This window comes from Notechis scutatus, chromosome 15, assembly GCF_049901735.1.
Source record: "Notechis scutatus isolate UNSWTSFEM ecotype Mainland chromosome 15, rNotScu1.2, whole genome shotgun sequence".
In the NCBI taxonomy this organism is placed as follows: Eukaryota; Metazoa; Chordata; class Lepidosauria; order Squamata; family Elapidae; genus Notechis; species Notechis scutatus.
This window is the reverse complement of record NC_142023.1, coordinates 7,533,723-7,596,534: the sequence shown is the minus strand read 5'-3', so window position 1 is coordinate 7,596,534 and position 62,812 is coordinate 7,533,723. Positions and strand designations below refer to the sequence as shown.

At 43.9% G+C, this 62,812-nt stretch overlaps 3 protein-coding genes across 4 annotated transcripts; 1 reads left to right on the top strand and 2 right to left on the bottom strand.

Moving 5' to 3' along the window:
* Nucleotides 1–11,081: 11,081 nt before the first annotated feature.
* TOR1B (torsin family 1 member B) lies at nt 11,082–16,664 on the bottom strand. Its single transcript, XM_026688484.2, has 5 exons — nt 16,424–16,664; nt 15,237–15,502; nt 14,286–14,461; nt 13,586–13,713; nt 11,082–12,402 (listed from the first exon to the last, which is right to left on the bottom strand). Exons 1-5 carry the CDS (start codon nt 16,602–16,604, stop codon nt 12,161–12,163), a joined length of 993 nt encoding a protein of 330 aa, XP_026544269.1. The 5' UTR covers nt 16,605–16,664; the 3' UTR covers nt 11,082–12,160.
* A 9,060-nt stretch (nt 16,665–25,724) lies between these two features.
* PTGES (prostaglandin E synthase) lies at nt 25,725–35,202 on the top strand. Its single transcript, XM_026688486.2, has 3 exons — nt 25,725–25,936; nt 29,227–29,309; nt 34,463–35,202. Exons 1-3 carry the CDS (start codon nt 25,829–25,831, stop codon nt 34,707–34,709), a joined length of 438 nt encoding a protein of 145 aa, XP_026544271.1. The 5' UTR covers nt 25,725–25,828; the 3' UTR covers nt 34,710–35,202.
* A 1,652-nt stretch (nt 35,203–36,854) lies between these two features.
* On the bottom strand, nt 36,855–59,289 carry PRRX2 (paired related homeobox 2). 2 transcript variants are annotated; one of them, XM_087944204.1, is made up of 5 exons: nt 58,161–59,289; nt 40,626–40,810; nt 40,079–40,257; nt 39,626–39,670; nt 36,855–38,727 (listed from the first exon to the last, which is right to left on the bottom strand). In XM_087944204.1, the coding sequence occupies exons 1-4, from the start codon at nt 58,423–58,425 to the stop codon at nt 39,661–39,663; spliced, it is 639 nt and encodes a 212-aa protein (XP_087800330.1). In that variant the 5' UTR covers nt 58,426–59,289; the 3' UTR covers nt 36,855–38,727; nt 39,626–39,660. The 2 variants fall into 2 exon arrangements, with proteins under 2 accessions (XP_087800330.1, XP_087800328.1); XM_087944202.1 differs by lacking the exon at nt 39,626–39,670 and having other exon boundaries at nt 58,161–59,188.
* Nucleotides 59,290–62,812: the final 3,523 nt, after the last annotated feature.

Sequence of the window (62,812 nt, the reverse complement as noted above, 5' to 3'; positions counted from 1 at the left end):
ATTTAGCCCTGGCGATGGTTCTTAGAACCAGAAAGGAAAACCCAACGGCCATTTTTAATGCTAGGTATGGCCGTTGATCTGTAGAAGATTTTATAATTTCTGAGATTAAGGGAAGGAACAAGTGCACGCCAGCTGCCAAATGTTCCTTGAAAGAGACAACTCTTGCTTTGGCATGACAGAGGAAGAAAGAAAATGAAAGAAGAAACAAGAGCGCAAGAAATTGTCTCCAGCCCAAGTCCTTTTACCCTTCGGTTGTGATGAGGCCTCTATACTGTGAGGTAAGTTCAGTTGAGTCTTGTATTGTTTGAAGTTTTGGAATAATGGAGGGAGGGGAATGATCTTCCACTAAGTGATGGTCCATTCTGCCTAGATAAGTAAGGGTAAACCCTGGGCTAGAGGCCATATCATAGATATTGTACTCTCAAATTGCAAATGGAGACATGAGTACTCTATCTTTCTTATCTTCATTTTTAAGTGCTTTGGTTTTATTGTATTGCGAACAGTTGCTGGGGTGCATCCAGTTTCGTTGTACTTGTACAATGACAATAAAGTTCTTCTAATTCTAATTCTAGGAACAGTAAAATCTCTGGTCTGAGGTATTCCCAAGGGCACAATGTTCCAATTCATTCTATCGTGCCTTCTTTCACTGGTGGGATAAACCACATAAAAGTCCCTTTGTAAAATTACTTGATATTCTAGTCTCTGAACATCTGTTGGTCATTTAGTGACAGTGTTTTTTTTTCTTCTTCAAAGGCATGAATCCAAACTGACCTGTAGACGAAGAAGAAGACATCAACAGTAAGACAGATGGTTCAATTCACTCTCTGGTATATCATGAAAGTGAGGAAGCCTGGCAGGTACTGTTTATTATGTTTATTACTGCAAAAATATTTGGGCCTTGCTAAAGTTTACTCTTAAGGCTTGCTTTAGCAAAAATTTAAAAAAAAAAACCTACAACATATCGATAGTAAAAAGAGCAGTCATAAGTGTGACAAACCTAGATAAAAAGTATCGAAACATTTCTGACCTAGCATAATTTTGGCTATTGGCTGTGGTTCTTAGAACCAGAGCGCATTCCACATTCCAACACAGGCTGGAGATGGGGGTGATGCCCCTGCTTAGAGGTTTTCAGCCCCTGAGCTTCCACTCTGATGCTCACACTGAATGAGCCTGGGAGTCCATCCGCTCCCTGTCTCATTGAGTCCCTGAGCAGACACGGTGGGAGACTCACACTGGAAGTCCTCTCTGGGGTTGTCCTTGGGGGACCCTTTCAGTGCCTGAGAGAGCAGTGAGGGCGAATCACACTGGAAGAGACAACTGCACCCAGCTAGAAGCCTCCTCCAGTGCCTGAGGACCCCCTCAGTGTGGTTCAGGCTGCAAGGGAATCCTTTGGGATCACCTCCCTCCCACCTTCACACCCTAGGAAATAATGCCAGTACCAGTCAGGCTCACAGTTGAAATGATGCGTCCTTGATGCGCTCTGAACTCGGTGGCTTTCTTGTAGAGGTTTCATTATGAAATTAGGAAACATCATCAGTGCTGATAGGGAGTGCAGTTTTCTCTCAGTTTGTGCTCTAGTTTAGTGGCTTTTTTCAGTGTTGGTAGAAATGGTCTTGGAGGTCCTTTGTTGAGTTTTTGTTGTTAGCTTCTTTGGCAGTTTTTGACTGGACTAGATGACTGGATGATAGCGCTAAAACCCCAACGGCCATTTTTAATGCTAGGTGTGGCTGTTGATCTATAAAAGATCTTAGTTTTCTAGCTTTGCAGACTGAAGGGAGGAACAAGTGTTCTGAGTGCTACCCAGTGTTGTGATTGATGATATATTTTATAGATTTTTGCCTGGCATAATTTAGCTCTGGCAATGGTTCATAGAACTGAAAAGAAAACCTCAATGGCCGTTTTTAATGTTAGGTGTGACTGTTGATAGATTATAGGTTTTATAGACTTCTGCCTGGCATAATTTAGCCCTGGCGATGGTTCTTAGAACCAGAAAGGAAAACCCACCAGCCGTTTTTAATGCTAGGTGTGGCTGTTGATCAATTATAGATTTTATGGATTTCTGCCTGGCATAATTTAGCCCTGGCGATGGTTCTTAGAACCAGAAAGGAAAACCCACCAGCCATTTTTAATGCTAGGTGTGGCTGTTGATCGATTATAGATTTTATGGATTTCTGCCTGGCATAATTTAGCTCTGGCGATGGTTCTTAGAACCAGAAAGGAAAACCCACCAGCCATTTTTAATGCTAGGTGTGGCTGTTGATCAATTATAGATTTTATGGATTTCTGCCTGGCATAATTTAGCCCTGGCGATGGTTCTTAGAACCAGAAAGGAAACCTCAATGGCCCTCTTTTAATGTTAGGTTTGACTTGATCGATTATAGATTTTATGGATTTCTGCCTGGCATAATTTAGCCCTGGCGATGGTTCTTAGAACCAGAAAGGAAAACCCACCAGCCATTTTTAATGCTAGGTGTGGCTGTTGATCAATTATAGATTTTATGGATTTCTGCCTGGCATAATTTAGCCCTGGCGATGGTTCTTAGAACCAGAAAGGAAAACCCACCAGCCGTTTTTAATGCTAGGTGTGGCTGTTGATCGATTATAGATTTTATGGATTTCTGCCTGGCATAATTTAGCCCTGGCGATGGTTCTTAGAACCAGAAAGGAAAACCCACCAGCCGTTTTTAATGCTAGGTGTGGCTGTTGATCGATTATAGATTTTATAGACTTCTGCCTGGCATAATTTAGCCCTGGCGATGGTTCTTAGAACCAGAAAGGAAAACCCACCAGCCATTTTTAATGCTAGGTGTGGCTGTTGATCAATTATAGATTTTATGGATTTCTGCCTGGCATAATTTAGCCCTGGCAATGGTTCTTAGAACCAGAAAGGAAAACCCACCAGCCGTTTTTAATGCTAGGTGTGGCTGTTGATCGATTATAGATTTTATGGATTTCTGCCTGGCATAATTTAGCCCTGGCGATGGTTCTTAGAACCAGAAAGGAAAACCCACCAGCCATTTTTAATGCTAGGTGTGATTGTTGATCGATTATAGATTTTATGGATTTCTGCCTGGCATAATTTAGCCCTGGCGATGGTTCTTAGAACCAGAAAGGAAAACCCACCAGCCATTTTTAATGTTAGGTGTGGCTGTTGATCGATTATAGATTTTATGGATTTCTGCCTGGCATAATTTAGCCCTGGCGATGGTTCTTAGAACCAGAAAGGAAAACCCACCAGCCATTTTTAATGCTAGGTGTGATTGTTGATCGATTATAGATTTTATGGATTTCTGCCTGGCATAATTTAGCCCTGGCGATGGTTCTTAGAACCAGAAAGGAAAACCCACCAGCCATTTTTAATGTTAGGTGTGGCTGTTGATCAATTATAGATTTTATGGATTTCTGCCTGGCATAATTTAGCCCTGGCGATGGTTCTTAGAACCAGAAAGGAAACCTCAATGGCCCTCTTTAATGTTAGGTTTGACTTGATCGATTATAGATTTTATGGATTTCTGCCTGGCATAATTTAGCCCTGGCAATGGTTCTTAGAACCAGAAAGGAAAACCCACCAGCCATTTTTAATGCTAGGTGTGGCTGTTGATCAATTATAGATTTTATGGATTTCTGCCTGGCATAATTTAGCCCTGGCGATGGTTCTTAGAACCAGAAAGGAAAACCCACCAGCCATTTTTAATGCTAGGTGTGGCTGTTGATCGATTATAGATTTTATACCTTTTGTGCCTGGCATAATTTAGCCCTGGCGATGGTTCTTAGAACCAGAAAGGAAAACCCACCAGCCATTTTTAATGCTAGGTGTGGCTGTTGATCGATTATAGATTTTATGGATTTCTGCCTGGCATAATTTAGCCCTGGCGATGGTTCTTAGAACCAGAAAGGAAAACCCACCAGCCATTTTTAATGTTAGGTGTGGCTGTTGATCGATTATAGATTTTATAGACTTCTGCCTGGCATAATTTAGCCCTGGCGATGGTTCTTAGAACCAGAAAGGAAAACCCACCAGCCATTTTTAATGCTAGGTGTGGCTGTTGATCGATTATAGATTTTATGGATTTCTGCCTGGCATAATTTAGCCCTGGCGATGGTTCTTAGAACCCAAAATAAAATCTCAACAGCACTTTTGTAATGCTAGATGTGGCTGTTGATCTGTAAAAGATCTTTTAGTTTTATAGCTTCGCAGACTGAGAGGAGGAACAAGTGCAGTGTTGCTGCTAAATGTTCCTCCAAAGAGACAATGCTTGTCGAGCATGTCTCAGGAAGAAAGAAAAGTGAAAGAAGAAACAAGAGAGCAAGAAAATGTCTCCAACCCAAGACAGCCTTCAGCTGTGATGTCACCTTCTACTCGGTAAGGTAAGTTCAATTAAGTCTTACAGTCAAAATTTTAGGATATGGGCGGGGTTGATCTCCCACTACTTGCTGGTCTGTTCTGCCTAGGTAAGTAAGGGTAACATCTGCATCTGAGGCAACAGTAACCACCATTTATTGTACAATCTTAGGAGTAAATCTCCAATGGCAGCTGATGTAATGTTGATTTTTTTTATCTCAAAGGCATGTGCTACACCATCTTTAGAAGACTGAGTTGTCAGCCTGCAATGTTCGTGGTAAAAATGGAAGAAGAAGGAAAGGAAAGCAAGAACAAACATGGTCTTCGTCAAGAGCGCAACTTCACCCAGTCAATCAAAACTGACCTATAGATAATAGATTTCATACATTTCTGGCCTGGCATAAATTTAGCCCTGGCAATAGTTCTTAGGACCTAAAAGGAAAACCCAACAGCCATTTTTAATGCTAGGTGTGGTTGTTGATTCATTATAGATTTTATGGATTTCTGCCTGGCATAAATTTAGCCCTGGCGATGGTTCTTAGAACCAGAAAGGAAAACCCACCAGCCATTTTTAATGCTAGGTGTGGCTGTTGATCGATTATAGATTTTATGGATTTCTGCCTGGCATAATTTAGCCCTGGCGATGGTTCTTAGAACCAGAAAGGAAAACCCACCAGCCATTTTTAATGCTAGGTGTGGCTGTTGATCGATTATAGATTTTATGGATTTCTGCCTGGCATAATTTAGCCCTGGCGATGGTTCTTAGAACCAGAAAGGAAAACCCAACGGCCATTTTTAGTGCTAGGTGTGGCTGTTGAGATATAGATTTTATAGTTTCTGAGATTGAGAGAAGGAATGAGTGTATGCCTCCTGCCAAATGTTCCTCTGAGCACTGCAGAGGAAGAAAGAAAATGAAAGAAGAAAAAAGAAACGAGAGCAAGAAAATGTCTCCAGCCCAAGTCCTTTTAGCCCTCAGCTGTGATGTCACTTTCTACACTATGATGTAAGTTCAGTTGCGTCTTCTGTCCTTCAATGTTTTGGGATAATGGAGGGAGAGGGATGGTCTTCCATTAATTGTTAGCCTCTTTTGTCTCCAGGTAAGTATGGATAACCCCTGCATCTGAGGTAATATTGTGCATTCTTTAGGAGTAAAACTCCAATGGTAGCTGAAGTAACGTTTTTGTTTTTTTTTAATCTCAAAGACATGTGCTTCACCATCTTAGAAGACAGAAGATTGAGTTGTCAGCCTGCAATGTTGATGGTCAAAATGGAAGAAGAATGGAAAACAAGAACGAACACGATCTTCGTCAAGAGTGGAACTTCACCCAGTCAGTCAAAACTAACCTGTAGTGGAATCACTGACATTGTAGGTCATTCTCATTAACACACCACACTACACATGTTGTCTGTATCTGTTGATAGATAATAGAATTTCTAGTTTTCTTGCCTGCCATAGTTTTACCCATGGTGATGGTTTTTAGAACCAGGAAGGTCAACTACTCTTTTTAAATCTAAATGTGTTCCACAATGTATATAAGATTCCATAGATTTCTTGCCTCATTGTTATTAGACCAGGTGATAGTTCTTAAAACCAAGAAGAATGTCTTTAGCCCTTTTTAATGCTAGGTGCAGTCAGTGATTATTAAAGTACTAATTAGTTATTGGGTATAGTATAATGTTAGCCATAACTGTAGTTCTTAGAATTTGTAAAAGGTAAAAACTCCCCTCGCACATGTGTGCTAGTTGTTTCCGGCTCTAGGGGGTGCTGCTCATCTCCGTTACAAAGCCGAAGAGGCAGCACTGTCCGAAGACGTCTCCGTGGTCACGTGGCTGGCATGACTAAACGCCGAAGGCGCAGGGAACGCTGCTCCCTTCCCACCTAAGGGGTCCCTCTTTTTCTACCTGCATTTTTACATGCTTTCGAACTGCTAGGTTGGCAGAAGCTGGGAGAAGGAATGGGAGATCATTCCATAACGCAGCGCTAGGGATTCGAACCACGGAACTGCCGACCTTTCTGGTTGACAAGCTCAGCATTTTAGTCACTGAGCCACCGCGTCCCCTTAAATCTTAAATCCCCGTCAAATCTTAGAATTTGAGAGCACCCCCAACATAAATAGGGAAATGATAGTGGGTTGACCCTCAAAGCAAACCCCCATGCATGGTGGTAATGCCATGGCACCCCCTGGTGCAGGAAGTCTTCCAGTCCCTGAGTGGGCGGTGAGGGTGAATCACACTGGAGGAGTCTAGAGCGCCCAGAGAGAAGGCTCCCCCAGTCCCTGAGGATCCCCAAATGGGACTCAAACTGGAAAGGAATCCCCTGGGATCACCAGTCCTCCTCCACATTTGTAGCCTACCGACGTTCACGCATGAGCACAGATGAGTTGATGGGGTGCGCTTTTCAGGAGAAAGGCTGCACTGTTCCTGATTCCATCTGCGCTCAAACACCCACTCATGATGGTGGAAATGCCACGGCGCCTCTTGGTGGAGGACATGTTCCAGTCCCTGAGCGGGCGGTGAGGGTGAATCACACTGGAGGAGTCTAGAGCGCCCAGAGAGAAGGCTCCCCCAGTCCCTGAGGATCCCCAAATGGGACTCAAACTGGAAAAGAATCCCCTGGGATCTCCAGTCCTCCTCCTCCACATTCGTAGCCTACCTACATTCACACATGAGCACAGATGAGTTGATGGAGTCTGCACTGTTTGGAGGCCATTGTGACTCACACCAGACACGCATGTTGGTGGAAATGCTACGGCGCCCCTGGTGCAGGAGGCCTTCCAGTCCCTGAGTGGGCGGTGAGGGTGAATCACACTGGAGGAGTCTAGAGCGCCCAGAGAGAAGGCTCCCCCACTCCCTGAGGATCCCCAAATGGGACTCAAACTGGAAGGGAGTCCTTTGCGATCACCTCCCTGCCTACTTTGCCTATTGAGTCTGTCGAATGTGACACATGGCCAGTGACGACCATTCTCAGTGCAGTCTGTGAAACAAGTGAGCCAAGAGAGATGCACTATTCCTGATTCCATCTGTGCTCAAATGATGGTGGAAATGCCACGGCGCCTCTTGGTGGAGGACATGTTCCAGTCCCTGAGTGGGCGGTGAGGGTGAATCACACTGGAGGAGTCTAGAGCGCCCAGAGAGAAGGCTCCCCCAGTCCCTGAGGATCCCCAAATGGGACTCAAACTGGAAAGGAATCCCCTGGGATCACCAGTCCTCCACATTCGTTACCTACCTACATTCACGCATGAGCACAGATGAGTTGATGGAGTCTGCACTGTTTGGAGGCCATTGTGACTCACACCAGACACGCATGTTGGTGGAAATGCTACGGCGCCCCTGGTGCAGGAGGCCTTCCAGTCCCTGAGTGGGCGGTGAGGGTGAATCACACTGGAGGAGTCTAGAGCGCCCAGAGAGAAGGCTCCCCCAGTCCCTGAGGATCCCCAAATGGGACTCAAACTGGAAGGGAGTCCTTTGCGATCACCTCCCTGCCTACTTTGCCCATTGAGTCTGTCGAATGTGACACATGGCCAGTGACGACCATTCTCAGTGCAGTCTGTGAAACAAGTGAGCCAAGAGAGATGCACTATTCCTGATTCCATCTGTGCTCAAATGATGGTGGAAATGCCACGGCGCCTCTTGGTGGAGGATATGCTCCAGTCCCTGAGCGGGCGGTGAGGGTGAATCACACTGGAGGAGTCTAGAGCGCCCAGAGAGAAGGCTCCCCCAGTCCCTGAGGATCCCCAAATGGGACTCAAACTGGAAAGGAATCCCCTGGGATCACCAGTCCTCCTCCTCCACATTCGTTGCCTACCTACATTCACGCATGAGCACAGATGAGTTGATGGGGTGCGCTTTTCGGGAGAAAGGCTGCACTGTTCCTGATTCCATCTGCGCCCAAACACCCACGCATGATGGTGGAAATGCTATGGCGCCCCCTGGTGGAGGAGGCCTTCCAGTCCCTGAGCAGGCGGTGAGGGTGAATCACACTGGAGGAGTCCAGAGCGCCCAGAGAGAAGGCTCCCCCAGTCCCTGAGGATCCCCAAATGGGACTCAAACTGGAAGAATCCTTTTGGCTCACCAGTCCAATAAATTAATAAATACTCTTTTGCTTGGGTATAATTAGGTAGGTCCTTGAACTAGAAAATAAATCTATGCGGCCCTTTTTAATTCTAGGTGTGGCCGTTGAAACCCTAGATTGTTGCCTGACTTAATTTAGGCATGATATGGCTCAGTGACTAAGACGCTGAGCTTGTGTATCAGAAAGGTCAGTAGTTCGGTGGTTCAAATCTCTCGCACCGCGTTACGGAGTGAGCTCCCGTGACTTGTCCCAGCTTCTACCCACCTAGCAGTTCAAAAGCATGTAAAAATGCAGGTAGAATAACAGGGACCCCTTTGGTGGGAAGGTAACAGCGTTCCATGCGCGTTGGGCATTTAGTCATGCCATCCATGTGACCACGGAGATATCTTCGGACAGCGCTGGCTCCTCGGCTTTGTAACGGAGATGAGCACCACCTCCTAGAGCTGGAAGTGACTAGCAGGTATGTGGGAGGGGAACTTTTACCTTTACCTTTTTATTGATTCTTAGAACCAGAAAGCATCTTAGCAGCCCTTTTTAATGTCAAGTGTGCCAGTGATTTATAATCGATTTTATAGTTTTCTGCCTGGCATAATTTAGCCCTGGCAATTGTTCTTAGAACCAGGAAAAAAGCCTCAATGGCTCTTTTTAATGTTAGGTATAGCCAGTTATTAATAAAAGGTTTCTAGTTAGGTATAATATTAGCCTGGGATGTGGTTGAAAATGTATGTTGTTTTTGACTGGTAAATGTTAATGATTACACACAATATGTGGCTCTCACCTCAAGAATTTTGATTTCTTTTATCACACACATTAGTCGTCTTTTTATTCCAGGCTTGGTTATACTCTGTTTGACCAGAGTTTTACCCCTGACTTACTGTTGTTAAGTAGCTGTGATGCTTATGATAGACAAGATATTTTATCTGTTGCCTATTTTTATGTATCCTTTCATATCATCATCTCTTCACCAAGAGATTCCTGTTGTGATATTCAAGTGTTTGAACATTATTTTGTTTTCTTTCTTCTGAGAGAAATCTTTCAATAACAACTGTGGTTTCTTTTACACCTCACCATTTTTTTTAAAATGTCATTTTAAATAAGTGAACCATTTACCTTACATCATGGTATTTTATTGTTGCTTTTGTAATGTTTATGATTATGTAACTTTTTGTCATCCTTAAAAAGCTGGATGATACTTTTATGTATTTTATCTTTATGACTTTACTATGATTTGAATTGTTGTACAAACTGTTGCAGTTGGGTTATGCTTGGAAGATGAGATGCTAACAATAAAAGTATTTGAATGCTTTCAAGTCTTCCTCAACTATATTTGTGATCCTGCAATCAGGATCTTGGACCTGTTGGGCACCCTGCACTTCTGCTCTTTGCTGAAATCACCAAGGAACATCTTTTGTGAGGACTCGGGGTTTTGGTGTATTCGGAAATGTCCTGTTCTACCAAAATAAACCTCCAATAAAATTATTTTTGCACTTGTCATAAAATTATTTTCCATCTCTCAATCATCTATTAATCTAACATCTTTTGTGAGGACTCGGGGTTTTGGTGTATTCGAAATGTCCTGTTCTACCAAAATAAACCTCCAATAAAATTATTTTTGCACTTGTCATAAAATTATTTTCCATCTCTCAATCATCTATTAATCTAACATCTTTTGTGAGGACTCGGGGTTTTGGTGTATTCGGAAATGTCCTGTTCTACCAAAATAAACCTCCAATAAAATTATTTTTGCACTTGTCATAAAATTATTTTCCATCTCTCAATCATCTATTAATCTAACATCTTTTGTGAGGACTCGGGGTTTTGGTGTATTCGGAAATGTCCTGTTCTACCAAAATAAACCTCCAATAAAATTATTTTTACACTTGTCTCAAAATTATTTTCCATCTCTCAATCATCTATTAATCTATCTCTATTTTATCCAATCTAACTAATCCAGTAACCTTTTCTGCTATACCTTAAGGGGAAAAATGCCGTGGACGTACCTGGCCACAGGAGGGCAGCAATCCCTGTCTTGCCATCCTCGGTGCCCTATTAGGAATGAAATTTTAGCTGCTTGTGGAACTAACATTTATATTCTTTTGACAGCCTCTTCTGTGGCTGCTTTGAGCATTCAGTAAAGAATGAAAAGCCACTCCAGGGCTTCATTGCCAAATGTTACAGCACACAGTGGCCACAAGAGGACAGACTTTGCAGCTTTTACTAAACTCAGCTTTAGGCTGTTCACTTATGTATAATAAAGTTTAATTATGTTTAATAAAGGTGTACTTTGAGAGACCCTAGAAAAAAAGCACCCAGTTGTAGGAATCATAATGACATTAGAATTTCTGGCCAGGGGTTATGGTGAAAGGCCAGCAGGGGCCCAAAGTGTGCAAAGGCAAGGCTGGGAGGCTGCCGCCCTGCCACGCAGCTGCCTTGATGAGACTTGGCTACCCGGTTTACCAGGGGCACATTTGTTGCACATATTTCCCACAAGAAAACAGGGCTACGAAAGAGGTTAATAGGCTCCCAGCCGGTAGAAAGCTTAAAATCTATCTCTAAACAAGCATGCCACACACAAGACTCCTGGTTAATGATTTCTTTAGCACGTAGCCTTTTCCAGTAAAAAATTGTAATAGACAAGCAACTGAAACTGAAAAAAATAAAGCAAGGTTCAACCCAAATCATCACTCATTTATTATAATTCTCATTTACCTTGCATTCAATCGTATAATAATCCTAGTGTTCTACATATAAAACGCTTATTAAAAAAATACATTTCTTTAAAGCTGCTTCTGTTAAAAAAAAGTGAGATATAGCTTAAGTAAATTACACACCCAGTTTGCCCACGTTGGATTTTAGGGAACAGGTTTGCAAACCATAGAAAGTCGCATCAGCCACCACTGAAGATGCAACTATCCCCCGCCCCAAAAAAATCTGATCTCCTGATGGGCTGGAGGAAAAGATGACTGCCAGATAAAGGGAAGGCTTACAATTTTTCTTTTGCCTACTGAATGGGTCCTTGAGCATAGCTGCACTCCCTCCATCGTCTCAAGAGGCTGCTGAGCTATTTTTCCATCCATAAACCTGGCACTTGATCCAGACAAAAGAATGATTGTCAAATAGAAACTTTCCCTCCGATTGAGCAGGTCCTTAGCTTAGTCTCAACAAGCTCAGGAACTATTTTATCAACTTGGTCCACAAGATACCTTGAATTGACACAATCTCTACAACGTGACACTCATCAATATTGACCTAACAAGGCACACTTTGGTTTTGACCTTTCTCTAACCTGAAATTCTCAAAAACTATTTTTTGGCGGGGATGCGCATGGGGTGAGATAGGAAGACAGATCTTGTGTAACATGCAGTGGCTTTACTTTACAACTGGTCAGCTCAGACCTTTGTTTAGTTCATTCAGACCGCCAGGAATAATCAAATTGAGTAACTCTTCAATTCTCCCTGCCAATAGATTGAATTATATCTTCTACGCCTCCCACTAGCGAGTGTTAAAAAGTGCAGTACAGTGAAAGATGCCCAGAGCAATATTTTTGGGTGACCACATCTGGGGAAGAGGAAACAGCACCCCAAAAGGTTCCAGGGGGCTGTAAAAAAAACTGCCCCAAATTTTTAAAAAGTGCATGTCCAGAGACTTCCTTTTTTTGCTTTTTTTTTTTTTTTACAGTGCATACAGAGGAAATTGTTGCAAATATTTTCTCCCTTGTTTTTGGGACCCTTAAAAAATAGAAACCCTTAGTAGAAATCCAGCTTAGTCTGCACGGTTTTACAGCCTTTGTCTGAGTAAATCTTCTCTTCTTTGGGGAAAAAGGTCATCTCTTCTGCCACCTTTTCAACGATCTCTTCGTCGATGGCGTTGCCGCGGGATTTCATCTCTGCCCGGATACACATTTTGACATGCTTGTACTCCAGGGGAAGGAAAGGCACAAAGTAATCGATGAGGTTTCGGTCGATCAGGCTGCTGTGCCACAGGCCACCTGCGGGAGAGACAAGGTGTTTGAAATGGGGGAAGGGCTGGAAGGAAAGCAGACGTGGCCCACAACCGGTTTGCATTATGATCGCTGAAAACCTCCTTCTATGCATGCCATGGTAGGAATTTGTAGCGGGGCCTTATTGGTGGTGGCTCCCTCTTCTTCCTGCAATGTTCTCCCAAAATAGATTTGGGAGATGCCTATGATAATTTCCAGAAGGTTCTGGTTGAAAACTTCTGTCTTCAGCCTATCCTTTCAGGTACTGATGTCGGATTAAACTTTCTTTATTGGCCTTCCTCCCTCCCTTTCTCCTTTGTCTCCCTCCCTCCCTTCTTCCTTCCCATTCTCGTTTCCTTTCCTTTCCTTTCCTTTCCTTTCCTTCCTTCCCTTTCTCTCCTTTTCCTCCCTTCCTCGCTCCCTTGCTTTCTTTCCCTTTTTCTTCCCTTCCCATTATCTATCATCCCGTCCCATTATCTATCATTATCATCTATATATCTACCATCTCTATCTCTCATATCAATCTCTCATCTCTATCTATCATCTATCATCTATCTATCATCTATCTATCTATCTATCTTATTATCTGTCTATTATCTAGTCAATATCTGTCTATTATCTATTATCTATTCAATATCTGTCTATTATCTATCTATCTATCTATCTATCTATCTATCTATCTATCTCTATCTATCTCTTATTGTCTATTATCTAGTCAATATCTGTCTAGTCAATATCTGTCTATTATCTATCTATCTATCTATCTATCTATCTATCTATCTATCTATCTATCTATCATCTATCTATCTCTTATCTATTATCTAGTCAATATCTGTCTATTATCTATTCAATATCTGTCTATTATCTATCTATCTATCTATCTATCTATCTATCTATCTATCTATCTATCTATCCTGTCCGTCCGTCCATCCTGTCTGTCTGTCTGTCTGTCTGTCTGTCCGTCCGTCCGTCCATCCATCCATCCATCCATCCATCCATCTATCTATCTATCTATCTATCTTTCCCCAATTTCAAGACAAACTCTTTCAGCCATCCTGGGAACTGATAATATACAGATGCCTAACTGACAAAGACATTCCCCATATCTTGATATTTAGAAAACCTGGCTTTTTGCACGGGGTTTTGGAGGTGGAAACATCCAACATAGGGCAAATCCAAGACCACGACTCACTGTTCCGGTTGTTGAAAACCCCCAAAGATAAGACCGCTTCCAAATCTTTCAACTGGATCTCTTCCCTCTCTCGGCCGCTCCTCCAAAACTCAAGTGCGACTCTCGTGATCAGGTCTCCTCCCGCGTTACTGTAGGGGAAGCAGAAGTTGAAAAGAACCAGCATTACAAACCCAGCCCTATTGGATCCACGGAGCTCTTAAGACAACGGGGAGGCAGCCTGCAGCCTCACTGCCAAAGCTGCCTGTCCCATTTTACCGCCTGATTCTTGATCCTGAATTTGAGTGTGTATTTTCCAAAAGTCCGCAGAATGAATTCCTGCAGCTTAAGACAAAAAACTCATCTCTAAAACCCTCTGGGCAGGAGCGGGAGATAACGCCACAAGTGATGTACTCCCACCCCTGCTGAATTCCTGCCTGCACCCTAAGGAGAATAGAACAGAATAGAATTCTTGATGGGCCAAGTGTGATTGGACCCACAAGGAATTTGGGCTATCAACATGGCAGAGATCCTGGCTTACTTTTTCTCTCTGGAAACCCCGTACATTCTGGATTCAATTGTGGTGGTAAACTGAGGATTATGCCTGAAGTCTTGTAATAGCAACGATATCTTAGGTTAGATGGAATGAAAACCACGGAGGGCAAATCCACTCCGATTTTAACAAGCTCTGGTTAACTCATTCAGATGGCAGGTCTCCCGGCACCTGAGGAAGATGAAGATGGCTCTCCGATACGACACGCCGTCGATCTGCTCATAGTAATCCAGGAAGGGTTTGATGGCGTCAATCAGCCCCGGGTGCAGCTTATCCATTTCGTCGAAGATGAAGACAGACTTTGCGCAGGCGCTCACGTTCCCGTGGATCCATTTCTGCAGCTGGTCCTGGGAAACCAGAAGGAGGTGAAAGTTGTGCCAAGATTCCTCTCCCCGTTTCCATTGGAAGGGAACGGGATCACCTCTCCAGATCTTGGCAACCGACTCATATTTAGGGTCCCAGGGTAAAGGGAGAAGGCAGATTCACTTAAAAGACTGGACTACTAGCCTATCAACTGCAATGATTCACTTAACAGCGGTGGCAAGAAAGCTCATAACATGGGGTAAAACTTACTGAACAACTATCTCGCTTAGCAACATAAATTTTAGGCTCAATTGTGGTTGTAGGTTGAATCTATGAATCCAGACCAAAATCCTTAACCTTAAATACCCAGAACATTTAAAGTTTCGCTTTCTATTCCTCTCCGCTTCCTCCTTCCAACTGCTTTGTCCTTTCTAGAAGTCACAAGATTATTATTTTTACAAAGGGGGATTTCTATGTCCCGTGGAACCAGTTCAGCTTGTTTTTTCGCGCTCTCCCGAAAGATCACCAGAGGACAAATAAATAGCATTTCCTGCTTGGTTGTCCAGCGTCACCCGAGTCCTGGAGATGCCACCAAGTCATGACATTGGTTTCCAGCTCCTTTCCCTCCCCTAATATTGGGGAGTGGGTTGGGGGGGGGGGTCCTATTGTTGGGTTCCTTAGTCACAATTCTCAGGGATACCAGATTGTAAAATGAACACAACGCCGGCCTGGAAGCGGCTGCAATGCTGACAAAAGATTCTCCCGCCCAAAGTGCCCCCTTTTTGCACTGAGCTGAAGTAACTCAGGTTTTCCTCTCACCTTGTAGTGGGGGACCAGGTGCTCGTGCGGGAAATGCAGCGTGGAAAGAAACAGGTGCACGAATTTGCTCTTCAGGCCGGCTGGGTAAAGGTTCTCGGCAATGATCTGGCTGATGAAGTTTTTGCCCGTCCCGGCCCAGCCGTGCAGCGAGAGGGCCAGTGGCTTCTTCGGGTTGGGGTTCTGGATGAAGCCGGTCAGCGCCTTCAGGGTGACCTCTTGGGCCAAGTGCTGCCCGAAGAGCCTCTGTTCCAGGGACTGCTGCAGGGCTGCGGAGGAGGAGGAAGGGAAAATGAAGAGAAGGAAGGAAGGAAGGAAGGAAGGAAGGGAGGGAGGGAGGGAGGGAGGGAGGGAGGGAAGGAGGAAGGAAGGAAGGAAGGAAGGAAGGAAGGAAGGAAGGAAGGAAGGAAGGAAGGAAGGAAGGAAAGGAAAAGGAGGGAGGGAGGGAGAAAAGGGAGGAAGGAAGGAGGAAGGGAGATGAGAGAGAATGGAGAAAAGGGAGGGAGGGAAGAAGGAAGGAAGATGAGAGAGAAGGAAGGGAGAAAAGGGAGGGAGGGAAGGATGTGGGAATGAGAGGAAGGAAAGGAAGGAGGGAAGAAGGGAACGGAAGGAAAGGGGGACGGGAAAGGAAGGAAAAATGAAGAGAAGGAAGGGGATGAAGAAAAGAGAAGGATGGGAAGAAGGAGGAAGGAAGGAAGGAAGAACCGTGAGCAACCATAAACTTTTGAGTCTTTTTATATCCTCCTTTTCCTAACTCCTCTACAGATTGATTCCTATACACCTAAGAGCTCAAACAGGCGCAGAGAGGGGCTGGGGAGGATGGGAAGTGTATTCCCATGCTTCCATGGAGCAGTTTGTGGGGAAGGCCAGCTGGGGAGGAGGGAAGATGGACACCCCGACCCCCTGCATCCTTAGACAACCAAGAAGGGCAAAGACAGATGGGGAGGATGGGATGCACAGACTCCTTCCTGTACACATAGGACGAGTAGAGGCCGGCTGGGGAGGATGGGAAGGTCGTCCCCGTGTTTCCAGAGACCGGCTGGGGAGGATAGGAGATGGAGTCCTATACCTTGAAAGCAGGGGAGCAGAGATGCTGGGGAGCATGGGAGATAGATTCCCGGGGAGGAAGGACCGGGCTGGCCTCCCCATCCCCGGCTGTGCACGATGGGAGCCCCCCCTCCCCCAAATACCTGCCGGGTCGAGACAGTGGTCGTCGGGGAGGCAGCACTCCACGAAGCCGCAGTAGAAGCGGGGCTGGGCGAGGAAGCCGGTCAGCACTGAGGCCGCCGTGATGGCCAGGCTGACGCTGACCGGCTCCAACGCCGCCGCCGCCGCCACCACCAACGCCAGCAGCCCCGCCGGCCGCCTCATGGCTGCCTCTGCCCCGCCCGCACAGACTACAACTCCCGGCGCGCCCCGCGGCGGCGCTCCCGTCCGGCTCTGCGCGCAGGCGCCCACATCTTGGTCCAGGGCGCCCCGGGCCCTCTGGTGGCCGGTCCGAGGATGACAGCTTTGCAAAACCAAAGCCCGGTCAAGGCAGGCAGCCTGGATCTCCTCCCCTCCGCCCCCATCGTTGCTTGTTCTAAACCACGATGGTTGGCAAGATGTGTTCAATCGGGGTGGGTGGAGTACAGACCTTCTAGTCCAGGGGGTCTATGGAGATTCTCCGCCATCCAGGTCACGGTTGTCGAAGCGCATGTCCATCGAACCAGTTGTTACACCGGCTGAATCCCACCCCTGATTGTAAGCCAAGGACTAATTGTATACTCTGTTTATCGCAAAGGCTGGTCAATGCTCATAATAAAGATATTTGTTTCGAGTTGATTTGAGACAATGTTTTACAATCACGCAACACACTGAAAAATCAATCCCAGGTCTTGTGCTTGTGCTGTGCATTAAACCATAAATTAGCCAACATGGCTGGGGTCAAACGACACTCCAAACAGCTGAAGGAAACCAAAGGATAAAAAACAACTAATGCAATGTGTGAACGCAAGAGCAAGTTTAATGGTGTGAGTCCGGCCACAGGATCACACCTCCACCACCCTTCACAGTGCAACAGCCCATAAGCCAACATGGCTTGTTGGCTTATGGGCTGTTGGATTCTGTCTTGTCGAATTGTGGCTTGTTGGATCAGGCTTTGTTGAGTGATTTAATTCTATAATGGCCTTATTTTTAATTTAGGGCTTAGCTGCCACTTGCAGAGCCAGATAAAATTCATGATGGCTTACGTTCGTGACCCAAGTTCTCCTGACTACATCTCCCAGGAAGCCTTGCTGCAGTTTCCTGCTCATCCGTTTTCCCTTTCCAATTCCCGTTTGCCAAATCTGTGAGTGGCCACATAAGGAGAAGGTGCAAAGGGCAGGATTCCTTCCTCCCCCACTCAAACAGGTTTGTTTTAAAGTCATGTTTAAACTTGACATAAACTCTGTCCCTGCAAAGCAAACTTTGGGGAAACCCTGAGTAAACAAGGAAGCAAAATGAGACACGCAAGAAATGTTGGAACGCTCCAAAAGTAAATACTACACCGACACTGGAAAGCTAATCTATCTACTACTAAAACTGTCCTTATATAAACTTTAACTAGCAAAAACGCCGCTTAGTTAGGACAAGTTTTGAATCAGAATATCTCAAATGGGCTAAAACTGACAGAATGCACCTACATTTCAGGAGCTAAGTCTCCACGGAATTGAAAAAATGGCAAATGTAACAAAACAACTTTTGCCTACCCCTAAAACACTCATTCTGTAACTTTTAACAGGGCAAAACGGGGCTTCCTAGGGCAACAATGAATCTCAAATACAATATCTAACAGAATGCGCCCAAAATTCAGGGACTAGCACTCCATGGAACTGAACCTGGCAGATTTAATAAAACAACATTCATTGAGCACATAAAACTCTCAATCTGTAAACCTTTTCAAGGCTACTATTTTCACAGTTGCCATCCCACCACCCTGATTGCCCTGGGGAAACTGGGAATTTCGAAAATAGATTTATCCTCCTCCATAAAACATTCCATTGGACCACTAATTACGCTGGCTGAGTGGCCCTTATGGATTGATCAACCCATCAATAATATGCCCTCTATGTAAACTGAAAAGTTCAAGCAACCTTTATGCATTTCATCCATTCCAGGAGTCTTGGATTTCAGCCCCCATGTTGCTCAACCAGTTAAGGCAGGGTAGGGGGGATAGGCTGAAAGTCTACGTAAAGAGATCCCTCAGCTCTCAATTGCCATCCTCTGAAACCACCCTACCTTTCCATATTTTGTAACGGGTATCTGGCAAAAAAATCAGAAAATAAAATACAGGGTGAATAGTCAAGACCTTGTTGATGATCCAAACTCTGTCAAGGATCTTGGAGTACTCATCTCAAATGACCTAAGTGCTAAAGCCCACTGTAACTACATAGCCAAAATAACTATGTTTTTACTTATACCTATTATCTTGTAAGCAATTTACAAATAAAAATAAATAAATAAAAATAAAATAAATTGTCTCATGAAAGCAGAAACTTTTTCAGCCTTTTTGTCAATGTGTCAATAGTGACTTTTCAGCACCTTGGACAGCTACCCTTCCCATCACCTCAGGGAAGTGTTTCCCAGCTGATGGCGACATAAAAAATTAATAAATAAATAAACCTTGTCCACTCTTAAAATGTGTGGACTTCAACGCCCAGAATTTGGGGCGTTGAAGTCCACACGTCTTGGAGTTGCTAAGGTTGAGAAAATCCTACATTAGGGCCTAATGGTCAAAGAAACTTGTAAGTTGCACCTAAATTGGAAAGTCAACTATGTGAACTCTTAATGAGACTGTCGCATGGATTGTCACAGAGAAGAGGGAGTCAAGCTATTCTCCAAAAAGCACCTGAAGGCAGGACAAGAAGCAACGGATGGAAACTAATCAAGGAGAGAAGCAACTTAGAACTAAGGAGAAATTTTCTGACAGTGAGAACAATTAATCAGTAAAACTGCTTGCCTCCAGAAGTTGTGGCTGCTCCATCCCTAGAGGTCTTCAAGAAGAGATTGGACAAGTATATAAGGAACGGGATAGGGACTCCTGCTTGAATAGGGATGGGATTAGAAGACCCCCCAAGGTCCCTTCCATCCCTATGAGTCTGTTCTATGAGATCTTCCTGTAGGTCCTGAGATGGACAGGTTCACACAATACATTAAGCCACCAAAGTGATTCTTCTTGGTTGGCCTTAGTGGGTTGTTAGCAATGAAACTTCTGTTCTTAGTTGTGGTTGTAACTCAAGGACTAGTTTATTCGTGGGTGAATGTGGACTTAGGAACAATATTCTCAATCTTAATACCTGCTTTGTTTAAACTATAGTTTAAAAAGAGTCAACATTACAGGTAGCCCTCAACTTTCAATCACAATTGAGACCAACATTTCTGTTGCTAAGTGAGTCAGCATTTTTAGTGTGTTTTGCCCCCTTTCTTGCCACAGTTGTTAAGTGAATCACTGCAATTCTTACAATAGTAACATGGTTGTTAAGTGAACCTGTCTTCCCCATTGACTTGGCTCATCCGACGGTCACAAAAAGAGATCACATGGCCATGGGACATTGCCACCGTCATAAATATGAGTCAGCTGCCAAGGGCCTGAATTTTGATGCCTGTAGATGCTGCAACTGTCGTAAGTGTGAAACATGGTCATGGGTCACTTTTTTCAGTGTGCCATGATCATTTTGAATGGTCACTAAATGAATAATAGTGGCTAAGGGAAGACGGCTTTGGGAAATGCATGTATGTGAGGCAGAGGGAGGTAAATATTGATCTAATTTGAATGGGATTGGCCAGGTGGTGACCTTTTGGGTCAGAAGGTAAAATGATCTGGTAGCTTTTTGAAAAGAGATCTTGTCCTCCTAGCCAAGATGCAAATCAATTATTTAGTTGTGTCAGGCCAGGCAAAAGTCTATTGCTGGCGTGCAAATGAGCTGCACTCAACTTTTTGGTGTGTGAAAAGGAAGGGCAACACCCTTGGTGGACAGGTAAGAGAGGATCTGGGTGTCTTATCATTTCAGGGGTGCAAAATTGCACCTCCCCAAGATTTCTCAGTGTGGTATTCCAGAAGATTCTGGAAGCTGAAATCTAGCAGCGTCGGAAGGTGCCATCTTAGGAATGGCTGGTTGGCATCTTTGGGCAAAACTCCTGTGCAAAAATGGGGACAGCAGCTGCCCGTGGTTGTCTAGCCACATCCGTTCACACAACCATTTTGGGTACAACAGATTCCAAGTGTGAAATCCAGCATCTTAAACCACAATATGGTTTACAGGTAGTTCTCGACTTAGGACCACAGTTGTCTGGAACCAGAAAAAAAACACCAAAAAAACACAGTGCCGTTGTAACTTCAAATGAAAGGTTGCAAGCCAAGGACTACGTGGCATGAGTTTGAGCCTAAGGTGTTTTAGCCTGCCTGCAGTTGGTTTTATGTGAATTTGGGGTCCAGGATAGTTTCAAAGAGGGAAATAGTCTATCCATCTACTGGTAGTAAGTGAATAGGGTAACATGGTTTCTTAAAGAGCCAGAGATAGCTGGATGAGATAAAATTTAGTTCAACCTAAAAAGAAATGATTAGGTCCAACCTGGCTATTGGCTTCTTTTTTATTTCTACCACTCCCCTTGCTTCCATCCTACTACTACTACTAGTACCGTACTACTACTACTATTCTTGTTGTCTTCCTCCTCCTCTTTTTCTTCTTCTTACTCCTCCTTGCCTTCTTCCTCTTCTTCCTCTCTTCTCTTCCTTCTCCTCCTTCTCTTCTCCTTTTTCCTCTTCTCTTCAACTTCATCTTCCTCCTTCCCCTCCGCTTTCTCCTCTTCTCCTTCCGTCCACCTCCTCTTTGTCCTTTTCTTTCTCCTCTTCCTTCTCCTTCTTTTCCTCCTCCTCTTCCTCTCCTCTTAATTTCCCCCTCCTCCTCCCCTCCTCTCCCCCCCAAGTTGCTTCCTGCATGGTCAATGCCATCGGGTTTCAGAGAGAGATCCTTCCCACTCTGCCCACTTAATCTGTCCAGCTCATCCTTGCTCCCTTACTTTTTTTTAATGCAACAGATCCAACATTTCTCTGACTGGAATCCCAAGCCGCCATCTAGATGTGAATTTGGAGTCTGACTCTTGGGTGGAGTAAAGCTGAAAAGAAGACAGCCGTGACCATCACAGATCCTTGAAGTACAATCTCACTGAATTCAACACTTCTCCAATCTTCCCAGGCCAAATGCAAGGACTTGGGCCAACTGGATAGACCCTCTTGAACACATCTGTGAGTCCAGAGTGCCTCCATTATTGTAAATCTCACCTTCCTGCATTATAGCCTCCTATGATGGGAGGAGCGATCTGCTCACCCTTGGTGGAGATCTGGGATGTGACCAACAAGTCAACGTCCTCCAGTTCATTGGAGCTCTGTAATTTCTCCGAGGGAAAACCTAGCTGGACGTCTCCTTCTTCCAATGGATCTTCTGGTCCTTCAGGATCTGTGGTTGACATCATCAAAGAAGAGAGGCTGCTGGCTTCATCTTCTCAACAGACTGGCTCCAACCCAACATTGACAAAGATTCCTGGATTCACTTAGAGGTGGATTACAATGGCACTAACCTGGTTGCCCTCTGAATACCTCAGCTCAATACTTCAACTCCCAGAATGCCTCAGACCAGAGTTTCTCAACCTTGGCAACTTGAGGACATGTTTGACTTCAACTCCCAGAATTCCTCAGCCAAGCTGGGGAATTCTGGGAGTTGGAGCCCATGTGTCTTATGAGAAACATTGCCTTGGACCATTGTTTAGAACTGCAAAGACATATTTTCAATATTATGTAATTGTATGGGTGGTGGTAGTCAAAGAGGGGGATATATCCCTTACAGAGGTGGTCTTCATCAGGTTCTGACCAGTTCTGGAGAACCAGTAGCGGAAATTTTGAGTAGCTCGGAGAACCGGGAAATGCCACCTCTGACTGGCCCCACCCCCTTATATTCTCTGCCTCTCAAGTCCCAGCTGATTGGCTGGGTCTCCTTTGCTTGCCCTGCACAAGAGAACGGAGTTGGAAAGCAGGTTAGTGGGGTGGGGAGGGAATAGGATTTTGCAGTAACCTTCCCCCTGGAATGGGGAGGGAATGGAGATTTTACAATATCCTTCCTCTGCCACGTCCACTAAGCCACGGCCACAGAAGCGGTAGTAAAAAAAAAAATTGAATCCCACCTCTGATCCCTTACTTAAAATATCAGGATTTTTTCTTTCTTTATTTCTGGTGGTAAGAAATGCGGCATTAACACAGTTTATATGGAATTTTTTCTTACCACCAGGGGGCAGCATGAACAAGTGCTTTAAAAATCCTTACTCCCTTTGGTAATGACCTAATCGTACCTGATTCATCGATTAAAAACTAATTATTCTTAATTCATGCCTCGGTGTCACCAAATGAGCATAGATTCCAGAAAAACGGGTCTGTTCAGCTAAACACCTCCTGCATTTTCATACTGTGATGGTACTTGGGGCAAAAAATAGGCTGCCTAGGAAACGATCGGATAAGAGAGGGCAGAGAGGCAGTCCTCGGCTTGCGACCACAAATGGAAACAGAATTGCCATAGCTAAGGAAGGCCGTTGTTATGGTCGTTTAGAAAATGGTCGTTTAGAAAATCACTGCAGTCATTAAGTGCAGTTGGCAATCACGTGACCTGGGGATGCTGTGTGCAACAGTCATAAGTTTGAGGATCGGTTGTATGCCACTTGATTGGTGCTGTTTTAACTTTCAACAATCACTTAAGAAATGGGTGCAAGTCTACCCACGTCCCTTTAAGGAGACGTGCTCTGTAAGAACTGAATGAAAGGATCCCACTTTAATTTGTTTCATTTGGCATCTACTCCCGAACAACAATTCTTCTGTACCAAATAAAGGACATCAGAAAATCAGAATAACAGAGTGGGAAGGGACCTTGGAGGTCTTCTAGTCCAGCAGGAGACCGTATACTATTCCAGACAAATGACTGTCTGGTCTCTTCTTAAAAACCTCCAGTTTTGGAGCCTCCACAACTTCTGAAGGCAAGTCGATCCACTGGATTATTGTTCTCGCTCGGGAAATTTCTCCTTAATTCCAGGTTGCTTCTCTCCTTGATTAGTTTCCATCCATCAGTTTCTTGTCGTGCCCTCTGGTGCTTTGGTGAATAGGTTGACTTGTGTCTTCTTTGGGGGCAGCCTCTCAACTACCGGAAGACTGTTATCCTGTCACTCCTGGTCCTTCTCTTCATTAGTCTAGACTAGTTCCTCTAACCGTTCATCGTAGGGTTTAGCCTCCATCTGGGCCGCTCTTCTCTTTGCAAAGCTCTACATCTGGCGTAACTCAGAGGTTACCTTCCCTGGTCACAGTTGGGTAGCCCGCCAGGGTCTTCATCTCCAATTGGATGGAGCACACCAAGCTTAAGACCCTTCCCAGGCAAAGGTTCCCCAGCTTGGCCCCTTGTGTTTGAGGGTTGGCCCTGACATCAGCCCTGCTTGGTAGAAGACTTCCTGTTTACAATACCAGGAGTGGAACCAGAACAGCTGGTGAGAAGGGAAGTGGGAAGCAAGCTGGATTGAGTCTCAGCGTCCATGGCTCCAGCTTAGAGGGATCATCTCTCCGGCTTCCCCTTCCACTAGGCCTCTTTCTAGCTGCTGTTGTGTTTGGAGACACAACTAAGGATTTGTTTATCTTTTTAAGAAGGTTTTACATAAGCAAATCCAGTGGGCTAAGCCCTGGGAAAGGGGGCCATCTGTATGCTCCAAGCAACAACAAAGAAGCCACCATGAATTTTTTTCAGCTGCTGCTATTGCAGGGGTCTCCAAACTTGACCAAGAGCCTTCCCAAGAACTTCAATAGCTCAGGGGTCTTTAAGACTTGTGGACTTCAACGGCCAGAAATCTGGCGGGGGAATTCTGGGAATTGAAGTCTGCAAGTCTTAAAAGTGCCCAAGGTTGGACACCCCTGGTCTACGCCAACTTTTACGAGGGCTCCCTCCTGCCCCGACATTGAACAAGATGGAAACTCGTGGCCCGTGGCCAAACCTCCAAAAGAAGACATAGCAAAGACACCTTAGAATGCCAGGTAAAGGTGTGTCCCCTGTGTTGGCTTTCCAACAACCATGCCAACAATTGAATTAGCATTTTTGGACGCTGCTTTTGTGAAAAGACATGCCCAAACAAGAAAGAAAAGCCCGATTGCCAGAAATAAAGATGGCATCATGCGTTTTTACCTGATCACCCTTCTGTAATTTCAACACGTTGCTTCCAATAATTCAGAGGAGGGTTTGTCCAGGAGCATCTGCAGAAATGGGGTGACTCTTGGCTGTTTCCTCATCAAACCTCATTAGGAAATTACTCCCTTTCCACTCAGTCCATAAAAGGGAATTATGAGCTGGGCAATACATCTCCCTATATTGCAAAAATACATATAAATAAATAAAACCCAGACAAAATCCATGTAAACCACGAAGTGTTCAGCCAGACAAGCTCAATAGGCAGCTATTGTGGCTTATTTTCTGACCTGGTTTGGCACGTTATGTGAATGGGGCGGGGCTCAAGGAAACTGCATTGTGAAATCAGGAATTTCCTTGTCCTTTACTGGGGAGAAGGTTTAAGTAAAGGCTGCTTATTCCTCCCTCTCAACATTGTGGAACTCTGTAGCTGGATTACCCACCTTAGCATTCGTTGGTTGCGTGACTGCAGCCACTCTGCTTTGAAAACTTACAGGGGAAGCTGATGATACTGACATGGCATGGTGCACTGATGTTGCTACCTAGTTTGGTCAGGAGAGGTCTGCAAGAAAACCACCAGACTCAGAGACCACCAAGGACCCCATCATTCAACCCTGAGATACAAATATTCTGTCATTAAGAAGCACACTTCAACAAACTCTGGTTTAGCACCCTACCAAATCTTTCTGAGTCTTGTCTGTTGCACAAAACCCACAATAAGCCCTTATTGATGGTTTCCACCTCACGGGGGTGTTGGTGGGGGGACTAATGTCAGTCAAACAAAGCCACCTCAGTGCTTAGGGTGCCAATAGAACCCCGATTTGAATCACTCAGAGTAGAAGGGTCCCTGGAGGTCTTCTAGTCCAGCCCCCTGCCCAAGCAGGAAACTGTACCATTTCAGACAAACGATTTCCATCCATCGTTTCTTATCCTGCTTTCTGGGGCTTTGCAGAATAGCTTGACCCCCTCTTCTTTGGGGCAGCCCCTCAAATACTGGAATACCGCTTATTGTGTCCCCCCTTTGTCCTTCTTTTTTCTCTAGAGTAGCAACCCTTCTTCATCTGTTTTTGTCTCCAGGCCTTTAATCACCTTAGTTGCCCTTCTTTGAACTTTCCCACCCACCGACCCTCGCGAAGTCTCCGCATCTGTTTTGCAAACGCGGTGACCAAAAACGTTCTTTTTAAGGCGTCACAACGACGCGAAAGTGGCTCGCTTCGGTTGTAAGTGGCGGCAAAGGAGGGCTGATCCCCCCACACACACACCCCATCCCCTCCACTCCCCCCAGCAGACCCACCCCTTCTTCATCGCCGGCCTATATAGTCCGTGCCAGAACGCGTAAGGAAACAGTCCTTTCTCTCCGGCGTTGCCAAAATGATGCAAAACGAGGTCTTCGCGTCTTTCCTTTTCTTCGCTACGCTTTTGATCTTGAAGATGTTCGCCGTGGCCATCCTCACGGGGCAAGTCAGACTTCGGAGAAAGGCAAGGCAAAAGGGGAGGCTTGGGACCGTCGGTGGCGGGGAAGGGTGGTGGGGGGAAGCAGCCAAAGGAAGTTTCCTTTCCTTGCAAATTCTCTTTTTAGAAGAGGAGAAAAGGACGAATTTCGCTCTTGCAGCATCACCGCTTGGATGTCAACTAACCAGCTTTGGGAGGGGGCGTGTTTTGGGGAGAACGGAGACGGGGTGCAGGAGGTAACCACGTTTGAGAGGGCTTCTGGCTGGCTTTAGGGTTCCAGAGCCCATTATCCTCAGCGGAGCTTTTCAGAAGAAGCTAAGGACTTTCCCAGGGAAGGCTGCAAACACATGGCAACGTTTTTTCTAGAAGGCGCAGTTGAAAGGAATATTTGAGGCTTTTAAAATATGGGGATTTTATTTTTTAGGAAAATATTGTTTTAGGATCCACCCAAGAGGTTCGAGGTTTTTGGCTCATGCTGGAGAGCCCATCCTTGGGGGAATTGTGTACTCTGGGCTGTTTTCTGTGTGTGGTGTTGATATGGTGGCTATTGTGTGAAGCGATTTAGATTGGGGTGTTGATGCTGGCTTATGGTTATAGTATTTATAAGCCGGCTATTAAGCCACCATATCAATACCACACTCAGAATAGCCCAAGATACATAGAGAAGTTTCCAGAGGATGGGCTCCAGGGTGAACCCCAAAACTTGGCAAAATAAATCTCAGGTACCCCATGACCAACCCAGATTGGATCCTGCAACGTTATCCTGGGACATGTGTATTCATTGGTGAATGTTGTTTTAGTACATTGCTCTGTAATTAAAGGAAAAATGATTAGATACCTGGAGAAAATTGGAATATTAGATATGTTTGCGACTTTGTTATTTATAAAAAATAAATAAAGGTGGAAGATGATTTGGGTTGCATCACTTTTCATAAGTTGAAACTTCTTGAAAACAATATTTTGGCTTTATGGGTGGATATCTTAGAAGTTTGTCACTTTGGGACTAAATATTGGTGAGCCAAATGATACATGGTTTAAAAATTAAGACAATATTTTTCCATTGAGTAAGGATTATATGATTTTTTTTAATTTCATGCATACAACTTCTTATGCAGAAAAAAAATAGTGCTGTGAAGGGAAAAACTGAATATATTTTGGTTACCGCCAGACCGAGTTAAAAAAAAATCTATGTGATATCTATTGGAATTGATACAAAATCAATGCAGTCTTTAAGTTTATCATTAGACCACATATAACAAAGTTAGAGCTGGAAGGGACCTTGGAGGTCTTCTAGTCGAGCCCCCTGCTCAGACAGATTCTATATTATTTCAGACAAATGGTTGTCCAATCTCTTCTTAAAAACCTCCAGTGATGGAGAACCTACAATTTCTGGAAGGAAATTCCAATGGTTCATTGTTCTCACTGTTAGGAAATTTTATGTGAGATGCCCAATTCCATTTTACGGGAGTACAGCTCCACATTGCATTATAATCAACTGTAATATTCTAAAATGGGATTGTGGTGTGTAAATGATTGGAAGTTAGAGCCAAGCTGGATAAGACCAGATCCCAGAGCCTTTTTTTTTTTTTTTTTAATTTCTAACAACGCCAGCATATAAAAGAAACACGATAGCTTTTTTTAAAAAACGCTGTGTTTGGGGATTAAATAGAAGGCCAGGTGCATAGCTCCATGGCACACCCGACAGAAAAATTGTGTCATTTAAAAAAAAAACAACGTGTTCATGCCTGGATTTCGGCAGGGAGGAATCTGTATTCTGTTTAAATGGGGTATTTGGCATTTGACACGGAAATGTCTAAATTCAGCCCTAGGGGTCACCAGGCCATTAAATCTTGATCGCTCTGGATCTCCAGTCATGGAGCACCTATCACTTCTGAAAAACAAAGTTGTTCCACTGGTTAATTGTTTTCACTCTCAGGAAATTCCTCCTTACTTCCAGGTGGCCTTTCTCCTTAATTAGTTTCCATCCCTTGCTTTCTTGTCCTGCCTTTTGGTGCTTTGGAAAATGGGTTGACACCACCACCAAGGGGGCATTTGGCAGCCCCTCAAATATCGGAACACTGCCATCAAATCCAAAAAACCCAACACAGCAATGAAGTTTTATTAAATGCATAGAGTGAGCCCGTGTTTTACCATCCTAGCAACCTTAAGAGAGAGGTGGACTTCAACTCCCAGAATTCCCCCAGAATGTAACCCTGTTAAAAGTCTTGGCCGACACGGATGTCATCTTAGCTCCAGTATTAAATGTAAACCTGACCATCAAGATTTCCCCTCCATGGTTGATGCCAACATTGAAATTACATCATGGGTGGTGTAATGGGAATTTTTTTAAAAAAATTGGGGATTGCACAACATTTTCAAATATTGGATTTTTTTTTTTTTAAAGTGTTGAAACATGGGATATTCAAATAGTTTTCTTGGAAAAATGTTACAAGGGGGTGACACCGGTTGACGTCAATGCTTTTGCAATCCTGCCTTATTTTTTCTTTAATAAGCAGCTGTTTTGAAGTGTTAGGAAGGGTTGTAGGATTTGAAGGTCACCAAAAACGAGCCATGGCTGCTGTTGAGGGGTGGGGAGTTTACGCAGGTCTGCAGAGAAGCCAATAATCCTTCATAGCAAGAGAATATAATCCCCCCCCCCCCAGCCTGTTTTTTCAAGATTCATAATCCATGAAGGTTTTAAAGCAGGCAGGAGGAGGAACTGTTTATCTTTTGCAAGCAAAGTTATGGCTTCTCTTGAGCTCTCTTGTAAAAAAAGAAAACTTGGCTCATGCCAGAGAGTATTCAATTGAGTGAAATAGAGTTGGGGTTGGTAGGTCATCCATCTCTGGAGGTCTTTACAGGGAAGATGGTTCCTTCAAGGGTGGTTTAATTGGTTGTCCTACACACTGCAGAGGCTAGAGTGATATTTCTCAGTCTTGGGATTGGAAGATTTTGGGGGATGCCCACGACCCTGAGGGGGTCTCAGGCCTGCCCTAAACCATAGCAGACAAGCTACAATTGAACCCCAGCCTAGATAAACCACCTTTATCTAGGCTTAGGGCAAAGTCTTGTTAGAAGGTCAAAACTGGCTTGTAGAACATGAATAAATGGTATGAGAACTTCTCCTTGGATGAAGGTATTCAGTTACCCAGGTCCTAGTGCTTTTTTTTTTTTTTTTTGTCAAAAGGCAACTGGGCCAGTTTTTTTTTCAGGAAAAAGAAGAAGATGCTTTGCTTCTCATCCAAGAAGCCATCCGTTGTGGTTGGATGAATGTTCTCCTTGGATGTTCATTGTCTTCTCTTTCTGGCCCTTTCCAGGCATTTGCCAACCCTGAGGACGCGCTGAAACATGGTGGCTTGGAGTTCCACAGAGAAGACCCCTATGTGCAGAGGTGCCTCAGGTAAGTCATCCTGGGGGATCAGCCATGGTCAGCTCAGCAAGGTAGACCGGACGAAGAAACAGGAGCCATGTAGGTCTACAACTACTTTGATTAGAATAGCTCTAGTGACAGAACCTTGCAAGCCGAATAGGTTTCTCTCCTCTCCTTGCTCCTCTTCTCTCCTCTTCTTCTCCTCACTCCTCTCCTCCTCACTCTTCTCTTCTCCTCGCTCCTATTTTCTCTCCTCAATCCTCTCTTCTCTCTTCTTTTCCTCTCTTCTCTCCTCTTCTCCTCACTCCTCTCTTCTCTCTTCTTCTCACTCTTCTCTTCTTCTCTTCTCTTCTTCTCCTCACTCTCTTCCTCTCATTCAGCATGTCACCACTATGCTATGGATCTGGTTTTCCTTGGGAGAAGGATCCTTCTCACCTCCACCCTCCATCAAATTAACCAAGGATAATATTGCTGGCCAATTCTATCAAGCCAGTTTTGACCTTCTAGCAAGACTTTGCCCTAAACCCAAAAGTGGTTTATCTAGGCTGGGGCTCAATTGTAGCTTGTCTGTTGTGGTTTAAGGCAGGCCTGAGACCTCCTCAGGGCTGTGGGCATCCCCCAAATCTTTTGAGAAGGTCTCCAGAACCTTCCCTCATCGCTGGAGCTGTGTCCCATCTTTTCAAAGCAAACATTTGCGTGCCAGACATGCCTAATAAACTTTTGATTTATCTGAAAAGGGAGATCGCTTTTCCTTTTAAAGAGCAGGATAGCCTTGCATTCCATAGGGATGTGAATCATGTGGTTAATTTGGCAATCTTCCTCCTGCCAATTAATCAGTCCGAATTCCCACATATATATTCCCCTTAGAGTGATTTTTTTTGTGGTTATTATTATTATTCAACCCCGGTAGAAAGAATCAGAGTTCCCCTGATGTAAACACATCCTGCCTTGTGCAATTTCAAACTTGTAAACCTCTCCTTTCCTGAGTGAGAGTGGCAATGATAAGATGGAGCTAAAAAGGAATGTAGACCCAAGTGCCAAACAGGGATGGGCGTTGAGTTCGAGAAGCATGCAATCCAGGTGAAGAAAGCATTTTTCCCCCTCACCTGGCATACTTCACCTGGTTCTTTAGCAGGACAGAGGTCTCTTGTACATCTGGGTGGCATTTTATGTTCTTTGGCAAAACTGCTTAGGAAATAGGGCTTTGCTGTGAGGAATGCCTCTCCTTGTTCCACCCTGATAGGCCATTCGTGGTCTGTTGCACCAGAAAGAATTGGAAGGGTCCTTGGAGATCAACTAGTCCAAGCAGGAGACCCTATAGCATTCTGGACATATGACTGTCCAATCTCTTCTTGAAAACCTCCAGTGATGGAGGACCCACAATTTCTGAAGGGAAGCCTGTTCCACTGACTAATTGTTCTGTCAGGAAATTCCTCCTTAATCCTAAATTAGATCTCTCTTTGATGAGCCTCCATCCATCACTTCTTGTCCTGCCTTCAGGTTCTCTGGAGAATAGACAGACCTCTTTTCTGTGACAGCCCCTCAAATATTGGAAGATGCCATCATGCCATCCTTTTCTTCATTCGTCTACACCTATTATGTGGTTCCCTCAACCAATCATTGTATAATTTAGCTTCCAATCCCTACATCATCTTTGTTGCTCTTCTGTGCATTCTTTCTAGGGTCTCAATTTTTATTTTTATTTTTTTGGTATCAGAGTGACTAAAACTGGATGCAGTATTCCACATGTGATCTCACCAATGCTGTATAAAGTTGTACTATCACTTCTTATGATCTTGATGCCGTCCTTCTGTCGATGCAGCCTAGAACTGTGTTGGCCTTTTTAGCAGCTGCAGCACACTGCTGGCTCATGTTTAAGCGATTGTCCACTAGGACTCCGAGATCCCTCTCACAGTTATTACTATTGAGCCAAGTCCCACTTATACTATATCTGTACATTTGGTTTTTCTTGCCCAAGTGTAAATCTTAAACACTTCAATCCTCAACCAGGAGGGATAATCTTGATTTCTCCAGGCAAGAGAAAGGAATTTGATTCAGGGAGGAAGCAACCTTTGTTTATTTAACTTTTGAAAACACCCACATTATTTCTCCTCCTTGCTTCTTATTTCAGCCAATGCTGTAAAAAAAAAAAATTGTTTGTTCTAGCTTAGGCACTCCAGAGAAAGAGAAAGATGGAGATTTGGGGAGATTTACAACATATTGTTTGCTTTGAAGCTTAAAAAGTTGGCTCCAGATTGTAAGCAAAAAAAAAAGAAGGATTTTTCAGCTTGGTCAGTTAGCAAACTCGGCCTCCACATCTGAGGGCTGGCTGGCATTCATCCAGGACTGGAGGTATTTCGCTGGATGGCCCATTTATTTTTTTTTTATTTTTTTTTTGCAAAGCTGAGGAAAGACTCGATGGAAAAAGATGGAAAAAGAAATACCTTTTAAATTGAAGCTTCATTGCCATTCAGTGAATTGATTACAATTAATGGGATTCCTTCCAGCGTGTTTAATTGTGTTTTCTGCAGCCTGGGAGTTCTGGTTGAAGTGGGTGGGTTGGCAAACCCTGAGAAGGAACTCGGACATCTGTCCAAGAATTGTAGAACCAAAGGGCTGGAAGGGACCTAGGAAGAATCAAGAGAACAAGAAGGAACTGAATGGCCTGCCCATCAGAAAAAAAAGAGAAAGTTGAGGTAGACAATTTAATGACTGAAGTCCAAAGGCCTTGGTTGGTGAAGCGATTGAGTTGTCCTTCTATATTTCTGATGTGTTGCGGTTTTCCTTTGTTACAATCTCCATGTCACCCACTTAAGAACTTGTCTTAACTCATTCCTGCTTCCCCAGTATTTCCTCCCTGCCTTGAGGGCCAAAGAATGATTTACACTCTGAATTTCCTAGCCAAAGAGGGCAGAGTTGCTCTAAAGTATAATACCTAGGCAAGAAATCCCTTAATTGGGTCATCAGAAGGTTAATCTTCAACATCACCAACAAAATAGCTCAGTCTGAGTTGTGTTTATGCCCTAGGCTGAAATATGGGCAGGAAGTAGCTGAAGTTGGGTGCCTTAGGTCATAACCTTGTCTTGTTTATATAATCTCCTTTTAACAACTTTGGGGTATGGCCAAGGGGTGTGTGTGTGTGTGTACATGAACAAGACCCAAATGGATGGAGAGCACCATTGTGGTAGCACACACTTTTTTTTTTGCCTCTTTGCAAATGAGAAACGGTGGGGATGGAATCCAGATGTGGGTGTCATTCAATGCAAGCTACAGTTGGGGAGGTGCTTTTGGCCTTGAGTCCTTCCCTTGACGTTGAAGCTAGAGAGTTGAGGAGCTTCTTTTGACCTCAAGCCATTCTTGAAGATGAGACTCTTGGCCAACCCTACATGTTCATGGGTAAACAAAACCCATTTCAGAGGGATTTCTAATTGCCAAGGCTCCATTCAAGTGGATTTACAGTGTGTCCATCTGTCTTGCAATAAAAACAGTGGATTACAGCTGTCAGCTTTTGCCTTAGATGCAGCCCATGAGCTACAGAGAGACTTATGTAAAAAGCCCAGCCCCAGTTCTGACCTCTGGGAAGGATTTGCATGGCTGATATAATGTAGATGGCAGGTATGTAAAGATTGTTTGTGGAAGTTGTGAGAGAGGAAAGTACAGACAATCCTTGACTTGCAGCCATTTTGTTTAGTGATTGCTTGAAATTACAGCGGACCTAAAGAAAGTGGCTTATGAACCATTTTCCACATGGTGGGAAACTGACTGTTGCAGCATTTTAATATATAAAATGAGAGTAAACTCCACTCCCTTGTTGCCTAGTTGGGTAAGAAAACAACCGAGTGCAGAGAATGTCAAGGAACCCACAGTCCTCCTCCCCCCCACACACAAACCCCACTCCCTTCTACCGTAGCACTGATGATGTTACCGAGTTTGGCAATAAAACACCTGCAAGAAAACAACCAAGCTCAGAGAGCACCAAAGACCCCTCATTTCAAGCCCAAGCTGCAAACATTCTCCTTTATGCGAATGGTCATTAAGCAAATAGATGCAAGTTGAGGACTACCTTGCCCTCTGTTGCTGGCTGTCTTCCATAAATCATGATTACACAAGCCACGTCTTTGTCGAATGTGTAAAACCAGTTAGAGGTATGGACTACAGGCTACAACTCACAAATTAGGTGCAAGATTCATTTCGGACTGCAGCTGACTCGGGTTAGATGGGATTTTCCACTAGTTCAAGGCAAAGATGAAATTTTTTTTTTTAAAGATGTTTGTCGTCTTTTTTTTTTTGCAAAACCAGCCAACCGTATCTTTGCTGGGAAACGATTCTCTTGGTGATTGTTTTTGCTCCAAGATTCCTGGCAAACCTTGTGAATTTAACTGGGGGAGCCAGTTTGATGATATTCATTGTAATGATCTGGCAGGTTTTCTGATTTGTTTTGTTTTTTTCTAATGATGTGATTAAAGTCAGTCATGGGGTTTCCAACATAGCCTCCCCACAGAATTCATTCGCTGAATAATTGGGTCTTGTATTGGAATGTTCACTCTGCAGAATCTGTGTGGTGACTTTTGCAAAGCTTCGATTTTTTTAAAGAGAGGTTTAGCATTTCACTAGTTGACTAAAAAGGAGAAGGGAATGAATTTTCTTCCAAATTAGAACTTCTCTCCCAGATCTGAATTTCTCTTCTAAATATCTGAAGATGGCCAAAATTTCTCTTCTCAGTCTTCTGTCCTCCAGACTGAAACCCAAGGTCCTTCAAAAATCTTGTCCTCAGGGGTCTCCATACCCATCTCTGACACGCTCCTCTGAATCCATGGAGATTCTCCATCATCCAGGTCTTGGTTGTCCCAAAGGTGCTTTTTCAAAAAGGCAACTGGACATCTTTGTTTTTACTTTAAGTTGTTTCGTTTCCCACCCAAGAAATTCCAGTTCATCATTCTTCAGTTTAGAACCGAAGAAGCTTCTCGGATGAGAAGCAGAACATCTTCAAGCAAAAAACGAAGATGTCCAGTTGCCTCTTGAAAAAAAAAGCACCTTTGGGACTCCTCTGAATCTGTTCTATCCTGTCCATCATCTTCTGGGACCCCCATAATAGCATCCAGAGAAGCCCAGGTGAGTCTTCCCGATGTTGGGTCTAAAGGACTAACCATGGTCATGTTCTTCTTCTGTGTCCTTGTCTCCAGAGTTCATCGCAACGATATGGAAACCATCTTCCCGTTTCTGTTCATTGGGGCCGTCTATAGCTTCCTGCATCCCAATCCACTGGTGGCTCGGATCCACTTTCTGATTTTCTTCCTCGGCCGGATGGTTCACACCGTGGCGTATCTCCTGAAGCTGAGACCTCCCATCCGGTCCGTGGCCTACAGCGTGGCTCAGATTCCATGTTTCTCCATGGCCTTGCAGATCCTCATTTCGGTGATCCGACGTTAGTGGCCATCAGTGGCCTTCGTCTCCAGTGGGCCTTGCGTGATGTGAAATGGAGGACGTGAAGGGATAGCAAGAATCCAAATGGAGGGAATCAATGCTTCACCCTAGGGCTGAGTTAACCAGTTCTGGCTTCTCTCTTAGGAGAACAAGACTATAATGGATGGATTTCTTATCTCCTGATCTCTTGCTTGTAAGGGGCGGATGATACTTTTGCAAGGGCCAGGTTGGCTTGGGAGAACTTGGAAGATGTGGGCAATCCAGAAGCATCACAACTTGGGTGGGTGTGAGTGGAAAGAGTTTTTCCTGCATCAGTTGAAGGATGAAATACTTTTCTCATCTAGATGGCCACCTAACCTCAGCTGAAATCTCTTGGGATGCCCATTCCAGTTACGAGATGTTCAGAGTCCAGCATGGGTTGAGTTATGGACATGACTGTTAATCTTCACACCGTTTGTAATTGAACAAATAAAAACAAAATTAAAGCTTTCTTAAATAAGCTTTGCAGTTGGTGGAGAGTTTCTTTCAACTGTGTACGAAACTCCTGGTTTCAGATTAAATTTTTCTTAACCCTCTCAAACTTTCATCATGCTATGTCTGGAGGCTCTTCAGATTGGAATTGTTCAGTTCCCAGAATTCCTCAGTCGGGGCAGACACTGCTGAGAATTCTGGGAGTTGTAGGAGATCCTTCAGATGCATAGATTTCAAAATACAGATTATCAGATTCTCATTAAATGTTAAGGGGGAAAAAATGTCTAGGCGGAAAAACAGTTAGATGGTGGAACCAATGGCCCACAAGGGTAACTTCAAGGTTGGGTGAATTCATGCTGGGGCAGGACAGCTATTTCTCAGAAAGTCTTGAATTCTTTCCCTGAGTAGCAGGTCGTGGCGGAAATCCTCTTCCAACTCTGTGAACAAGTGTTTACAATGTGTGTAGGTACTGCTACTTGTTGTAGCTGTTTTACCACGCTTCTGTACCTCACCAAGGTCACAAGTGGCATCATCACCCTGCCAAAACATCTAAAAAAAAAAAAACTAAGCACAGTTAGAAGTTGAATGGGAGACCACTCAGAGATCTCTAGCTATTGCCACTCAGCGATGGAACCTTTCGTTGATTCATCAGCCTCTCTGCTCGCAGGACCTCCTGGCTGCTCATCCATCTGCGCCAAGCGCTTCATGGGAAAAACGGGGTTGTGGGTTTCCCAAGAGAATGTGCGGAGTTCAAAGCAAATCTAAAGTAAAAGAGAGCAGGAAGTGAAAGCCCAGAAACCAAATTAACCATGCTTCTAATTTATTTTTTGAGTAAAGTGTCTTACCTGTATGTCAATGAAGATTCTGAGTCATCCAGGTAAAGTTCCCGAGAACTTTGAGCCTTCTTTAAAAAAATAAAAATAAAAGTCCACTTGCCATGACTCAACTTCCAGATTTCTCACCTTTCATTGCCCCTCCCTGAATAAAGTGAATGAGCTGGAAGGGACCTTGGAGGTCTTCTAGTCCAGCAGGAGAGCTTATAGTATTTCAGAGAAGTGGCTGTCTAGACTCTTCTTAAAAACATCCACTGGTTAATGTGGAAGGATCTTCACGAGAGGAAAATCCCTAAAATAAACGCACACTTAGAAATGATTCTGTATCGTTTTTGCTGGCTGCAAAACTTATTCTGAAATGTTCATTTTATGCATTTGATGTTACAGCACTGCCCTCTAGCGTCTCTTTCTATCTATAGCTGGCTACGGTAGAGATAATTTTATTTTTTTACTGGCAATGCCAAGTCACATTTTAGTTATAGATCATTCCCAGAAACCAGTCTTGGATTCGAGAAATGGACTGGTAGAAATTATCCTATACGATCACAAAAAGAGCCTGGCTAGAAAACCAAGAGACGGTGAGTTCTAGTCCTGCCTTAGCCATGAAAGCCAGCTCGGTGATTTTGAACCAGTCCCTCTCTCTCTCTCTCTCCCTCTCAGTCCAGCCCACCTCACAGGGTTGTTGTTGTGGGGGGGGGGGGGAAATAGGAGGAGAAGGCATGTTGGATATGTTCACTGCCGTGAGTTATTTGAAAAAATAATAAAAAGGCAGGTGCAAATAAATTAAAAATAAAAACACCCCAATGCACAGGTGTGGAATGGGATGGGGGGAAAAAAAGGCACTATGTAAGACTGGGTTTTCAGATTTTTATTTTTGTAGGGACTGGGTGGGCAAAAGAAACAGGCTCAATTTTGTTCCAAGGGTTGAGTTTTCCACTACAAGTTCCCTTCTGAAAGGAATTTCCAGAGCAAAACTTGGGATCCTGTTTGAAACGGGGTCATCAGGGGCCATATACTCCTTTGATTGGGGTGGGCGGTATTGGGGGAAAGTGGACTATTCCTTTCATCGGGAGATTCTGGGAGATCGAAATAACCTATGGCCAAAATTGGGACTGGAGCTTCAAGCCCTCAAGTGATGGGCCCGTTCAATGAGTCGTTCCCAATCTTATGACCTACCTTGGCATGGTGGTTAAGTGAATCATGCAGTTGTTAAATCAATCTGCCCCGTTGCTTGTCTGAATCTGTCTGGGAAGGTCATACATGGAGACCACGTGTTCCTGGGATGCTGAGACGGTCAAAAACCACATGCCAAGTGTCTGAATTTTGATCCCGTGATCATGCGGGCACCACAACTGTGTGAAAAGTCACAAATCACCTTTTTTTCCAGCCCCGTCATCAGCTTGAAACGGATGGCCATACATTGAGGACTACCTTATGGGAATTCCAGGGAATGGAAACGGATGAACCAGCCTACTGGAATGTGACGTGTTTCTCACAAAGACAGAAACAGAATGACAACCACCCCAAATTTGGGGCAACATGTAATCCCAGCAAAATCCTCCTTAATATGTACCTTCCACCCTCCACCCTCCCAGCTGAGCCAAGCTGGAGAGAAGTAAAACAGAGCAAGGGTTATGGGAATGCAAAGCTGATATTGCAAAGGGAATGATTTAATTGCAGCCCCTGGCCCCATTTTTTTTCTACATCGCCCCCCACCCCTCCTCAGCTGCCCATCTTTCACCACTAAAATTCAATGTCTTTTTTTTCCTCTTTTTTTCAATCTCTGTTGCAAATCCACCCTCTGATTTAAGCAGCGTCCACAAATGTTTGTTTTGCAACCTGGCTTAAGTTGCAAAAACTGCCGTTCTAAAGGACTCACAGCCATGCAGTCAAACTCTTTGCTGGTTTTATCCAAGGACTGCGGGCGATCAGCTGCCGTCCCACTTTCAAACCGGTCCCTGAAGTCATTCGGGGCACATGGTGAATCAGAACAAGCGCTGTTATCGTTTGAAAGCCGAGCAGGGCCATGAATTTCCTAGACACACGTGCATTCTGCAAAGATGCACAAACTAACATGTACAGGAGAGATGTCAATTTGGAATAAAAAACTGCTCCATGCCAAATCTCAGTGGCCCCAAAGTCACCATATCCAGGCAAGGAAGAGCGAGGAGATAATCGGGGTTGAAAAGACCATGCAGTGACCAGATTATATTTGGGTTCTTGAAGCCTGTGTTCTTGAAGAGTTAGATCTTTAGGCTTTCAACTCAACCTGAAAGCTCTCTGAGGTCCATGTCTTCATTTCTGGATGGCCGCATCTTCTGGATCATTTGCTCTTCCTTGAAGAAGTCATGGTCCACCAGCATGGTCCACCAGCAAGATCCTGAAGAGGCTGCCTCCTCCCCAAGGGAGCTTCAAGAAGTTTCTCAAGTTGGTGGAAGCTGTCTCCTTTGGTCTTCAAGAGAAGGAGACATTAGGGGGCAGAGGAAGAGTTTTGAGCCCTGATGGACCATGAATATCTCCAATGTCTTGATTGGTGGAGATCGCCAGGGATGCTGTGGACAACCAAGGAAGGACGGTCACGTCAGTTCACGGTAGGTACCTGGTTCTGGTGGAGGCTGAACTCTTTGGCTTTAAGGCGCAAGCTGGCAATACTGTTGGCCATGTTGACCCCCGGCGTGGGGGTGTTGGGGGCACTGGAACCGTATGAAGGCATCGTGTTGCTGGAAGAGGCAGAGGAGATGGGAAGGAGGAGACAGGAACAAAGGAGAAGCAACAGAAAAGAAGCATTAAACATTGGAGAAGGATCAACGCTACTAATGTTAGGATAGGATGTATAGTTAGTCCTCAGCCTAAAAGCCTTTGGTTAGCGACTGTTCAAAGTTACAATGGCACTGAAAAAAAGTGGCATTTTCACACTAATGACCATTGCTGCATTCCCCCAAGGCCACGTGATCAAAATTCAGACGCTTGGCATGGATTTATGACAGTTACAGTGTCCTGGGGTCATTTTGATCCCATTTTGAGGTTGTCTGACAAGCAAAGACCTTCAAGATCCTTTCCAACTCTGTTATTTTGTTAAACAACAGAATAACAGTGTTGGAAGGGAACTAAGCCGTCTTCGGTCCGATCTAAGTATAGTATATAAAATTATACATTGCAATGTCCTACCTGTCAATGAATACTTCAGCTTCAACCATAACAATACAAGAGCACACAATAGATACAAACTCAAGGTTAACCGCACCAAACTTGATTGCAGGAAATACGACTTCAGCAATAGAGTGGTCAATGTCTGGAATACTCTACCCGACTCTGTGGTTTCTTCCCCAAACCCCAAAAACTTTAACCTTAGACTGTCTACTATTGACCTCACCCCTTTCCTAAGAGGTCTGTAGGGGTATGTATAAGCGCACCAACGTGCCTACTGTCCCTGTCCTATTGTTTCTTTTTATTTTTCTTATATGTATCCATGTATTCATAACTATGTTTTTACTCATGCCTGTTATCTTGTAAGCAATTGACAAACCAAATAAAATAAAATAAAAATTAATAAAAAAAAAAAAGAGAGCTTGCATTGCAAAAATGTACACTGAAAACTTTTGCGTGGAGCAAATTAACCTTTCAAAGGATGACTGTCGGGGCCAGGGATCCCTTCAAAGGGGTCTAGAAAAAAAACACCCCAGGGTGAGGCTGCCCTAAACAACAGGATTATTAACAAAGGCATAAAAAGCACAGATTTCTAGCCCTTGCATTCCGGTGGCGCGCAACGGATTGCGCTTTCTGGAGGCAGAGGATTGCTTTTCTTTTACAGCCAAGAAGTCCAGTCTAATTTTAGCTCGGAGGTTCCCCCCACCTTCTCCTCCTCTGCCCCAGAAGAAATGTGTTCCTTGGCCCGCAGAGCAATACAGCCTCTATTTCGCTTCCCTTCATCGGTTTGGTTAGCACTTTGAGTTGAAAGGTAACATAACATTGCGATTAGAGCTAACCTGGAGCAGGAATCGCCTGGGGGGAACCTAAGGAGTAGGGAGGGGGAGAGGGAGAGAGGGAGGAAGGAAAGGAGCTTGAACCAACCTGTAGGGGGAGGTGCTTGACCACGATAGATAGTCAGGGCTGAGCGTGGTGGGCCGGGGAGCAACGGGCTGTTCGATGGCTGTGTCTTGAGTGTAGGATTTGAGGAGCGATACTGACCGGTTGGCCAACATTGCTCTCTCGTTCCGGCGAAATTTTGCTCTTCGGTTCTGAAACCAGACCTGGAGGGGGAAGAAAGACGCAGGTAGCAATAAAGGAGAATATTTGTAGCTCAGGGTTGAACTGTGGGGTCCTGGGTACTCTCTGAGCCTGGTGTTTTTCCTGAAGACGTCTCATGACTCAACTAGGGAACGTCATCAATTCTAGAGGGGAGTGTGGAGTTTCTCCCTATTTATATACAGTAGGTCTGAGCTGGGTTGTTTTCTTGCAGATGTTTCATGACCCAACTAGGTAACATCACCAGTGCTAGAAGGAAGTAGGGTTTGTGGAGAGGGGGAGGAGGAGGATAAAAATCAGATGTGACTCACTTAACAACTGGTCCCAGTTGTGGTCATGAGGGCTACCTGTAGATGAATCCAATCGCTCTCACCTGGACTCTGGCTTCACTAAGGCTCACCCTTCGGGCCAGCTCCTCTCGGACGAAAGCATCTGGATAGTGCGTCCTTTCGAAGACTCGCTCCAGAGCTTGGAGTTGGCTGCTGTTGAATGTGGTTCGGTTTCTCCGTTGTTTCTTCTTCCTTTTAGAGGAGGAGTGGGTCGGACTCAAGCTCTGCCCTGTGATCAGAAGAGAGAGGGGGGCCAGGGAGGTTATGTAGCAGAGCTGGAAGGGGGAATTAAATGGGTCATGAGACCGGAATCATTGCATAGCTGCAAGAGACATCAAGTCCAGCCTTTCCCTCCATGAATTCCACGGAACCTTTTCTCTAGCCTCAATTTAGTTTCATTGACTACAAGCAGTCTTTAACTTACAAACATATGACCATGTGAAGTTACCACGGCATCCTTATGGTCACGTGATCAAAATTAGGTTCATATTTATGACGGTTGGAGTGTCACCTGACGAAGTGTTCCCCGGGGGGCAACTTTCTGACAAACAAAAGACCATAGAAAAGCCAGATTTACTTCACAACTGTGTGACTAAAACAACTGCAGTTAAGAAAAGTTGTAAAATGTGGACCAACGCTTAGCAACTGTCTTGCTTAGCAATGGATCTTTGGAGCTTGTTTGTGGCCGTAAGTCAAGGACTTACCTGAATTTTAATTATTTTTCTACTTGCTGTATAACTTGTAAGCTGCCTGGAGTCACCTTGTAGGAGTGATGGACAGCATAAAAAAACAACAACAAATAAATAAAAGAAGAAACACCATATTTCTCTCCGTTATGCAGAAAAAGCGAGAAAGCAAGGAATTTTTTTTTTTTCATTTTGTGCACGAATGGTGATTTTAGAAGAATTGGTTTATCTCATGAAGCTTTTTTAATTTTAACCAAGATGGTTTGTCCTTGAAAAATGCAGAAAGCTACATCTGTCTGGTAAGGACAAAGGTTTAGCAGTGTTCTAATATTGGATGGGCTGCCACAAAGAAGAGGGGGGTCAACTTATTTTCCAAAGCCCCAGAAGGCAAGACAAAAAAGAAATGGATGGAAACTAATCAAGGAGAGAAACAACCAAGAACTAAGGAGGAATTTCCTGACAGTGAAGTCAATTAATCAGTAGAACAACTTTTTCTCCAAAACTTGTGGCTGCTCCAATCACTGGAGGCTTTCAAGAAGAGACCTGGACAGTCATTTGTCCGAAATAGCATAGGGTCTCCTGCATAAGCAGGGGGTTCAACTAGATGATCTCCGAAGTCTATTTTTCTATGTTCTAACCAGCAAAGCATCCTACAATCCTGCCAAAACAGATCTCAATATTCAGACTCATTTCCATCTTCTTTCAAATCCCTTCTGGGCCTCCTTTCTCTGCTTCGTATATTTTTAAATGTCTCCTGACAACACCCCATTCTAGGATCCCAGCAAATCCCACGAAATTTAGATTTTTTTTGGGGGGGGAGGGGACACTCCGCACCAGAGAAGGCCATCCCGCTGCGCCTTCATTTAAATTCTCCTCTGAAACACGAGCTGGACATTTTGCCCCAACATCTGGTTTCCATTTGGTCTCTAACGGAGGGTGGGATGGGGGGAGGAAAAAAAAAAACCCTTTATTTTGGGATGGTTTTAAAATTTGGAATACTTTTATGACAGCTGTCTGATTTGTACCAGTTACCCTGAATTCCTCTGCTATATATCAAGCTTGAGCAGTTATGATGTGGCAAAAGAAGAAAAAAAAAAAAGAAGAAGATGGGAAAAAGAAGAAAGAAAAGAAAAATCTTGCCCGCTTTGAAGAATTCCTTCATAAAAGGACCTTTGAGAATTTTGTCCGGAAACGGCACCGGAGCGATGGAAAAGGATACCAATCCAAAAAAATCTCACTTTAAAATAATCTTTGCTTTCAGTTGTTTTCTTTCTCACAGATGGATATGAAAATATGCTTCCCTCCTGCCAACATTTGGAAGTGTTTATAGGTGGTCCTCAACTTACAACCATTTAGTGACTGCTTGAAGTTATGACATCGCTGAAAAATGGGATTTACGATCGGTTGTCGTAATGATACTGGCTCTTAATGACTGGCGCAATATTCCCAGGGTCACTTGATCCAAATTCAGGTGTTGTTGTTTTTTTGTAAATTTTATTTGAGTTTTCACAAAGAAAAAGAACTTCTGCACTCTTAAACAGCACGATTGCTATTGAAAATACAGATGTACATATTCAAATTTCATAATTGTAAAAATTAATTGGACATAAGCCCAGGCTTGTGAATTATAAGGATGTCAAATTCAATTTACAGAGGAAGTAATTTTGAATTTCGGCAGTATCCCTGATTCAAAGTTAATTTTCTCTCCTTTCCATTTCCCCCTCCTTTTGTCACATCTCTCTATTCTCCCCTCCTTTTTCCCCTTTTCCCTCCCCCCCCCCTTTTTAAATATGCAGTTTAATTGAGTGGGCTGAAATAGCCTGAAGGCTATTAGTCATAAATTCTTCCGAAGAAAAATATATCCTGTCTTCTTTCTAACTTTCCTTCTTCTTTCAACAAGTCCAAGACGGATACTACTTTTCTATTGAAATAATAATTATAGCCAAGACAGCCTGGGGAGATGCAGGGACTCCTAAATCAAATAAATAGATTTTATTAATTAACACAGGTCATTCCTGGGTACCAATTTGTTCTCCGGTCTCGGAATTTAGAAAAACAAACAAGGCAGAGGTCGAGTTCTTAATGTGGATTTAACATGTTCACAGCCTTGGTCAGAGGGACGCATCAGGGGTGATTTGAGTGAGGGGGAAACACACACAAAGTTTTGCTTTCTATATGTTATTACAACTTTCCTGTTTGTGTGTAACCTTTAACTGGGTGAAAGAGTGCCTTGTAGGGCAACAATTTTGTGAAGAAGGGACCAACTAAGGGAATAACAGAATAGCAGAATGACAGCATTGGAAGGGACCTTAGAGGTATTCTAGTCTAACCCCCTACTCAAGCACGTGAGACCGCTGCGAGATTGGCTTATGCGCAACGATGGAAAGGTAAAGAAACTCCAAATGAATCAGAAATAATTAGGAAAATTTGGATGTGCGCAGAAACGGACAACTTGACAAAGGAATTAAAAAATAAGGACGAATCGGATTACTGCAAAAGATGGGACAAGTTTTATGGTTGGTTAGAAAAGAGGAAGGATCAAGACAATAAGAAAGGATTAAATGTGTGTGTGTGTGTATACATATATATTGTACTGTATGTATATTATATTACATTACATTACATTACATTACATTTATTATATTATATTATATTTATTATTATATTATATTATATTATTATATTAATTATATTAATTAATTATATTATATTATATTATATTATATTATATTATATTATATTATATTATATTATTATATTATATTATATTATATTATATTATATTATATTATTATATTATATTATTATATTATATTATATTGAAAGTAAATTTGTATTATCTTTATATGTGATTTAGCAATGTAAGACTAATATGTGGGTTAGGAGGATTGTACCATGTTCAATGTTTTTAATGCATTTTTTTGGTTTTTGTTTCTGTTTGTTCAATAAAATTAAAAGTATATTTAAAAAAAAAAAAGCAGGAGAGACCCAGTATCATTCCAGACAGATGGCCATCCCAATTCCAGGACCCATACATCTCCCGTGGAATTCAAATTCAGCAAATTTTTGTAAACTGTTTTAGAACCCCAACATTATCATAAAGCATTTGATGACGTTTATATGAACATATTTCATGTGGTCAGCTCCTGATGTTTGACGGGGCCAGACAGCTCAACCTGGGCTACATTTCTGAATAGTTATGGAAGTTTGAACATCTTTCAAAAGGAGTTCGAAGAATCCTATGGCTGGAAGGGACTTTGAAGATCTTCTAGTCCAACCCCTTCCTCAAGAGGAGAGCTTGTACCATCCTGGACAATTGGCTGTCCAATCTCTTTTTAAAAACCTCCAGTAAAAATGGCCATGATGCTTTCTATCAGGGGCCTTTGCTAATCTTAAAAAAAAAACCTCAGACATATTGGAAATTCAGTAGAATTGGTGTAAACCTTGGCTTACAACCACAATGGAGCCCTGAATTTCCGTTGCTGAGTGAGACAGTTGGGTGAATTTTGCCCCATTTTATGACCTTTCTTGTCGCAGTTGTTAAGTGAATCACGGTAGCTATTAAGTTATAAGAGAGAGAAGGAGAGAGAGAGAAAAAGAAAGGGAAAGAAAGAAAGAGGAAGAGAAAGACAAAGAGACAGAAAAGAGAAAGAAACGAGAATGGAAGAGGGAAAGAGAGAAAGAATGAATAAGAGTGACAGAGAAAGAGAGAAAAGAGACAGAGAGAAAAGAGAAGGATAGAAAAGAGAGAAAGAGGAAGAGAGAAAGAGAGAGAAAGAGGAAGAATGAAAGCAAGAGAGAAAGAAAGAGAGGCCAGGAATGGTTTTCCGAAGCGGCTGCATCAGTCCTGATTGACGGCTTCCTTCATTTATTATGCCTCTCAGAGCTCTTTGGGGAATGAAAAATCTCTCCATTCCCCCCCCCCCCACCTACCCTCCCCGGCCTCCTTCCTACCCAGCCTTTGAAAAGCAGCATTGACTTTTTCCTCCAAGGGGGTTAGAAAAATGCAAAAGGGCAAAGTTTTAAACCCCACCAGGGCAATCGAGGAGGAGGAGGAGGGCTGAAGGCAGGTGACCCTGCTGCCTGTGAAGTCCTCCATCTGAAAACGTTTAAGGGCATCTCAGTTTTCCTTCTGATTCATCCAGACTGTCAGAAAGCCACAGGGCAGGGGGGGGAGAGAGGGAGGGAGGGAGAGAGAGAGGGAGGGAGGGAGGGAGGGAGAGAGAGAGAGAGAGAGAGAGAGAGGGAGAGGGAGAGAGAGAGAGAGAGCGCAGGTCCTTCTGCCTTCACTCCTGGCAGGAAACCGACGGCAGGGTTGGAAAATGGAGGGATGGTCAGAAGGGGGATCCACCTTAGCCTTCATGGACAGCTTTGGTGCTGGGCAGGAGAAGCCAATCAAAATTTGATAGATAGATAAAGAGATTATAGTTTAAAGCATATAGATAAACAGATGATAAATACAGTATATACAGTATAGACACATAGATAGATAGATGATAGAGATAGATAGATAGATAGATAGATAGATAGATAGATAGATAGATAGATAGATAGATAGAGAGAGAGATGATAGAGGAAATATAGTTATTAGATAGATAGAGATAGATAGAGATACTGGTAGATAGATATAGTTAGAGATAGATAGATAGATAGATAGATAGATAGATAGATAGATAGATAGATAGATAGATAGATAGATAGAGATAGATAGATGATGTAGGTAGATGATTGATTGATAGATGATAGAGATAAATAGATTGATGATATATATATATATATATATATAGATGATAGATGATAAAAGATTGATAGATAATCAGATTTATAAGCAACCAATGTTCTCTTGTTTGTCACCTTCTCCTTCCAATTTGAATCTACAGCCACTTTTCCTCTTTTCTCCTCCTCTACCAACTTGGCTGGTTCTTCTCACCCAACCCCACCCAGATTTGTTTCCATGCAGTACTTTGGAGGAAGGACGTTTGCACCCCTGCCTCTCTACTCTCCCCACCCCCCACCCCCAGGTTCCCGACACTGGTTCACGCTTATTCCATGTGCCTTCCAGGTCTCCTCGCGTGTGAGGCCCTGCAAAAGGCCAGCCTTGTTGGCTGGGAACCATGGCGCCTCTCCACATCTGGTTCGAAGTGGAACCCTGGCGCCGGCCTAAAGCCACAGACTTCAGTCGAGAGAGGCGCGCAGACTTTAATAGACTCGTACAGTTTGCCGAGCCAGGGCTACGGCTGCGAAGGAAAAGGGTGGTTTTTTTTAAGGGAGATGGCAGCTCTGCACTCTCCTTTTAAAAAAAAGAAAGAAAGAAAGAAAGAAACAGAGGCGAAAAAGGGGTGCAGAACAAGGAAGAGGCAAGGAGCTGTGGGAAGATGCTGTCTGCAAGACAGGAGTGAGTACACAGCCTGCCACCCCTGGGCTTTTGGAGAGCAAAAGCTCTCAAGCCCAGACGTGTGGGGAACAGCAGACCCTAAAGAATAACAGAGTTGGAAGGGACCTTAGAGGCCTTCTAGTCCAGCCCCCTGTCAAGCAGAAGATCCTCTACCAATCCAGACAAATGGTGGTCTAACCTCTACTTGGAAATCTGCAGGGATGGAGCAACCAGGAGAGGAGAAACACTGCTTAGAACAGAGCACCATAGGGTTGGAAAGGACCTTAGAGAAAGGACCTTGGAGGTCATCTAACCCAACCCCCTGCTCAAGCAGGAACCCTGTAACCTTTCAGACAAATAGCTGTCCAATCGCTTCTTCAAAACCTCCAGTGATGGGGCACCCATAACTTCTGAAGGAAAGTTGTTCCACTGGTGAATTGTTTTCCCCGTTGGGAAATTTCTCCGTAGTTCTAGGACTCTCTGATAAGTCTCCACCTCTTATTTCTCAGCTGCTTCGGGGGTCTTCTCTGGGACAGCCCCTCAAGTCCTGGAAGACTGCTATCATGCCACAGCCCTAACCCTAGCTTGGGTCCACCGACGGTATCTGAGAAGGAGCGGTGAGCTGGATTCCAACCTGAGATGGTTGGGATATCCGTCAGACATCCCACCTTCTACAACCCGCCTTCCCAGACAATCCTCATTGTTCCTTTAACCAAAACCGGCTCCAAACCATCTAAGTGTTTAACGTCTTACAAATGTTTGGCATCTTTGTGGGTTTCCACAGCATCGCATCGAAATATTGTGGTAGGGTTGGGTGAGAACACCCAAGATATAGCCGAGGTTGCCAAAATGGGAAAAGTTTGATCAGACTCAAGTGATGTAAATGGGCGAGGGGAGGGAATTGGTCATTGCCCAAGAAGGTTGAAGGCTGTCGGGGAAGGTTTGCTAACCCTGGCTTTGGTTGACTTTTGCACTGTTTAGAAGAACCCAAGTTCTCCAGATGTTTCATGGGGGAAAACCACTAGCCAATTTGCATGATGGCGTTGTTTAATTAAAAGTTGACAAAAGTCAGGTTACCCCTTAAGATTGCAGTCATCCAGCTGAATGCGAAGATTCGCCTTCCATAACATTAATCGGCATCTAAACTTCTTTGATACATGAAGCGAGCCATCAAAGGAGAATCCCACATAATCCACTAAAAGCCTTTTTTTTTTTTTTTGCAGGTTTAGGTCACGGAATCTCATAGGTCAACCTATTTTCCAAAGCCACCCCAGGGCAAGACAAGAAGCAACGGATGGAAAAATTTTAAGACTGGAATTACAGAGAATTCTATTAATTCCACAATTAATCCGTGGAACGGCTTGCCTTCAGAAGCTGTTGGTGCTCCATCGCTGGCGGTTTTCAAGAAGCGATTAGACAACCTTTTGACCAGGATGGCATAAGGTCTCCCACCTTATGCAGGAGGTTGGACTAGAAAACCTCCAAGGTCCCTTCTAAACCATTTGATTCCATGTTCTAAAGACAGTTGGCGGGATTGCAATTATGGATCCTAGCTACTACAATATTTCATACACTAAACCATGGCTTGCTTCAAATGAGCGGCAACTGATGCATCCGTGCCGCGTTGAGTGTAAAATTGGAAACATTTTAGATCACAGGTGCAGAAAGATTCTAACTCAGTGTTTCTCTACCGTGGCAAGTTTTAGATGGGTAGGACCTTCCCGGCTGGGGAATTCTGGGAATTAAAAGTCCACACATCTTAAACTCACCAATGTCCCAAAATTCTGTTCTAATCCCTGCTTTGTGATGGTAACCCTTGCATCGTCTCCCCTGCCTTTATAAAACACGTTGATAAACTTACTTGACAATCTTTGGACAACCTGGGTTTCATAGTTTTAGCTGCCTCCCCCAATTTCTTTTGTCTCTCTCTCTTATCATTATTATTATTATTTTACTTTTGAGGTTCTCCTGCCAATAATATCATCACTATAAATGTAAACAGATGCTTACACAAAGGAATTACACATCTCAACCTGTATATTTCTTTCTTTGCCTATTTTTGCCTTGCTGGTGGGTCCTTCCAGGCTGGGGTGGAACCAAACAATTTTGGAAAATTTCAGAATTTCCACCCACACACACACACCCTTGTCCTTTGCCTTAGCTGTAATTTGCTGCAAACACAATCAATCCATTTTCTCCCTCCCCTCCCCTTGCCTTTAAGCTTTCAAATTGCTCCTGGCTTCTCATCACACAAAACCTGCCTTTAAAAAAGAAAAAAAAAACTTAAAAGCAAAGGAATGAAGTCTGTTCAAAACAGAAACATGGTCCTACAAGAGATTCAAAATCACAAGGCTTCACCTTGGCTAGTTCCGATGGACTTTGAAGCAGAATTTCAGAATGGGAAGGGACCTTGGAGGTCTTCTAGACCAACCCCCAGCTCAAGCAGGAGACCCTACACCACCCTGATCCAAGGATTGTCCAGTCTCTTCTTGAAAGCCTCCAGGGTTGGAGCACCTAGAACTTCTAGTGGGGAGCTGTTCCGCTGATCGATTGTTCTTTCAGAAAATTTCTCCTTAGTTCTACGTTGCTTGTCTCTTTCGTTAGTTTCCATTCCTTGTTTCTTGTCTTGCCTTCTGGTGCTTTGGAAAATAGGTTGACCCCCCTCCCTTCCTCTTCTTCTTTATGGCAGCCCCTTAAATTTTGGAAGCCTGTCTCTCCTAGTCCTTCTTTTTATTAAACTAGACATGCCCAATTCATGCCCAATTCTTCCTATTTTTTAGTGCCCTCTAATCATCTTAGTTGTTCTTCTCTGCACTCTTTCTGGAATCTCAACATCATTTTTATAATGTGGCGACCTAAACTGGATGCAGAATTCCAGGTGTGGCCTTACTGAAGCTTTATAAAGTGGTACTAACAGTTCAGGTGACCTCAATTCCATCTGTGAGTCAGAACTGCCATCTCACTGCCTGTCTGGCACCTTCTGTTCATGCAGCCTAGGATTGCATTGGCTTTTTATTTTTGGCTCCCCCTTTGATATCTGAACCGTTTCTCACTGCTCTGCCATAAACTGAGGACAAACTAGCTTATTGTTACAGAACTGGGCAATGTGGAACTGTGAAACTCCTCCAAATTTTCCAGGGGAAGAGAAAATCTCCAAATATTCCTCAAAAGTGGCCTTGCCTCCTGCCCTACCAGGGGCAAAAATGAGCATCTTCACAGGTAGTCCTCACTTTACGACTGCAACTGGGGCCAGAATTTACATCATTAAGGAAGGCAATTGTTATATGAATCATTCGTGATTTTATACCCGCTTTGGTCACCACTATATCAAAAAGATGTTGAGATTCTTGAAAGAGTGCAGAGAACAGCAACAAAGATGCTTCAGGTAGTCCTTGACTTATGACCACAATTGAGCCCAAAATTTCTGTTGCTAAGCGAGACAGTTGTTAAGTGAGCTTTGCCCTCTTTTTATGACCTTTCGTGCCACAGTTGTTAAGTGAATCTGGTGACCCCGGGAAACACTGCAACTGTCATAAGTACATGCCAGTTGCCAAGCCTCTGAATTTTGATCATGTGACCCTGGGAAAGCTGCAACGGTGGCGTGAAAAACGGACAAACGTCACATTTTTCAGTGCTGTTGTGAGTTTGAACGAATGAACTGTTATAAATTGAGGACAGTCTGGAGGCTAAACCACATGATAAACCACGAAGGGAACTGGGTGTGTCTAGTTGAATGAAGAGAAGAACTAGGGGTGGCATGGTAGCATCTTTGAGGGGCTATCAGAGAAGAGAGGATTGACCCCCAAAGCAACTTCTGAAGGCAGGACAAGTAATGTGGAATGTGTCTCAGATGGATGCCCCCCATCACTGGAGGACTCCAAGAAGACAGACCATGTTGCTCGATCGGGGTTGTGGACTGGAAGACCTCTAAGCTCCCTTGCCCAACTCCGTTATTCTGTCACAAGAATTCTCATTAAATAACAGATAATCAGAGTTGGAAGGGACCTTGTGGGTCATCCAGTCCAACCCCTCGCCCAAGCGGGAGGCCCTACACCATTTCTGACAAATGGCAGTCCAGTCTCTTCTTGAAAGTCTCAAGTGATGGCGCTCCCACAACTTCCGAGGGCAAGTTATTCCATGAGTTGACTGTTCTCACTGTCAGAAAGTTTCTCCTTATTTCCAGGTTGAATCTCTCCTTGTTCAGTTTCTATCCATTGTTCCTTGTCTGGCCTTCGGGTGCTTTGGAGAAAAGCTTGGGCCCTTCCTCCTCTCTGTGGCAGCCCCTCAAATATTGGAAGGCTGCTATCGTGTCTCCCCTGGTCCTTCTCTTCACTTGACTAGCCAAGCCCAGTTTCTGTAACCAATTCCTCATTACATTCAAGGGAATGTTTTGTCTGGTTGAAAAACAATAGAAATCCTTGTTGACCTTAATGCTCCTTGTTCGGTAGCATCAGCTGAATCCGATGGAAGCAACGTCAGAGAAATTTCAAAGCCAAACTGGGCTTAGTGAACTTCCTGTGTTTAAAGCCCCCAGTCTAGTTGACAGAAACACTGTTTGGATTTACAAGGGCTCCCCTTGTTTAAAAAAAAAAAAAAAATGGCAAAAATATCTCCTTTTCTCTCCCCGGGAGTTAGCATCACTACACCTCCCAACGTTCCGGGTGGAATTTAAGAGCCTAAGGCCTAAACCAACTTCTCTTACAACCCAACACATGGTTCCAGTTAGTGGCAAAGGAGGAAGGCAAGGCCGGGCTGGAAAGGAAGGGAAGCGAGAGACACATTTTAAAAGGAGAACTAAAGAAAACAAGCCAAAGGGGGGGAGAGAGAGAGAGAAAGCAAAGAGGAGGGTGGGATTGTTGAGATGAAAATTTAAAATGGTAGCAATCAGATGGCACGTGTCAGGGAGGGGTGGATCAAAATCAAGATTAATTAATGTGGGTGGAGGGAGGTGAAAACACCACATTGTTCTCAGGTTTTGTTTGGTTTTGTTTTTTTCATTCTAATTTTGCCCTTTTTAAAAAAAAAAAAAAAAGGAGACCGTACAGCTTTCCTTCACCGGAATGACGGCACGGTTTTGCTGAAAAGGCAAATGCCGGTTTTCCACCAAGCCGGTCTTAAACTATGACGACGAGATGATGCATGTAGTCAAAACATTGGAAGGAGACGGCCACCGTTGGAATTTCAGACCTGGATATCTAAGTCCCCTTATTCCAGTCCATTTTGCCCCGCCACATCCAGTCGTAAGTCGAGGATTCCCTCTAAATGTCTTGCGTGGGGGCACTTCTTGGAGTTGGGCCCAGACGGTAGGATTGTGAGCGTGGCTTCAAAAAGAAGGACCTCCCTCCTTCCACACCTCTGATGAAGCTTTACAACATTGATTGACCACCACGTCCAGTTTGTGTTGGGTCCCCAGGTGCAAACCGGATCTCCTCTCGGTTTGCCAGGAGGAAATACCGAAAGAGCCGAATCTGAGGTCTCGCCTGTGAAAGACCATCCTGGTTTCTCGAAGGAACAAATGTTGTTTTTCTCAAGCTGGAGAGATCATGGAGGTTATGTTTATTCTGGAACCTGACATGGGCATGGGACGGTTCTTCAAGACAGAAGGGCCCTGCCTCCAACTTATACAAATAAACCCGGAATTTTTTTGTGGTTGGACAGCTAAAAATCCTCAAAACTTATCCGGGCATTCTTTCGAGAAAGGAACTGCTCAAGTTTCTTCGGTTAATCTGAATCCTCTGAGCATCATTTCTCCAGAAGGACTTTCCTGCCCCCCCTCCCCCCTCAATCTTTACATTGTAAAAAGATGATAGATTAAAAACTAGGTAGTGGATTAAAACTTGGATCCTGGAGAATTTAATAAGAGCAGAAATAACCTAGAAATAAGGAGAAATTTTCTGACACTGAGAACAATCAACCGATGGAACAGAAGTTGCCTTTGGAAGTTGTAGGAGCTTCATCCCTGGAAGCTTTCAAGAAGAGACTGGACTGCTATCTGTCAGAAATGGTGTAGGGTCTCCTGCTTGGGTGGAGGGTTGGACTAGATGACCTACAAGCTCCCTTCCAACTCTATTCTGATTGATTCAACCTGGAAATAAGGAAAAATTTTCTGACAGGGAGAACAATCCACCGATGGAACAGAAGTTGCCTTCAGAAGTTGTGGGAGCTTCATCCCTGGAAGTTTTCAAGAAGAGACTGGACTGCCATCTGTCAGAAATGGTGTAGGCCAGGGTCTCTTGCTTGGGCAGGGAAGGGGGGTTGGACTAGATGACCTACAAGCTCCTTTCCAACTCTGTTATTCTGCTCTGTTCAGAAGACAACCAGCTTTGTTGCCCTTCATCTTATGAGGCGTTAGCAAGACAGAAAACAGAAAAAAGTTGACTTAAAAATGAGTTGGACCTTCCTAATATATTCCTAAGACAATGCCATAGAATCATAGACCTGGAAGAGACAAATGACTTGTCCAGTCTATTTTTGAAAACCTCCGGTGATGGAGCACCCACAACTTCCAGAGACAATTGATTAATGGTGGTCACTGTCAGGAAATGTATCCTTAATTCAAGGTTGGATCTTTCCTAGATAACTTTCCATCCGTTGCTTCTTGTCCTGCATCCTATGGTACATTCTATTCCTTCATTTCAGAAGCAGAACATATGAGCTGGTTTTCCATTATGGCTTCTAATAAAATGAATAAATGAAGGGGTTTCCTGTCATGTGTGACTCTTTATTCATTCTTTTATAACCATATCCAGATCATCAGAGATCATCATTATTATGTTACACGGTTTTATGTGTAGCAATAGCCAATTTCCATGTCGAGATTAATCTTATAGTAGCTATTACAGAAATGGGGTGATCTAGTTTTCTTGGGAACTAAATTATCTGGGTAGACAGTCATGAGAAGGAGGGAGGGAAGAAGGAAGGAAGGAAAAAAAAGGCATGTATCTTTTCTTTTATGTATACTGAAAGTATTTGCACCAAGACAAATTCCTTGTATGTCCAACCACACTTGGCCAATAAAGAATTCTATTCTATTCTATTCTATTCTATTCTATTCTATTCTATTCTATTCTATTCTATTCTACTCTACTCTACTCTACTCTACTCTACTCTACTCTGTTCTGTTCTGTTCTGTTCTGTTCTGTTCTGTTCTAAAAGAGAAAAAGAAGAAATGGAGTGATGAAGGGAGGGAGAGGGAATGAAGGGGAGGAAAGAAAGGAGGAAAGGAAGGAAGGAAGGAAATATCTAACATAGATTGCATCTAGTCCCAATGTAAACAGGTGGGTTTTCCTTCCAGCTAAATTAAGTTCAGGAGAGGAAGCGTCCATTTCTATAGGTTCAAAATACGCTGTCACTTTTTCATCCAACAAAAGGCAAATGGATCAGCCACCGTTGTGAAATGGCTGATCTCAACTGTACGGAATGTTAGAGCAGGAACACACACCAGTGTTACACCCCATCCGTGTGATGACTACTTCACTGACGAATGAATGACACACACAGGCCAATCTTCGACCTTTTGCAAGGACATTATTATTATAGAGGGTTTCCTGCTTGAGCAAGGGGTTGGACTAGAAGACCTTCAAAGCCCCTTCCAACTCTGTTATTTTGTCAAATATTAGAGATAAATATTGAGATGTAACAATGCATAGAAGGAATATTTGACCAGGCAACGCAAGAAAAGAGATAAGAATTTCCTCTTTCCTTCCTTCTTTCCTTCCCCTCTTCCTCCTTTCCTTCCTTCTTTCCTTCCTTCCTTCCCATTCTGCTTTCCCTTTTCCCCATCCATCCATCCATCCATCCATTCTCTCATATGCTACTGCATTTCCAAAAATCTAGTTTTTAATCAACTATCAACAAGAAATATTGCCCCTGTAAAGAAAAGCAGAGAGAATATTTACAGAGGTGCCATGGGAAAAGAAATCCCTCCCAACAGTCCCTTTGTCAAACTACTGAAGGTTGTTCTTCTTCTTCTTCTTCTTCTTCTTCTTCTTCTTCTTCTTCTTCTTCTTCTTCTTCTTCTTCTTCTTCTTCTTCTTCTTCTTCTTCTTCTTCTTCTTCTTCTTCTTCTTCTTCTTCTTCTTCTTCTTCTTCTTCTTCTTCTTCTTCTCCTCCTCCTCCTCCTCCTCCTCCTCCTCCTCCTCCTCCTCCTCCTCCTCCTCCTCCTCCTCCTCCTCCTCCTCCTCCTCCTCCTCTTCTTCTTCCTCCTCCCTTCTTTTTCTTCTTCTTTCTTCTTTCTTCACCTCCACTCCAAAAGACTCCTGAATACCAAAGTGTTGCATGCTAACTTAGTCATCGAGTTTTGGAGCTGCCAATAAAATCTACGAAGCTTGAAGAATGGAATCCAAAAGGAAAAGATGTTAAGCTGTGCTGTAATCTTCTAAAGGAAACCAGGCTTGATTTAAAGGCAGACAAGGATGTAGAGTAAGTAAGAATGTCACATTTCTACTCCGGAGGAAACATCACAGGGAGAAGTCTGCGTATCCACGGGGAAAGTAATAAAGTGGTTGCTTCTAAGTCATCAAGATCACAATCTCACTCGGCAGGCAGGAAACTCGATGAAATGAAGGGAAGTAAAATAAATAGGTTTTGGAGATGCTGCGTTTTCACATGTGCATGTTTACAGCCTGATTTGGCAAGAAAGAAAGAAAGAAAGAAAGAAAGAAAGAAAGAAAGAAAGAAAGAAAGAAAGAAAGAAAGAAAGAAAGAAAGAAAGAAAGAAAGAAAAAGAAAGAAAGAAAGAAAGAAAGAAAGAAAGAAAGAAAGAAAGAAAGAAAGAAAGAAAGAAAGAAAGAAAGAAAGAGCTTTTTCATTTCGCAGAAAGAAAGAGGAAGGAAGAAAAAGAAAGGAAGAATGGAAGGAAGGAAAGAGGAAAGGAAAGAAGGAAGGAGAAAATAGGACAGTTTATTTGATCTCCATTGGACCATTTCTGAGAAGCCATCGTGAACTCAGAATTGCATATACAAAATTCACCTTTATCTGGATCTCTTCTTCTTTTTCATCATCATCATCATTCTAGCCACTGTCCATCTACTGCAGGATGAAGTACGTCTTCTGCATGTTTCCAACCTAGACAGTCCTGACGTTGGTTGGTTGGTTTCTGCCACCATATTTGCTGATCCATCATGTTTTGGGTCTCTTTCATAGACGCTTTTGATCAAGTGGGATCCATTCTACGACTGCCTTGGTCCACCTGCCACCCGTTCCTCTTGCTGTGTGGCCGATCCAGTTCCATTTCAATTCTTTTGATGGCATTGTATACTCTCCTTCATTCTCTAATCCATAGGCAGGTAAATTTCTATCTCGTCTTGTGTTGTCAAGAGTTGATTCCATGCCTCTTTGTGCCCCTTGTAGCTTTGGCAATCGATTTAGGCTCCACATTTCACCGTCATATGTTAGAGCAGGTAGCACACACTCATCAAAAACTTGTGTCTTCAGGCACAGGGGGAGATTGTTCTTGAAAATTACACTTCTCTTGGTGCATCAAACTTCAAAGGGACTTCAATTTCCATGAAACTAACACATCTTCTCCATAAGTTGAGTGCCCTGTTTGCATCTAGATACATTGGATTTTCACCAACAAAAACAAATATAATAAAATATTTGGGCTCTGGCTGTTTTGGGAATGGTGCTTCTGCCCTCCGCACAGGTCCTTAGGTTTTGATGATTGATTTTAATATTTTCATTCTATGTATAGACAAATTTTTTATGACTCTAAGGCCGCCCAGGGTTACCCTACGGTAAGATGGGCAGCCGATAAATTTTATAAGTAAATAAATAAAATTATTTTTCACTGGAATGGCAGGATGGAAGAAGGTCCTTTTTAAGGTTGGTTGGGTTGCTGAAAACCAGTGCAAGAATTCTGTTAAATCAAGAAACAGAAATGTAGAATCTGACCAGGAGGGACAAATTAGAGCTCTACAAAAGCTGACAGCAAATTTTTCACCTTTCTGTAAAATGGCCAGGATGCTAACCTGTTTTCAAGACAGAAGCCTGCTTTTTATGTTTTTATTCCATTTAGTGGAATTGTGTATCACACACCTTTAAATATCACAACCTACATGGCATCTAAAAGAGAATCAGGCTTAGTTCTCTCCGAGAAGTTTCTTATTTGGCGGCTATGGATGTTTTGTGCGTGAATTATAGGGCAAAATGAAAGGGATGTTGTATGCCATAAGTGAGATGAGAGGTGTGGAAGGATGAGGAATAAAATAAAAAAAAAATGAAATGAAATAACACAATTAAAATAAATTATAAAATGAAATGAAATAAAAGCAGGGGAAGCTACACCTGGTTTTACACCTTGCACCTAGAAAGACAGAGTAAACAGGCAACTGCGTTAAGAGTCTTGAAAGGCCTTCACCTTACTGTAAAGTAGAATTATCCACATTGCAATCTAATAATAAAATTACCAATAAAGGAGAATATTTGTAGCTCAGGGTTGAATTTTGAGGTCTCCCTTGGTGCTCTCTGAGCTTGGTGGTTTTCTTGCAGACGTTTCGTGACCCAACTAGGTAGCATCATCAGTGCTCACCATCAGAGCATGGATGATGTTACCTAGTTGGGTTATGAGACGTCTGCAAAAAAACCGCCAACCTCAGAGAGCACCAAGGACCCCCCCTCACTAAGAGAATTCCTCTGACTGTTTCCACACCTGTCCTCCCACCTTTTTTTTTTTTGGCAATGCGTCTGACCAACTTAGGCAGGATTTATCCTCCAAATTAGGCGCTCACCATTTCAACCAACTCCTTACATTTGTTTCGATTCTGGTTAAATAGGATTTGCTGGATTAATCTGCAAAAGGCTATTTCTTTTTCCCTGTTCCGACGTTCTTGCCAGACGTCCAAAGACGAAGGAAGAAATGGAGCTAAATACGAAATACTAAAGACACTGAACTTCATCGGTGCCTGTTCGGTGCCTGTTCTGGATAATTGACAGCATCTTTGCAAAGGCCGGTCTAATCTGTTGACTGTTCTCCCTGATTCCCACCCTCTGAATCCCACTGCCCCCCCCCCAAAAAAAGTGTTTTTGCCCAAAGTCTGTGGAGATTCTCAACCATCCATCAAGTCCTGGTTGTCCCAAAGGCACTTTCTTTTTCAAGAGGCAACTGGGACTTTCTGGTTTTTTTCTTTGAAGACCTTTAGCTCCTCATCCAAGAAACTTCTTCAGCTTCTTCAGAAAGTCCAGCTGCCTCTTGAAAAAGCACCTTTGAGACTCCACTTCTCCTCCCAAAGATTTCTCTCCGCTCAACCCCCCCAGCCAAATCCGTGATTTCCCAGAGTGTGTCCGGCGCTGGACAGCGGAGCCATCCGAGTCAGGAGAACCCCAAGGAGCTAAGCCCCTTAAGGCCAAGCTGGCTCTTCGGCAGGGGACCTTCCTCCCCCCCAGGCCGCTGGGAAGGGGGCAGGCTCCCCAAAGGGCCCCTAGGCAAGACCCCAGCCCTCCCCTAGACCTCCCCGTCTCTTGGGCCGCTTTCCTTTCCCCCCCGGGACGCGCCAGGACGCGCGTTCCGACGCGCTCACCTTCCCGCAGCGCGCCTCCTCCTCCTCCTCCTCCTTCGCTGCCGCTGCTGCCCCCGGAGGGGTCGAAAGCCCCCTTGCCGCCTTCCCGAGCCTCGGAGCCGGCGTCCTGGGGCGTCCCGTTCATGCCGACGGCCGCTTCCTCCAGATCCAAGAGGTGACTAACGCTGAAATTCTTGCGCGCCTGAGGGTTGTCTGCAGGCTCCAAGATCCGGACCGGGTTGGGGGCGAATTGCTTGTCCATGCTGTAGGCGGACACCGCTTCCATCGCGGCCTGATCCAGCTTGTGAGGTGGGGGGAAGCAGAAAAAAGACACCCCCCCGGCCAGCCAGGAGCTGCGATCTGGCGAGCCTCCCTTGGTTCCCCCAAAACCGACTTAACGTCCCCAACAAAACTTTTCCTTCTGCTTTGATTTCCTCTCTCTCTCTCTCTCCCTCCTCCTCCACCTACGTTTTCCTGATGTGGTGTGTGTGTGTGTGTGTGTGTGTGTGTGTGTGTGTGTGTGTGTGTGTGTGTCTGCTTCTAAGGGTGTGTGTGGGGCTTTATTATATTCACTGTACCTCGGTCTGACTCTTTCTTTCTTTCTTTTTCTTCCTTCCTTCCTTCCTTCCTCTCTCTCCCTTTCTTCCTCTCTTCTTTCACTCTTTCTTTCTCGGCCTCTTCTCTTCCTCTCTTTTTCCCCCCTCTCTCTCTTCTTTCTTTTTATTCTCTCCCTCTTTCACTCTTTCTGGGTGTCTGCCTTGCTCTCTTCCCCTCTCTCTCTTGTCTTTCTCTCTCTATTTCTCTCTCACACACACTCGTTCTCTCCGTGTAGCTTGTGAACTCGAGAGAGAAAGAACTTCTCCAAACTTTTTACTCGGGGGTCTATCCGTCGCCGGGCCGCCCCCCATCCTCCCCAGCGCACCGTCGCCGCCGCTCCGCAAAACTTCCCTTCGGTCAAAAGTTTTTTTCCCCACTATCCAGATTGAAATTGACCTGTCCCCGGCCGCTGTTTTCTCCTCAAACCGACTGGTGGAGCCTTCTTGAAGCCCGTAAACGTGACAAGTCCCCCCTTCCTCAACTGCCCTTCTCCCCCCTGCGCCTTTCGCACTCCCTCAATCTGCCCTCCTCCCCATTTCATCTCCCCCCTCCCAAGTTGGAAAGAGGAAGAGTTAAATTAGAGGAAAGCCAACCCGACTTATTGAGTTTGAAATATAATTTGGGGAGGGGCGGCAAGGAGAGAGAAATTCCTTCTTCGCATCCTTTCCCCCCACCACGCTGGCCGGCCCCCTCCTCATCAAACCGGGCTGCCTTGCAAAGCCTTGTCAAGTCAAATCGTGGGACATTTGAAACCTGCAAATTTCCCAGAAGGAGAACGAAACTAAACGGGGAAAATAATAATAATAATAATAATAATAATAATAATAATAATAATAATAATAATAATAATAATAATAACAACAACAACAATAACAACAATAACAATAACTAATAATAATAGTAATAATGATAATAATGATAATAATAATAATAACAACAACAACAACTAAGAAAAAAATGAGGGGCTTATAGCAAATTGTCACCCACTCCCTCAGGGGTGCTAAAATAAGTTTGTTTCCTTAAATGTGTCACCTTTCAAGGGCGGAGTTATGCAGATGAAGGGGGCAGGCTTATTCAATTAGGACCCGCTGTCTTTCAGTGCAACTTTTAAAAACTTTTGTGCTATATAAAAAATTCCCTTTGATTTTATATATATATATATATATATAAAAATGCCTCTTTGTTTCCTGCTGTTTTTAGGAAAAAGGTGTGGCTGTGGTTTCTTGGATTCCTTCTGGATTTATTTTATTTTTTTTAAATTTTCCAGTCAACTCGACAGTTCTAAGATCTCCTGGTGGTCTCCTATCCATAAAGGAGGAAAGCAAACGGTTGGATCAGAATGTCAACAAATTCTTTCTCCATCTGGTTCTCAAAAATGTCCATGAAATCCACTTAAGAACAGAAGCATTCATCGTTTTCCCTATTTTCTTTCCATTTCTGAAAGAGAAATAATCAAAAATCAAAACTTTGGGGGGAAACTTACTGTAGTCCTCAACTTACAACTATTTGCATAGTGAATATTGGAAGTTACAACAGAACTGAAAAAAGTGACTTACGGCCATTTTGAACGGTCACTAAACATAATGGTTGTACATCAAGGACTACCTATAGTAGGAAATTCAGGGAAACTTCCAGAGAAAAAGTGGCTAAACTTTCTTGTCCTAGGGTTTTTTTTTTGGTCTACAAGAAGAAGCTGGAAGAATTTCCTGGGGAGGTAAATTCCAAAGGTTCCAAAGCCATTGCTTTAAAAAGTGCCCTCCCATCAGCCTAATAATGAGAGAAAATCTCAATAGATAATAGTAAAGTCTAGGAAAGCTTGTAAACGATCGTTCAAATAACCTAACAGTGGAAAACAAACAAACAAAGATGGAAAGTAGGACCAAGAAACTAAGTTTCTTCTAGCTTTTTAGCTCAATCTGTTACCCTCGAGGTGTGTTTGATCTTACGGGCCACCCTGGAAAAGGGAGCATCTGGCTCTTAAAGACCATCCTTGAAAAGGTCCCAAGAGACACCATGGATTGGTCCCAAAGGACAGCGCTGAGGAAAGGTGGAAGTTCTCCAGATCTATGGTCCAGAAGGTCAGGGGCCAGGCAGACATAAAACATGCAGAGAGACCAGAGGTCTGTCCCCTGAGGCCTAGCCCGGGATCTGCCCATACGTGACCTCTGACACCCGAGTTAAAATTCAGCGGTGGGGTTGACCAGCCGTAGCACCAGAAAGCATCAGGAGGCTTGAGTTGAGCAACTGGAGTTGAGAAGTTCTTGTTACACGTCAAATCTCTTGATAGGACTGAGAGAGAGAGAGAGATGGTGGATCTAATTGCCAAAGACTTTGGTTCTGATGTTAAAAGGTAGAAGAGTCAACTCAACTTTATTATATGTGTTGAAGGTCACCTCCTCCTCCTCTCCTCCTCGCCTTCTTCTTCCTCACCTCATCTAGCACAGCAAGTAAACAGTGGCAACTGTCCTTCCTTCAGCAAGCCATGGATTAAACAATGAACACCCCCCTGACTGTGCTGGTGGAGAATTATGGAAGTTGTAGTCCATGTTGCCCTTTCTAGATGTTGGGTTTGTTCTGGGTTGGCAGATCATGATTCCAGAAAGAAAGCAACCAGAGTAAAGAGGTTTGTTCCCTTCCAGGATTCTGGCTAAGATTCTTTCAAACTGCTGACAATCAGCTTACTGGCTCAGACATATTTTGTTTTTATTGGATGACTTGAAAACACATGACTCTATTAATTTTTTTAAAAGAAAAGTTTTCCAGCAGAGGAGATGGCCAACTTGGCTGATAATAATACCAACGTCCAACTTTGTTACAGTACTATATTTTAAAAACCTAACACTGTTGTGGCTTTGATATTTTCTCCTTTCCTCCTCCTCCTCCTCCTCCTCCTCCTCCTCCTCCTCCTCCTCCTCCTCCTCCTCCTCCTCCTCCTCCTCCTCCTCCTCCTCCTCCTCCTCCTCTTCTTCTTCTTCCTCCACCTCTTCTCCTCCTCCTCCTCTTCTCCTCCACCTCTTTTCTCTTTCTCTTGATAATTGGCCCAAAGTCACCCAGCCAGCTTTGATTCCAAAAGCAGAACTAGAATTCACCATCTCCTGGTATTTGGCCCCAAACATCCCAGCTGCCTTTCATTGCTTAAGGACGAACCAGAACTCATTTTCTCCTGGTGATGGGCCCAAAGTCACCCAGCCGGTCTTCATGCCCAAGGCTGGACTAGAATTCCCATTCTCCCAGTTTCTAGCTGTCTTAGCCGCTAGCTGCTCCTTTCGAATTCTTCTCTTCTTTCGGTTCCTCTGCCAGAAGAAGGCAGTCCGGGATGGGAGGCCAGCCAAGGTTTGGGAGGGGGAGAGAGACAGACCCCCAAAGGCATCTGAGTAGCTGCTCAGGGCGTTAAATAATGATGTGGAGAGCATAATCAAGTCTTGAGTCTCCCCTGTGGATCCTCCAGTCCGATGATTGCTGGTATTTGAAAAGTGAAATACGAGCGTTTCATTTTTTTATGATCAAAGGAGAACCCGAGTTCTAAAGTAAAAAGGATTTGGCTGGAGGGGGAGAGGATTGAGAGAGAGAGAGAGAGAGAATTAGGGGTTGCTGATTCAGGAGGGGGAGGCCGAAAGTTTTCTTGGCAGGCAGCTAAAGTTTCTTTAGACACGCCAAGACGTATGCGCTCTGCGGCAGAGGGACCCCTAGAATTACCCTGGACCTTTCACACAGCTGGAACAGTAAGTCATTGAGAAAATGTTGGAGGTTGGAAAGAGGAGGAGGAAGGTGTGTGTGGGGGGGAGAGTGATTGGGACTCTCACAAAGCCCTTACACACACACACACACACCCCTCCCCCTTCCCTGCCCTGCAGGTCAAGGCGGTGATTTGCAAAGTCAAATAAATAAATTAAACAAGCCGCATTAATGCCGTTTCCTCCCTCATTCTCGGGTACTTAAAGGCACTGCGTAGGACCCCAGGGGTGGGTGGGGAGGGGGGAATGTCTGCTTCTCCCCTGTCCTCTCCCCCCCCCCCAAACGCCCTGTTCTTCTCTCCAGCTTCAAAATTTAGATAGGATTAAATGCCTCTGGTTCTT

Excerpts from the sequence above, each read along its gene's own strand:
- TOR1B (XM_026688484.2), bottom strand. The coding sequence starts at position 16,604 with ATGAGGCGGCCGGCGGGGCTGCTGGCGTTGGTGGTGGCGGCGGCGGCG. Across the intron at positions 15,503-16,423 it reads CCACTGTCTCGACCCGGCAG|CCCTGCAGCAGTCCCTGGAA; the intron begins GTATTTGGGGGA and ends CCTCCTCCGCAG. Across the intron at positions 13,714-14,285 it reads GCCATCTTCATCTTCCTCAG|TAACGCGGGAGGAGACCTGA; the intron begins GTGCCGGGAGAC and ends CTTCCCCTACAG.
- PTGES (XM_026688486.2), top strand. The coding sequence starts at position 25,829 with ATGATGCAAAACGAGGTCTTCGCGTCTTTCCTTTTCTTCGCTACGCTT. Across the intron at positions 25,937-29,226 it reads AAGTCAGACTTCGGAGAAAG|GCATTTGCCAACCCTGAGGA; the intron begins GCAAGGCAAAAG and ends GGCCCTTTCCAG. Across the intron at positions 29,310-34,462 it reads TATGTGCAGAGGTGCCTCAG|AGTTCATCGCAACGATATGG; the intron begins GTAAGTCATCCT and ends CCTTGTCTCCAG.
- PRRX2 (XM_087944202.1), bottom strand. The coding sequence starts at position 58,425 with ATGGAAGCGGTGTCCGCCTACAGCATGGACAAGCAATTCGCCCCCAAC. Across the intron at positions 40,811-58,160 it reads AGGAGGCGCGCTGCGGGAAG|GGCAGAGCTTGAGTCCGACC; the intron begins GTGAGCGCGTCG and ends TTCTGATCACAG. Across the intron at positions 40,258-40,625 it reads TTAGTGAAGCCAGAGTCCAG|GTCTGGTTTCAGAACCGAAG; the intron begins GTGAGAGCGATT and ends TTCCCCCTCCAG.